At 44.0% G+C, this 72,089-nt stretch overlaps 1 protein-coding gene across 3 annotated transcripts; it reads left to right on the forward strand.

Moving 5' to 3' along the window:
- The first annotated feature begins 12,391 nt into the window (after positions 1-12,391).
- Positions 12,392-56,240, forward strand: LOC147459109 (SNARE-like superfamily protein). 3 transcript variants are annotated; one of them, XM_086510443.1, is made up of 4 exons: positions 12,392-12,476; positions 12,591-12,658; positions 12,779-12,947; positions 55,661-56,240. In XM_086510443.1, the coding sequence occupies exons 2-4, from the start codon at positions 12,596-12,598 to the stop codon at positions 55,855-55,857; spliced, it is 429 nt and encodes a 142-aa protein (XP_086366569.1). In that variant the 5' UTR covers positions 12,392-12,476; positions 12,591-12,595; the 3' UTR covers positions 55,858-56,240. The 3 variants fall into 3 exon arrangements, with proteins under 3 accessions (XP_086366569.1, XP_086366570.1, XP_086366568.1); XM_086510444.1 differs by lacking the exon at positions 12,392-12,476 and having other exon boundaries at positions 12,501-12,658; positions 55,661-55,690; positions 55,772-56,240; XM_086510442.1 differs by lacking the exon at positions 12,392-12,476 and having other exon boundaries at positions 12,501-12,658.
- The last annotated feature ends 15,849 nt before the right edge of the window (positions 56,241-72,089 follow it).

The raw sequence follows: 72,089 nt of genomic DNA on the forward strand, positions 1-72,089 counted from the left end.
TGTGCAAAGTGTGTGTGCGTTGGTTTGCATGTAAGCGGTGGTTTACTTGTGGAAGTGTGAAGTTTTGAAGATGATTTTGAAAGAATGGGGGTGTTGTGAGCACCTTGGGCTATAGAGAGGCATCTGTGTATGTTTTCAGGTGTGTTCCAATCCCTCTCTCCATCTTCTCGTACCTCCATTGAGGAGTACACTAAGTGCTCCTATTTGAAGGTGGAGATGTGGTTTCGAAGCAAGTGGAAGTGCAGTTTTTGAAGAGAAAGTGTTGTTAAAGATGGAATGGTTGAGTTTTTCTTTCATTGGGGTTGCAAATGTGAAACTTGGCTGCATGATTATGGGGTGTTTCTTCTAGAGAGCAGATTGTCAAAAGATGAAGGCATGGTTCAAGTTTTCCCACTTCTGGTTTGTGGTAAAACCAGGAGATGGTATGATGCGTATGAAGAAAAGTTGGATTGGATGAATTTGGAAGCGGCCTTTTGATGCAAGTATATACCAGATGTGCAATTGAATGAACCAAAGCAGAAGTTGGATGGTTTGAAGCAAAGCTTGGAGGGAGATTTTTGAACGTTCGAGTGGGAGTTTGAAGCTCCTTAGCGATAGCTTATCGAGGTGACTGCTGCAAATATGTTGATTTTTTGAAGTTGAGCAAATTTATGGATTTTCAGCATGAGGACGTTTGAGATAAAGTTGAGACAGATGGGCCTGTGATGTAATTAAAAATGGTAAATATGGCAAGAGGTCAGACTACAAAGATTTTGAAGAAGCGACAAGCTAGGCAGGGTTTGTCAAGTGCAATGGTGCCGAAGCTAGTTGAAGCGGTGGAAGTAAAGCGAAAGCTAATGCTAGAGAGTCTATCGGTGCTAGAGGAACCAAGGGTTCTATAGTTGCAAAGAGATAGAGCAGTTTCTATGCTCAGGATGCCATTTAGGGAAGTTCCTATTATGAAAGAAGTGCAAGTAGTTCTAGATTTGGTAGAAGATGCACAAGCAAGTTCACATATGATTGGTCAAGCTCCATTGATGTGTGCTAGAGATGAGAAAGTGAGGTTTGTAGATGAGGTTGAAGCTGTGAAGGTAGAGAAAATCCCTAATCTTAGACAGAAGAAGAGCTGGAAGTAGACTATAGTGCAGTTCTATGGATGCAAATACAACTTGGGAAACCAATTCGTCCCCCGAGGGAATCCACTATGTAAAAATTGCATATAGCACGCTCGAACAAGAGGTATCCTTACCTACATATTTTCAAGTATTATATGTACCCCTTATGTATGCATTTTTGTAAAAAAAACGAGCCCTTATGTATGAGAATTTTCACTTTCTCAATTAAAAAACCCTTTATGTAAGTACATTTTTATGTAAATGCACGTGCTATCTTACATATTTTCTAGTGGACGCCCGGGTTCTCGTCCCACTCAATGTATGAGGAATTTGATCTCTTGCATGGGTACAGATGTGAAAGATGTATTTGAGGAGCAGGAAGAAGTGCTAACCGATGTGCTAGATAAAAACCAATTGGAGGACATGCGCACGACATCATTGAGTGGGGTATTTTATATTGGAGTGGGACACTCCATAAGGCATCAAAGGGATCGGGGAGCTCCCTTGTGGTCATGACCTATGATGTCCTCTGTGCGGCGCTGTGTGCAGCCCTGTCGGGCGGTTTTGTGCGGAGTTGGGTAGCACGTGGTGTTGCTCTGGTGACGGTTGGTGTTGTCAGGGTGGTTGTTCTGGGCAAAATTTTGATGATGGCTTGGCATGGTCCGATTCCTGCATCCTAAGGGGAAAATCTTTTTAATGAGAGAGGGGTCAACCCCTCCCCTTGTCCCGTTGCCATGACATCCCACAAGGGGCAGCACATGCGAGACTTGGGATTCAAGCAAGGCTGAAAAAAGAAGTGGTTCACATGCAAGAAGCTAAAAATAGGGGGAAAATGTCGAACATAGAAGGGATGCCCTATAAGGGCACATTTTCTTTTCCTTTTGGAGGGGGGTTTTCAGCGAGGAGAGCTTCAAGAGGGTTCTGAGCAAGGAGGCTGCAGAGGAGCATGCATATGGTCGTTGAGGGTTTGTCAGCAAATCAGGAAAGCCAAAGGAAGAGTGTGCCCCTTGATGGGAAGCATATGGTGATTGTATATGGGTTTTGCGTTGAAGAAGAAGCTATCATTTCCGTTTTTTGCATCGTCTCTTCCCCCTTCCTCTTTTTCTTCTTTATGTGAGCGGTGTGTGATCCCTGGCCGTCTGTGTGTGTGTGAGAGAGAAAGAGAGAGAGTTATTGAGTTGTGGAAGTGCTAGAAGCATGCAAAATCAGGGTGAGTGCGGTCTGCTGGCTATTGTGCAAGGCGCGTGTGCATTTGTTTGCATATAAGAGATGGTTTTCTTGTGGAAGTGTAAAGTTTTGAAGATGATTTCTACTGGATGGGGGTGTTGTGAGTACCCTAGGCTATAGAGAGGCATCTGTGTGTGTATGAAGGTGTATTATCATTCCCCCTCTCCAACGTGTGGCATAAGAGAAAAAATACCTATCATAAAACTTTCTTCTTATTTCTCCTACGGCGTGTGTGGACACATACAGCAAAGCAAACACATTTTCATACGCCATTGGGAGAAAAACTAACAAAACAAAAACAAGATAACAACAAGATTTAGAAATAATACTTTTTTTCTCCGCTTGGCATGGCTTAATAATTTCTCTGTGAGATTTGGGTAACTATCTAGCTCTCTAAGAGATATGGGGGACTTCTGCCAATGACAAGAGCACGGCTCTATCTCTCTCTCTCTCTCTCTCTCTCTCTCTCTCTCTCTCTCTCTCTCTCTCTCTCTCTCTCTCTCTACATCAAGCAAGCTTTTTCCACTTGTTGTCAGCTACAATAAACATATGTTTATCAATTTCCACTATATATCTCTCCGTTTATAAAGAAATTATCCTCGATAGCTAAGATAAGAACCTGCAAATCATACTTATAAAATACAACCGTTAGCATGAAAGGAAAATTCATACACTTAAACAACATTGCTTTTGCATGTCGTCATCCACAAATTACATATTCTAGTGTCCCATACCACTAGAATAAGCAGTATATGTCATATCTCGATGTATCAGGATATCATTGGTCACACTCATCATTTAATAATCCATTCTCATAAAGTTTTAGTCCAATTCCATAAACATTGTTGCGATAAGAAATCATCATATACCAAATCCAAATATCTTTCATTTTATACCCAGGTAACAAAATCATAGTAAGGACATTGGTGATCAGTCAATACAATATGATTTTGTGATCGGTGTTGCCCAAATCGACAAATTGACAACAATGAAACGTACTACCTAAATCGGTGAATTTGCACTATTGATGCCAAAATCAACGAATCTGCACTAATGCTACCTAAATCAGCAAATTTGCATTTAGTTTCGTGCTGCCTAAATCGGTAAATATGCACTTGTGCTGCCTAAACCGATGGATCTACACTTAATGTTGTTTACAATAGTGAAACTGAAGTTTGTTGGTGTGCTATCTAAATTGGCAAATCTGCACTCGTGCTGCCTAAACTAATGGATCTACACAGATAATAGGTGTTTCCTAAATCAATGAATGTACACAAGGATGAGCATTTACATAGACTTACCTAAATCGGCGAATCTGTGTGCACATGACCAATAGACTAGACAAGGCATAAAAAATGAAACATTTACCTAGTATTAACTAAATTAAGAAATTCATTCCCTCCAAGACCCTTTTGTCTAGTGGTTAGGACATTGTCTTTTCATGTCAAAGAGATGGGTTCAATCCCTATAAGGGATTGGAGTAGATTGAAATGTTGAAGTATGTATCAAATGTTGAAGATCATGCCAAATCAACTCAGCTCATGTGAGTAAGTGTATCGTTTCAGGACAAATCATGTCAGGGGAAGCTCCAATCAATGTAAGTACAAGACATAATGTTAGAGATAATTGATTTTATAGTTTATAACACAATGTAGAAAAGTAAAAGAGCCCTATGTTCTAAAAGCACTCGGTGGTATTCTTGCTTGTTGCAAAATTGCTAGAATATAGCCTCTTAGAAATATCTGCTAAGAGAGTCACTTAAAAGAAATTAAACATAATGAGCATTAATTTATCAAACCGATATTAAAGTGAAGAATTCTCATATAGGAAGATGTTGTACAGGGTGGAGGGAAAATTTGGAGATCTTAAGGAGGTGAAATAAGCACTTGGGTTATATATATATGTTGTCTAGGTGTAAAGATACATAGGGAGAACTTACTCAATAGAGATAATTGAAATGATCTTGCTAGATGTATATTATCAACATGCATTGAGAAATTTCATACCTGGAGGGTCTCTGATATGGTAGCATTGTATCTTGCTTGATTTGCCAAAGTGTTTCTCAAAGACAGTTTTACAGACGATTTCTTGTTAATTTCAACAACAATTTAAGAACACACTAAATACATTAGCTATTAATGGTAAAATTGGTAAGAGGTTGGGATTATTGCCAATCAAAGAGAATGAAAGCAAGCAATTTTGAGTACAAACAAGCAGATAATAAAAGTGCTATATAAATTTGCAAACACTAAGAAAATTTGAAAACGTTTACCACGGCCTTTTATTGCTAATTGTAGAGAGAAAGTCCAAAATGGGCTAGCCAAAGAAGAGAGAGGGAGATGGGGGGACATTTTTTTGCAATTTAAATATTACCGTGGGCATTATCACATTTATTACCGCATATATTACCGTAGTTATTCTCACAACTAGTAGTATCGTGATTATTACCAACCATCACTTTGGCACTGATTCATTCAAATTTGGGTATTCCCTCTGTTTTGATTGCAAATTACTTTTAAAAAATATTACTTAAATTTGTAAATTTCAAAAAATGGACAGCCAAAATATGCAAATTTGAGTACTTCTTTCTATTTTCCTAAAAAATTAATTATAAAGCATGCATTTGTTATTTTTCATGAGAAATTGTACGAAAAAAGATAGACATTTTATCATTAAATTAATCACACCCACTTGATTAACATAAATTATCATGCTTGACAAAATTAGAGAGTGAGAGAGATAGAGTGAGAGAAAGCGATGAATGGGCCACACAACAAAAAAAATTCATAGAATAAAGCATACAAATGTTTATAAATCATCTTCCAAAATATCTATACAAGTAGCTTGATCTAAATCTGAACCCATGGCTCCTAAATTAATAAAGAGAGGAATTCAATTGTCATTTGTTGATGTGTTGGCTTCATCATCTTCGAACTCGTCATCTTCCATCTCATCATCATCATCATCATCATCATGGCAATCATCCTTGTTGAGATTGGTGGCGCTTTGACTTGAATCATTGATCCCTCTCTCCCATGTCTCTCCCTCATGCAAGGTAATAGGTGGGAGGGTCAAAGACCGCCATCTCCACTTTATTAGTGGAAAATATGGTTCTTTGGGAACTACGAACAAAAGGTTTGGTTGATAAATTGATGGGATATAGATGACCCATAGAAAAGTTCAAAGTGAGTGACATTGGGATTATGTTACAAGAAAATAAGGGTAAAGAAGATTTACACTCACTTGCTCACAATTGCGTGGCAAAACTAAGTTGTCATACCTCCTTGTGTGATACACAATAGAGGTCACCATGTAGAGCCCATTCTCATGTCGTCTAGACACACTTGCAAACCACTTGCACTCGAAGATGAAAGTATGAAAGGTTCTAAAATTGACCTTTAGTATCCTTTCAATAGTGCCATAGTAGCTGGCTTCACAACAATTTGTGATAGAGTTGCCCATGATGCCACAATCCATGGTGGTTTGCGCGCTCGTCAATGTGGAATGTACAAAAGTGTCGACCCTTTGACCACATAGAGTTAAAGGAAAGGCACTATAAAATTAAAAAAAGTGTACAATCAATTACAAAGATAAAATCAAGAAAAAACTATACAATATGGTTTAAGCGTATGAGTAATATACCTTTGGTAGGCAACCTCATGCATACTCCCATTCTTTGTAGGTGATGTCCTCTCCACGTGCCTTTGCTTTGGTCAGTCTCTCATGGATCCACTTGGCACTAATGAGATCTGGGAAACATGCAAGGTGTCAAGGAACTGGGTGTGACCTGCTACCTCCATGAGCTTGCTTCCATGCTTCCCTCTCTTGCAAATTCCTTGCCTGAGTGGGGAAATCGTGAGAGACCATTTAGAATAGGAAGAAGAGAGAACTAATGGAAAGGATTTGTGGTACACACACACACACACACACACACACACTAACCCTTATGCTAATCACACATTGCTCTTCTTTGCATTCCCTACTAACCCTTGTAGGCACATCCTTATCACAAGCTCACCCAAGCTCATGAGGTTACGATTAGAGCAATATATGCACAAATCCTAATCTACTTACTAATCTCATCATTCACACAACACCATAGTCCAGCATAGAACAGGAAATTGCGTGATTAGAGGACAATTAGTTCTTAGTAGCTCCCTCTCCCTCTCTCTCTCTCTCTCTCTCACACACACACACACACACACACACACACACACACACACACACACACACATACAATACAAGAAGTTTCTCTCTGGCAATAGATCCTCTTCAACAAATCAGTAGTATCGATCTTTCTCTCACACACATAGACAAATGGGCTTTTCAAATTTTTGCCTGTTTTTTGATGGTGACGCATTGAGACAAAGATGACAAAGTGGGATTTAAAAAATAAAATAAAAAAACAAAGTGCATTTTTGTGGGATGATTCTTTGTGTTGAATATCTAGAATTTCCTTACATAAATACATGTTTTTGTATTCTTCTTGTTCCATCAAGCTTCAAAATAGCCCTACTTGCCTAAGTTGGTGTCACACCAGGATGGGCATGCGGCGGCCATGCTAAGCTGGTAGGCATGTATTTGCCATAGTAAAAGCTCAAATAAAAGTGTAAGATGGCCTCAAGGTTTTTAAGAGCATGTCTTTTACGAGCCCTTCAAAAGTATTTCACTTTATGTTGATTGCGTAGGAGTCAGACTAGTGTTCAAGAAAAGTGTCCCAGCTTACCCTTGAGCTAGTTAGAAATTCAAAACATCCGGTTAATGTGCGAATGAAAAGGAAACATTTCGCTTAAATTTTGCCTGAAAATAGGATAAATATAGCCCAAAAATATAGTTTAATTTGCAATATTTCTTGCTTAAGTATTGGCTTAAAGGGTTTGTGTATGTTTGGGATAAAGGTTTTACACGAACACTATGATGATAGGACTGGAAATGTCAACTTGTGTGAAAAATACCATGAGTTTATTTGTGCCACTTGCCTTCATTAGGTGACATTGGGCTTTTCTTATGTGTATTTCTCTTTTATACACTGTACACTTGTACCTATATATATTTCCATATAAAGACATGATTATTGACATACATATATATGAGCATGTGGTGGTGGTGGTTTGGGGGGGGGGGGGGGGGGGGGGGGGGGGGGGGGCAAAACCAACACTTAAATCAAACAACTCATTTTAAAGTTCAAAAAGCTAAGATCCACCTCTGTCCTGTCCAAGTTCTCAAAACAAAGGTTCAAAGTGAAGAAGTGGCTCTAAAAGCTGATTATTGAAATGCTTTACAAGTAGCTTTGCTTGTCTCTACAAAGAAATACATGTAGCATAGGACCCTTGAGCTTTTTACAGAGATATATCTTGCCTTATCAACATTGGTTTTAGGGGCAGTGGAGTTGAAAAAACAAGTAGAGAAACTTTTTGCAAGTCTCTCTCTCTCTCTCTCTCTCTCTCTCTCTCTCCCCCCCCCCCCCCCCCCCCCCCCCCCCCCCCCAATCTCCTCCCACCACCAACCCCTAAACTTTTCTTCTTGCATCAATCCCATCAGCTATGTCCTGGCCAAGTTCGAGCATTACAAAGTTCCATTTTTTTGTGCCACTTGGAAGCAATGAATAAATGTTATTTATTAACACATTCCTTTTGTTCATAGCATACTTTTACTATACATAGATGATGCTCCCTAAACACTTACTTTGTAGAGCCGACCAACTTCAAAGTTAAACAAATGATTGGGATTTGCTTGATTACTATCATCACTGTGTCAAAAAAAATTCCATTTACACAGACCCTCCATGACCACACATTGGTAGGCATAGAAGCGTAGATGATACATATAATCAACAACAATATGAAAGAGGACATAGCAATTGCAAACACCCCTTTCATGCCCTGGATCGTAAACATGATAAATCTATGCCAGGGAAAAATTGTATGTCTCAAAATGCATCAGGCTTTAATATTCTCTCAATAACCATGACCACATGAGGGATCTGACCATATACACTTGTAACTACCTACACATGAATTGATTGTAGCTATCTCAACCATTAGAATGTAGATACAACTATGTAAGTAGTTGTATACTAAAAACAAGCAAATTGATCTCTCCTCACTATCTGCATGAGCCATTAGCACAGTAATGAATGGCTATACCCATTAATAGTGATGTAATGTAATTAAATTTTCACTTTGATTGCTCGGAAACTATCTTAAATGTTGCATCATATGGTAGTGAAATTGTTATTGCATATTACATCTCCATTTATTTGCTTATGTATCACATCCCTCCCAACATTTCTAATACTCCTTGGTAAAGGGCTATGATTACTAAAGGGTACTTACTTATTTGCCAAAATTTGATATCAACACCTTTCCATAGGATACCCAGCCTATCCAAATAGTTATTCATTGAGCTTGGTACCACTTTGTCACAAGACCGATATCCACCGGTTATGCCAGCTTGCAAACATCTTTTCATTTCCTAAAGCCACCCTTCTCATATTCCTTTTGATATTTTGAAAGGCTTTTTACTTTTCTGAGATTGGGGAGACCTAATGTGACAATCCCCTAATTTAATATCCTTGGTTTGATACATTAATGCTCATTTTATTTAATTTCTTTAAGTGACTATCATTGCAGATATTTCTAAGAGACTACACTCAAGCAATTTTGCAACAAGCGAGAATACCACCGGGCACTTTTAGAAGATGTGGCTCTTTTACTTATCTGCATTGTTTTATAAGCTTTAAATCAACTATCTCTAGCATCATGGCTTATACTTACATTGATTGAAACTTTTAATGAGATGATTTTTCATGAAACTATACAACCACACACATAAGCTCAGATGATTTGGGACGATCGTCAATATTTCTACATACTTCAGTACTCCAACCTACTCCAATTTAGTATCAAACACGTAGTAAATGTTTTGTCTTTTATGCCTTGTCTAGTCCATAGGTCACGCGCACACACATTCACCAATTTACGTAGTGTGTAAATGCTCCTGTTGTATATTCGTCAATCTAGGCAACATCAATTATCCATATTGATTTAGGTAGCACTAGTGCAGATTCGTCCATTTAAGTAGCACACCAACAAACAACATATTCACTACTTCAAACAATATCAGTGCAAATTTGTTGGTTTAGACATCAATAGAGTAGATTTGCCAATTTAAGCAGCACGTCTCATTGGTGTCGATTCGCCGATGTAAGCAACATCAATAAAAAAATCAAGCTACAGTGCAGAGTAATAAGGCCTTGACCTATTGATGACGAGGTTTGACTTGTGCTCAGCCTAGGGATGATGAGCATGACTTTGTGATTGCAGGGGCAAGTGGGGTAGCACCGCAACAGTGTGGGAAGCAACCGAGTAAAGACAAACACTAGGCCTAGCAATGACAAGCAGTAGGTAGGCCAGTAAATCAGGATGAAGACCATCAAAAGTTAGTGAGGGGTCCACCTAGGTAGTGCACGAGGGCAGCGTGGCGATGAACGGGTGGCCGAAGGAGGTTGGAGTGTGGGCTCCTAGTCGATGATAGCAGAATCAAGCCATGGGGCAGTCTTCTTGGGCGATGACAATGTGGCAACACAGTAAGTAGCGGGGTCGAGCAAGCCTTTTGTCTTTATGCCTTTAGAGAGTGGTTCCCACTCGACAGCTTTTCCAAAGGGTATTAAAAGAAAAAACCTTTGGCTTTTAGGCCACATATGAGCACCACACACAAATACATATACTCACACACAGTCAAGTCACACAATTACTCAAGGGTGATGAGCAAGAAATTGAAGAAAATATCAAGTATAAAATCTATGAGAATTAGTCATGATGTCTTTTGCTTAATACTTGGGACAAGTTCAACATAAATTGATGCGGTTGAAAGCTTCTGAGAATTTACACACACACACACATACACACACACACACACACACACACACGTACATTTCAATTCAATTAATGCTCTCAAGCAATGTACTTCGGCTCAAGGGGAAGCAAAACACAATGCGTTACAATCAAGATAATGCAAAAAAGGGTACAAAACCTAATACGTATTCTCAATTAGCTTTAATCAATTGGTTAGGGAAGTGGCCATGTAGGCATACCCAAATCCAAGGAGAGAGGTAAGTAGGATTGAGCTTAATTGTACTACTCCTAAAGAGTTATAAATCGATTTAGTGCTTAAAGAGAGAGCACTAAATCTAGCATAGAGATGTTAATTGGTGTAATTAGGACATGCTAATTACACATTAGCTTTGATACCACATGTAAAGCTTATGGTGGATAGACCAATGAGGCATTCATGGTTACATCCCAACGAATAGATAATTTATAGATTAGAGAGTGAGTTCAATACACAATATAGAATGAAAATAACTTGCTTGATTGATTGGAAATAAGAAAGTGTTACAAGGTTTGAATATTGGCCATTTGTAGGCTCAATGTGGAGAAGTGCAATTTATGGTAGAATGGATATGCATCACAAGTGGTAATGGCAAGGGTCATGTGAGCTACCACAAGTAGCATGTGGCTATTAAGTCTGTCGCATATGTATAAGGAATGAGTAGCTTGTGTGAGGCTTCGTGGGTTCTATAGGAAAAATGTGACTATGCACTTAAATGGTGCATGCTTGGCTTTCAGGGAGTGTTCTCACTGTGAATGTAAGATAAGGTTTACCCAAACACCCACCACTATCTTTAGTATGATTTTGTTACCTGGGTATGTAATGGAAGTGATTTTGGATTTGAATTTCCGATGGTATCTCCCCCCACACAAAGAGGAGTTGGACTTGGATTTGGATATCATTTATAATGATTGATTGTCAACACCATGTATGGAATTGGACTTGAAATTTATGAGAATTGATTATTGACTAATGAGTGTGACCAATGATATCCTGATCCATCAGGATATGACATATACTGCTTATTCTTGTGGTATGGAACTCTAGAGTATGCAGTATGTGGATGACGACACGCATAAGAAAATTCATTTGTTTAAATTTAAGAATTTTATTTTTGACACATGATTTTAATCATTTATTTTGACAAGTATGGTTTGCAGGTGACTTAGCAAATGAGGATATTTGATTTTCTAACGAAGAGGTATGTGATGAAAATGGAAATATACTTATTTATTGCAGTTGACAAGTGGCAAAAGCATAAGCGATCAATGGACTATGCAAAAGGATAGCATATTTATGAATATTTTATTATTAAAGTGCTCCTTATAAGCTATGGTCAATGTACGTCCGGGTGAAAGTTTGTAATCATCTTGAGTATTCAAGAATCTATAAATAAATACATGCAATAGAAAAATTCTCACATCCTCTCTCGCCGTGCTTGTGTAGCACCCCGCTCTAGGAGGTGCACTTGCTCGTGCTCTCTCTCTCTCTCTCTCTCTCTCTCTCTCTCTCTCTCTCAGATCGTGTATTGGGATGACTATGCAATTGTAGGATTGTTGCTTTATGGCATATAGCATGGTATTTTTAGTATTTTGCAAGGCCCTCTACGCTCTCGACTCTTGCAGAAACAATCTTAACCCTCACCACTTGATCTCTCTTCCCAACGTCTTTTGTATTAACAATCATACGTGAGGAAATTTGCGATACATGCATGATCCCTTCCTTTTTATCACAAAGCCCACAAGCTGCACAAAGTAGCCATAATCCTTGACACATTAAACCCTACCTCGGTAAACATTGAATAGCTCAAGTTCTTGTGGTTGGTGGCTTTTTGAAGAGCTATGGTTTTTATCATCTCTCTTTCTCCTGCTCCAATCTCCACACATCATCGTCATCACTGCCAACATATACACTGTATCTCTCCCTGCGATTATCATGCTCTCTATGAGTCCTTTGGTCACCATCCTTGTGGCTACAATCCCTCCTGATCGAAAGCAAGTAAAGCACACAACAATAGTAGCACTTGAAGTTGTTGGTTTACAAGCTGCATCAATGGCAACAAATTACACATCGGCCTGAATTCGTAGCCTCCCCCTCTACTTTAATTATGTGCATTGAACACCTTCGAAAGTCTCTCTCTCTCTCTCTCTCACACACACACACACACAGTCTGAGTACCTCTACCAGCTTGGTCTCTCACAACCATTGCTTTTCCTGCCAAGTGATATAGGGCATTCTCAATATTGCTATTAGACAATCAAGGTAAAAACTTGATATTATGTCTTATCATTTTGTCACGTCTTTCTTATAGGACTTTCTACCATCGCTCTCGTCCAGTTTTGCAAGCTCATGCAATTTTTGTCCATGTTCAAGCAGAAAGCATGGCAACAAGCATCTACAACCTCTTCATTATCAACAAGTCCGGCGGCCTGATCTTCTACAAGGTGTGCTTTTTCTATGGAAACGCACGATTTGAACATTTTTCTTGCTTTTTCTTGCAGAGATCCTGTTGCAAACGCTTGGATGTTTGGCATTCTTTTACATAGGTTATTGTGTACTTACAGGACTATGGATCTACAGGCCGTCTAGACACTAATGACAGCTTACGGTTGGCAAGTCTCTGGCATTCTATGCACGCCATCTCCCAGCAGCTCTCGCCTATTCCTGGCTGTGGTGGCATTGAGCTCTTGGAAGCTGATACATTTGACCTCCGCTGTTTCCAGTCCCTTACTGGTGCCAACTTTATTTTTTAGATTTTCTGTGTGTATCTTGGGGTCACGGCCATGCATTTCTATCTTTCTTTTGTATAAACAAGCAGCAACGTGGCATGTTTGATTGTTCATTCTTTCTTTGGAGATGAGTTCTGGATCGATTTAGATAATGCTTGAATTGGATGACTAGGATATCGTGTTTGGTTTATGGAACTGTTTGTGATAGCATGCGGACATAGGCTGACTTGAATCTCCCCTTGGATATATCATCTAATAGTGAAAGTTGATGGCTATGCAAGTAGAGACGCGCAGGAATGCCAGCTTTTTCCTTGCTCTCATACTCATTTCTTGTTCATACTTGCTGTGTTGTGACAGGAATTGGCTAATTCTCACTTTGGTTTTCCATTTCTTGTCACCATGACATGTGAATCTTTTTGAGTTCTTTTCTGTCCTGATCCTGAGATTTTCTATCTTTGGGCATAATAACCAAGGAGATGGAAGCCAATTTTTGGCCATTCTGACAAATTGCTTTGTTTGCATCACACAAGTAGGATATATGAGGATAAAAGTATAGCAGAGATTGTCCTTTGTATATTACCTACAAAGGTATACATGGTGCTACGAAATAGAATCAAGATGTTTTAGACTACTCGGAAATTGTGACTTTTGAAGCCGTAGTAATGGAAGTTAAATGTCACGTGACACATCCAACCCTATGTGTCCGTGGACAAGCTACAGCATGATCAGGGTTCAGTCAGTCCAGTCAGTCTAGATTAGAAGTGATATGGCACTTTTGTGAGTCTATTCGTAGACCGTGTTGCAGACCTTTATGAAGTCCAAGTACCGCACGACCCACACATCACCGTCGGCCGGCGAAGAGTCCCTTCTAGGATTCCAGATGCTATTGGCGATCTCCCTCGACGCCATACAGTTCGGTACCAGTATCTCACTTTGAAAAGGAGGGGATGTCACGTGACACATCCAACCCTATGTGGCCGTGGAGAAGCTACAGCATGATCAGGATTCAGTCAGTCCAGTCAGTGTAGATTAGAAGTGGTCTGACACTTTTGTGAGTCTATTCGTAGACCGTGCATGCCCAGTCACTTAGTGTAGATGCATATCCTCTGGTTGCACACAACATGATCATAAGCATTCCCATTAGAATCCATCAGGGGAATTTTCCAGTACATTTAGCCTATTTTACCTATTTTTGACATTTTTCACTTATTATTTTTAAGTGACTTTTGTTGAAAAGTAGGTAGGGCAAATTGAGTAAGTTTGTATATAAGCAAACCTCGACTAGCACTAAATGGCAGAAGAGGCAATAGGAGCTACACTGCTCAACAGGCAACTTCTCAAGCAAGAACCCCTTGGGGGCGTTTTCTCTCAAGCAGTCAATATCAGCACTAGCGTTTTTCCCATCAGCAAGCTGTCGGAGACCTAGCATTTTTGACCCCAAGCAGCATCGCCAGGCAGCCCCAACAGCTAGCGTTTTTGCAACAGTTGCATAGCCAAGCAGATATGCAGCCTTAGCGTTTTTAGCATGCCAAAATCGCCCTCAACCATGGCAATTTTTAGCAAGTAAAGATCATCAGTTTTCAGCCCTAGGAACCCTCAGATTTCATCCCAAAACAGTAGCAGATTTTCAGCCTTAAGGACAGCAGATACCAGCGTTTTTTCTAGCGTTTTCAAACGAGCAGAATTCAGCCATCAGCGTTTTTGGACAGCAGATCAAAGATTGCAGATTTCAGCCCTTAGGTCGCTGTCGTCATCCCCGTCGTCATCACCGACAGCCTAGACTTGCATCAGTCACATGCATTCCCATTGTACCAGATTGTGCAATCATAAGTAGACCACTCTCGCTGACGAGAGTGGGGCCTTCGAAGGAGGGTTTTACAACGTCTCTGGTGTCGTATTCTCTTCTCTCTCTATCTCTCAATCTCATACACTTGCACGCACAGTGTCCATTCACTTTGTTTGTGATCATTGCACTCTCTCATTAAGAACGGAAGGCTCTACCTTCCATAAGAACAAAAGGAACCTTGAGCACAGTTCGGAGGACTCATCTTGAGCAAAGTTCAAACATTCATTCCGCTGCACCTAACATTGGTATCAGAGCTTTGACAGTGTTCTGTATCACTCAAGGAAAGAACCACAAGAATCACAAGAATTTTTTTTGCTTGTTGCGGTCGCACGAACCCAAGTTCGCTTGGGCGTGTCGATTCCTAATCGTGTTTTTGAAGAGTGATAGGAATCCCAAGAAAGAAGGGCTTGTCCAACCTTCCCTTGTGTCTCTTTTCACTCATTGAGAGCGGACCGTGCACGTAGCGGCCGGCCAATCGACGTGAGGTGGGAAAAAGCAACCTTGGTGTGAGCGTAAGGCCGCCAAGGGGTGTGCCCGCAGAAAGGAGTAGAACTCGGGTGAAGAGAAGATCCTTCTCAAACGCTGTTTGCAAGCGAAAGAAAACCTCAAGAACCTAAGACCCTGAAGAACACAAGTTCCTCGTGAACTTAAGAACCCAAGACCCACAAGAACCCACGACTTCAGAATGGTCACCGCTCGAAGCGGAATGGATACTTCGCTTGGAGGTGGTGAGCATGAGAGGGGCGAAGAAGAATTTTCCCCACCAGGAGGTTTTTTTGACCCTTCCCCATCTACGACAAGGATTGCAGTAACTCCTATGGAGAAAGAAATGCAGAAATGGAATGCAGACACGCAGAAAGAAAAGCAGAAATGGATCGCAGGCACGCGGAAGACAAAGCAGAAAGAGAAGCAGAAAGAAAGGCAAGAGTAGCAGAAAGAGAAGCAGAAAGGAAGGCAAGACAAGAACAGAGAGACCGACACATGCAGGAGTTCTTGCGACTCTTTTCTCACGTGTCGGCACAGATGCAAGAGATTCAGGAGACGGAGACTCTCTCAGTCTCTTCTTCTCCCAAGCATGACACATATGATTTGCATGATTATGAGAAGCATGATGATGATTTGAATGATACTGATTTGCATGATGATAAGCATGATGAATTGAATGATAATGATGAGCATGATCAAGATGTGATTTCTCACAAGCATGATGATTTACATGATCAAGATGTGATTTTTCACAAGCATGATGAGTTGCATGAAAAGGATGTGATTGTTCATAAGACTGATGTGTTAGTTGATGCTTTTTCTAGCGAAGCTAACCTCGTAGATTCGATCAATCACGAAGAACAAATCTTGGCTTTCGAGTCTAGGTCCAAAGAACCCCCATAGGACGATTCGATCATTCAGGAAGAACCGATCTTGGCTCTCGAGCCTAGGTCCAAAGAACCCTCACTGGAAGTACTATGTGTTTGCATGATTAGTCAGTACGCATTGTACGAGTGTTTCATTCGTGATCGTTTCTTGTATTTTAGTCAGCGTCTTTATGTGATCTCTTTTCCTAGGTATGACATATTGTTCATTGAGCACATTTCACTCATGAATGAGCACGAATGTATGCGGATTGTTCATGAAGTGTGCATTCAAGGAAGTCACATTCCATGTCTCTTCCTTGGCATGACACATTTGTAGAAAGAGCACATAAAAGTATGAGCACCAAGCATGGGTATTTCCGTTGTGAATTGCCACAGTTGATTGATTTGGATCAGAATGACAAGATTCGATCTCATTGTTTGCGTGTGTGTGGTGAACGGTTTGGCACTCCGTCTATTGGTTCATCTACATTGCATGCACAATCTTTGAGGAAGACACGATTTTTTCCACTCACTTTACATGGAATAGGTATGTTCATGGTTTTGTGTTGTAAGTGGTTTCAGGAATTTTCAGCCATGGAGATCTTGAAGAAGACAGAAGCATGACTCTCGACGAAGTTAAAACTTTGAAGGAGCCACAGAAGACTTTGTGTCGCTTTCGACGCGGCCCAAAGAAGCAAGCGTTGCAGACCTTTATGAAGTCCAAGTACCGCACGACCCACACATCACCGTCGGCCGGCGAAGAGTCCCTTCTAGGATTCCGGATGCTATTGGCGATCTCCCTCGACGCCATACAATTCGGTACCAGTATCTCACTTTGAAAAGGAGGGGATGTCACGTGACACATCCAACCCTATGTGGCCGTGGAGAAGCTACAGCATGATCAGGATTCAGTCAGTCCAGTCAGTCTAGATTAGAAGTGATCTGACACTTTTGTGAGTCTATTCGTAAACCGTGCATGCCCAATCACTTAGTGTAGATGCATATTCTCTGGTTGCACACAACATGATCATAAGCATTCCCATCAGAATCCATCAGGGAAATTTTCTAGTACATTTAGCCTATTTTACCTATTTTTGACATTTTTCACATATTATTTTTAAGTGACTTTTGTTGGAAAGTAGGTAGGGCAAATTGAGCAAGTTTGTATATAAGCCAACCTCGACTAGCACTAAATGGCAGAAGAGGCAGCAGGAGCTACACCGCTCAACAGGCAACTTCTCAAGCAAGAACCCCTTGGGGGCGTTTTTCCTCAAGCAGTCAACATAAGCACTAGTGTTTTTCCCATCAGCAAGCTTCATCGTCGGAGACCATAGACCTAGCGTTTTTGAGCCCAAACAGCATCGCCAGGCAGCCCCAACAGCTAGCGTTTTTGCAACAGTTGCATCGCCAAGCAGATATGCAGCCTTAGCGTTTTCAGCATGCCAAAATCGCCCTCAACCATGGCAATTTTCAGCAGGTAAAGATCATCAGTTTTCAGCCCTAGGAACCCTCATATTTCAGCCCAAAACAGTAGCAGATTTTCAGCCTTAAGGACAGTAGATACCAATGTTTTTCCTAGCGTTTTCAAGCAGGGCAAAATTCAGCTATCAGTGTTGCTAATTGGACTATTTTCTTATTTTTAATGATTAATCTCTTTTTTAGGATATTTTATTGTGTGCACTAAGAACTGTTAAAAGATTGTAGCTACAGGAACTGCCATCAAGAACGGACAACTCTGATGTGTCATTTGATGGGTGACGGTAAACATCGCGAAGGAGTTTCCGTAAGTTCGGTGGAAAGGGCCGGGTTACGAGTGTCCCTGATGCGTCACATGATGGGTGACGGGTGTATCAGTAAGGGGGCATCCTGTAGGCTAAGGAAGAAATCCGAACTGGGTAAGAAAACACACGTAAGAACGCAAGCACAAGAATAAAGATGGGTTCAATGAAGCTTTTTTACGAAAAGCAGAAACATTCGCGGGAGGGCAGATGCTTTCCCGCGAGGAGTCTGTGTTTGCATTGCATCTGTGCCGTGTTCTGCACCCGGGGACGCCTGGAATGTGTTCGTGTAACATTATTTTCACTAATTGAGTGAGTTTTTAAAGTTTGAACAGGTTCACACTTTATTTTATTAAGTGGCCGGTCACTTTTAAGTGACCAGCCCTTTTATTAATAAAATAAAGCAAGGCTCTCAAAAAGATTACGTAAAAAACCTACGCATGGGCTAAACCAGCGATCTCTCTCTCTCTCTCTCTCTCTCTCTCTCTCTCTCTCCTCTGTCTAAAAAGCGCTAGCACGAGCGATCTCTCTCTCTTCTCTCTCTAGGGCGCTAGGGCTCTGCTTTTTCGGCTCTATTCCCGCCGGGTGCCAGGCCCTATAAAGTAGCAGCAAGCGTTCCAGTTTGAGGGCACGCCGGAAGCAGCAGAAGGTGCTAGCGCTGGGATTCTGGAGCACGTGTTGGCGACGAAAATTGCAAGTGTTTGTGTGACGACTGAGTACGGAGGTCGCTTTTCCGAGCAAGGAGCAACAGGTATAAGGTGTTGATACGCATTGAGAATTGTTGCTTTGTGTGGTTTGTTTTGTAGGAATCTCCCGTCTTACGGGAAAGCCCTTTACGGGAAAGTACGGCTTCACGCCTAAGTCCCTTATGGGAAAGTACGGCTTCGCGCCTAAGTCCCTTACGAGAAGGAACGCCCTTGTGCCCAAGCCCTTTTACGGGAAAGCATGACCTTCGGGCCTAAGATTACAGAATGGAGGGGTTTCCTCGGGTTCTCGTGCTTGTATAAGAATTCTCCCTGAATAAAGAATACTCTTAACGGGGGGGGGGGGGACCAGCCCATCTTCTGGTCCCCAATACTGTGTCGATCTTCTCCCTTCTCTCATGTTTGCAAAGTATTATATTTTTCAGATTTCTAAGTGCTCGTGTACGCTCCCGTATTGTGACAATCAGCGTTTTTGGATAGCAGATCAAAGATTGCAGATTTCAGCCCTTAGGTCGGTGTCGTCATCCCCGTCGTCATCACCGACATAGCCTAGACTTGCATCAGTCACATGCATTCCCATTGTACCAGATTGTGCAATCATAAGTAGACCACTCTCGCCGACGAGAGTGGGGCCTTTGGAGGAGGGTTTTACGTCTCTGGTGTCGTATTCTCTTCTCTCTCTATCTCTCAGTCTCATACACTTGCACGCACAGTGTCCATTCACTTTGTTTGTGATCATTGCACTCTCTCATTAAGAACGTAAGGCTCTACCTGCCATAAGAACAAAAGGAACCTTGAGCATAGTTCGGAGCACTCATCTTGAGCAAAGTGCAAACATTCATTCCGCTGCACCTAACATTAACAATTTGTCCTTTGATCCCAACAAAACATGGAAATTGATTATATCTAGGACACCATAAAACTTTGTACACAGTTCTACATCCACTATTGGGCATTGACTTTGAAATTTGTGGGATATGGTCTATGGTGCACATAGAGTAGTAAGCAAGGAGCTCCATTGTTTGGAGAAATTCTCTATAATGCGCTACACGGATGACTCACCGAACACACAAAATCACGATTGAAAGAACCGAGAAGATTTACACTTGCACTATGTAGATGACACAAATTTGTGCCGGTAACATTCATGGTTCCGTAGCATGCCCAACGAAGCATATTTTGCTAAACTGTACTTGATCACGCCGATACATCCCATAGATCAATTCATTGTTGGTGTCAACTTTCTCTTATACATAGCCCCATAGTATACCAACACATATCCCCTGCCAATCTATGTCTTCCCATTGTTTATTGGGTAATACATCAATCCACACCTCGTTTGTGTCGGCCTTAATTGGTTATTGAGGAGAAGCAATTGAAGAGAAAGCATCCTTCTTCAGTTTCATATCCAAGGAAATAGTCTGCTTTCTCTGCAACAGAGTGATGAGAAAGCAACAGAGTGATGACTTTCCTTTACAGCTAAGGCCGCTTTGGGCCTCTACAATAGTGTGATAACTTTCTAGACTTGACAACTAGATCAACTTAGAATCAATTGTTGCATGGTTTATCAATCCTTGGATAGAGGTAACCTGTTTTGAAAAGTCATTCTTGTGTAGTGGTGAAAGCAACCCAATAGTGTGTCTTCTCACATTGCTCCTCGAAGGTTAGATCTTGGCAGATACATATTCGAGAATTTTTTATTATAATCCTTTAATGCGTCTACTGAGAAAAATTCTTTACTCCAGTTGTTGAAAACCACGAAAACCATCAAGAATCTCCACATTTGAAAAGACTATATGTTGAAAGCAAGGTTGTTCTCGTTCGACGGACGGATCGATCCGTCTGGTCACGTTCGGTGGCGTCCCATTTCGACAGTGGCGCCCGACCCGTCTTGTAGATTTGGCGTTCGTTTGACTGGCCAACGGATTGTTGACCGTTTGACTACTCTTTTTTTGGAGACGTTTTGGGCTGCCTTTTTGGCATTGGATGCCTCCCACCTAGCTTAGGATTCCTTTCCTCAACCCCCCTCCCCCCCCACCTCCCACATGCCTTTAGCAAATTAGCCTCATCTCTCTCTCTCTCTCTCATTGCATTGGTTCCTTCAACCTTGGATACCAAATGTACATTGAACATTCCATGGACCATTAGGCTCCTCTCTCTCTCTCTCTCTCTCTGCATTGGTCCTGGATACCAAATTTCAATTCCATTAGGCTCCTCTCTCTCTCTCTCTCTCCCTCTCTCTCTCTCTCTCTCTCTCTCGTTCAAGGGCAAGTGTCTACACTCTAAATCTATATAAAGATGCCCTCTTTCTCTTCTTCTCCATTAAGTTTCAACTCAAGGCTCTAGCTCATGAGTCATTCTCAAGCGACTCCATTGCGGCGGCCTTCGCTATGGAGGATGTGCCTATTCGTAGATCCAACACTATGGAGCCTAGAGAGCCGGAGTATGACGAGGAGGGAAATCTCCTTAGTGAGGGAGATTATGACACACCACAATCCGATTCATGTGAGGTTGAAGATGACATTGACGAGCATAGCTCACAAGAGGAAGATGATGATGATGAGAGCGGAGGAAGCTCTTAGACAGTGTCTCCCATATCTTTTTTGCCCCTACTTCTACTTTTTGCACCATTGAGGCTTTGAGGGCCTACTTTTTGTATCATCTCGAATCTCGAATCTCAACTTAGCTTTTTGATTTCTGACATATATAATGAATCGCGGTTCATGTCCATTGTGTCTCATTGTCTTGACTCTTGACTCTTGAGTGTCAGCACTTGGCACTTGCAAGCTGCCTTCTTGTCCAATGTGATAATCAATTGTCTGATTGTCTCAAGTGTAAAATCTAGGCTTAAGAATTGTGTGTTCTTATTTTTTAACGTACGTAATGATGCTGTATGACATAAATTTTCTAGTTCGATGAGTACTGTACGTCTTCGTACGTGGACAAAACGTACGTGACCGTACGAGACCACCTTGGTCGAGAGTTTCCGTAGCAACTGCAATCCCTAATTTAAAGGTGGTGAAAATTGAGATTTGTTCGAGTCAATGCATAGGGCTTCGGTAGCATCTTCAAACTGTGAACTGTTTGGGAGGTTTTTAGAATATTTTGAAACACATGGAAGCTGTAAGTGTAGCGGAAGTGAATGTTGAACTTTGCTCAAGATGAGTGCTCCGAACTGTGCTCAAGGTTCCTTTTACTTACGGAAGGGAGAGCCTTCCGTTCCTTTAGTGAGAGTGCAATGGACACAAACAAAGTGAATAGACATTGTGAATGAAGGTGCTGAGATTGAGAGATAGAGAGGGAAGAATACGACACCAGAATGTTGTCAAACCCTCCTCCGAAGGCCCCACTCTCTATGGCTAGAGCGGTCTACTATTGATTGCACAAATCTCTATAATGCTTGGACTTGCCGACGATGTCGACGACGAGACGGCTGAAATCTGAAAACGCCAATGGCTGAAATCAGCAAATCTTGTATCTGCTGAATTCTGACTCTATGTCGGTGACGACGATGCAACGACGACGCGCTGAAAATGCAGATGCTGAAATCTGTGTTTTTCCGGCTGAATCTACAAACTACGTTGGCTCTGACTGTGCGGTGAGGATCTCCTGCGGGAAGGTGAGATCTGCGAGGTTTGGGTGTTCTACTGCGGAGTCTGACTGCTGAAAACTGAAAACGCTGGTGCTACTGCTGATTCTGTCGCGATGGAATTGCAAGACGCCGAGGCTGATCTGCAAGCCAAAAACGCTAGGGCTGAAAAACTGTCCTTGCTGAGGAAATCTGCTAACTCTAGGACAGATCTGTTGTCGTTGTGGAATCTGCTAACGCTACGGCTGATCTGCTGTGTCTTGTTGTCGTCGGGGCTGCTCTGCAATGCGAAAACGCCAAGGCTGATTTGGAAATGAAAATGCTAGGCTTTGCTGTTGGGCAAAAACGCTAGGTTGGTCTTGGGGGGGTCCTACTGAGAAGTGCCTGTTGAATCGGAGCTCCTGCTGCCTCTTCTGCTGTGGAATGCTGGCGCTAGGTTTCTTATATACAAGCTTATCAAATTTGCCCTACCTAGTTCCCCACAAAAGTCACTTAATAAATAAGTGAAAAATGTCAAAAATAGGGAAAATAAGCTATGTGCACTGGAAAATGCTACTGATGGTTCCTGATGGTAATGTTGATGATCATGTTGTGTGCAACTAGAGGATATGCATCTAATCTAAGTGTCTGGACATGCACGGATTGCGAACAGGCTCACAAAAGTGCTAGATCACTTCCTATTCTAGACTGACGTGGCTGAACTGAGGCCTGTCATGCTGTAGCTTGTCCACGGACACATAGGGTTGGATGTGTCACGTGACATCACCTCCTTTTCAAAGTGAGGTACTGATACTGAACTGTATGGCATGGAGGGAGATCGCCAACAGGGTCTGGAATCTTGGAAAGGACTCTTTGCCGGCCCACCTTGATGCGTGGGTCGTGCGATACTTGAACTTTATAAAGGTCTGCAACGCCTTCTTCTTTGGGCCGCGCCAAAAGCGACACAAAGTCATCTGAGTCTCCTTCAATGCTTCCACTTCTTCTATGGACGTAGGTTCACCTTTTTCAAGAATCTCCGAGGAGGAAAATTCGTGAAACCACTTCCAACACAAAAACATGAACATACCCATTCCATGTAAAGTGATTGGAAAAATTCTATTCCTTTGAAAAACCTGTGCATGCAATGTAGATGAACAAAGTGACAGAGTGCCAAACCGTTCATTAAACACACGCAAACAATGGGGTCGAAACTTGTCTTTCTGATCTAAATCAATCAACTGTGGCAAATCACAATGGAAATGCCGATGCTTGATGCTCAATCCTTCTTGTGCTCTTTCTACAACTGTGTCTTTCTGATCTAAATCAATCAACTATGGCAAATCACAATGGAAATGCCGATGCTTGATGCTCAATCCTTCTTGTGCTCTTTCTATGACTGTGTCATGCCAAGGAAGAGACATGGAATGTGACTTCCTTGAATGCATACTTTTAAGCTTTTCATGAGAAATCCGCTTATATCCGTGCTCACTCATGAGTGAATTGTGCTCAACGTATACAATATGGCATGCCTATGAAAAGGGATCACATAAAGATGCTGACTAAAATACAGAAAACGATTACGAACGAAACACTCGATCAATGCGTGCTGACTAATCATGCGAACACATAATACTTCCTGTGGGGTTTCTTTGGACCTAGGCTCGAGAGGCAAGATCGGTTCTTCGTGATCTATCGAATCTGCAATGAGGTTAGCTTCACTAGAAAAAGTATCAACTAAACCATCATCCTTGTGAACAATCACATCATTATCCTGCAAATCATCATGCTCGTGAATAATCACATCTTGATCATGCTTTCATTATCATGTAAATCATGTGTGTCGTGCTTTGGAGAAGACGAGACTGAGAGAGTCTCCTTGTCCTGAATCTCTTTAAGCTGCACCTGCACATTAGAAAAAAATAGGACCAATGCGGCTTTCCTTTCGTTGTGCTCACGCTCCATTTCGGCTCCTTTCTTTGTGTTCACGTGCTATGGTTGCCATTCTTGCTTTGTGTTCTGCCTTTTTTGCTACTTTTCTTGCTTCGCGTTCTAACTTCCTGTCCATCATCATCTTGTCGAAAGCCTCCATAGGAATTAGTGCAATCCTTGGCGTAGATGGGAAAGGGGGAGGGTCAGAAAAACCTCTTGCTGGGGAAAACTCTTCTTCACCACTCCCATGCTCACCACCTCCATGCGAAGTATCCATTCTGCTTCGGGTGATGACCATCCACTAAAGTCTTGGGTTCTTAAGTTCACTAGGAACTTGGGTTCTTGTGGTTCTGGGTTCTTGGGTTCTTGAGTTCTTGAGGGTCTTGAGGTTCTTCTTTAGCTTGCAATCTGTGTTAGAGAAGGATCTTCTCTTCTCCCGAGTTCTGCTCTTTTCTGCGGGTGCACCCCTTGGCGGCCTTGCGCTCACACCGAGGTTGCTTTTTCCCACCTCACGTCGATTGGCCGGCCGCTAAGTGGACGGTCCACTCTCAATGAGTGAAAAGAGGCACAAGGGGAGGCTAGACAAGCCCTTCTTTCTTGGGTTTCCTTTCACTCTTCAAAAAAATGATTAGGGATCGACACACTCAAGAGAACTTGGGTTACTTGTGATCGCAACAAGCAAAAAAAATTATGTGGTTCTTTTCTTAAGTGATACAGAACACTGCCAAAGCTCTGATACCAATGTAAGGTGCAGCGGAAGTGAATGTTGAACTTTGCTCAAGATGAGTGCTCCAAACTGTGCTCAAGGTTCCTTTTACTTACGGAAGGGAGAGCCTTCCATTCCTTTAGTGAGAGAGTGCAATGGACACAAACAAAGTGAATAAACACTGGGAATAAAGGTGCTGAGATTGAGAGAAGAGAGAGAAGAATACGACACCAGAATGTTGTCAAACCCTCCTCCGAAGGCCCCACTCTCTATGGCGAGAGCGGTTTACTCTTGATTGCACAAATCTCTACAATGCTTGGACTTGCCGACGATGTTGACGACGAGACGACTGAAATCTGGAAACGCTAATGGCTGAAATCTGCAAATCTTGTATTTGCTGAATTCTGACTCTATGTCGGTGTCGATGTTGATGCCGACAATGTGACGACGACGCGCTGAAAACGCAGATGTTGAAATCTGCGAGGTTTGGGGGTTCTACTGTGGAGTCTGACTGCTGAAAACTGAAAACGCTGGTGCTACTGTTGATTTGTCGCGATCGAATTGCAACACGCCGAGGCTGATCTGCAAACCAAAAACGCTAGGGCTGAAAACTGTCCTTGCTGAGGAAATCTGCTAACGCTAGGGCTGATTTGCTGTCGCTGTGGAATCGGCTAACGCTAGGGCTGATCTGCTGTGTCTTGTTGTCGTCGGGGCTGCTTTGCAATGCAAAAACGCCAAGGCTGATCTGGAAATGAAAACGCTAGGCTTTGCTATTGGGCAAAAACGCTAGGTTGGTCTTTGGGGGGTCCTGCTGAGAAGGTGCCTGTTGAACCGGAGCTCTTGCTGCCTCATCTGCTGTGGAATGCTAGCGCTAGGTTTCTTATATACAAGCTTATCAAATTTGCCCTACCTAGTTCCCCGCAAAAGTCACTTAATAAATAAGTGAAAAATGTCAAAAATAGGGAAAATAGGTTCTCTGCATTGGAAAATACCCCTGATGGTTTCTGATGGTAATGCTTATGATCATGCTGTGTGCAACCAGAGGATATGCATCTAATCTAAGTCTCTGGACATGCACGGTCTACGAACAAACTCACAAAAGTGCAGATCACTTCCTATTCTAAACTGACTTGACTGAACTGAACTTTGGTCATGCTCTAGCTTGTCCACAGACACATAGGGTAGAAGCTTAAAATTTTTTGCTTTTTTTTTCCGACACACCAGAGGGCCCACATGGGAGGGTTCTTATCCCTTCTAGATATTAGCCATGTTACATGGTCGGGCAAGGGCCGCGTACCATCGGGCAAGAGCCAGACGTAGCATCACCATGACCACCTAATTGATGCACCACGTGCTGGGAACGACGGAGAGAACTCGTAGCAACCAGCTAGGAAAACGACCATAAGAACAACTTATTGATGATTTGCCATGCTTTCACGCATGTAGTTGTATGTTGGTCAACATGAGGTCAACGTTTGTCAAACTTGCCCAAAAGTGGTCAAATGTACTCTCTTTTATCATACATGTGTGTGTGTGTATATATGTATAATATACTGTTTTTGATAGAAATTGACAATTCCTCTACTTTTTTCGATTGGGTGTTCTTCTCCTAGAACGATCTTTTTATATGCTCCTCCTTCAATGTTAGATTCATAATGTCAAAGTCGATGATGCGGCAGTGCAGCACAGAGAGAGAGAGAGAGAGAGAGAGAGAGAGAGAGAGAGAGAGAGAGAGAGAGAGAGAGAGAGAGAGAGAGAGAGAGAGATTCTGCTAATCCAACCAACAGGGCAATGACTTAGATTATGAAACAATGGGGGCTAGATGCTTCTTATATACTAGCGTGGGGGCCTTAGGTACCCCCTCAAAGAATTGCCCTACCTAGAATCTTGTCAAATAAGTAAAATAAATATCTAAAGGCGAAAAAAATATTGGGATCACATTGGGCTATTCGCTTGAGATGCTACAACTTCAACATTCTGCAACTCACAGTGGACATTTGTAGGAAGACCAAGTCGATAAAGAAGCTACCATGGATACCCGAGTAGCAATTGTCTATTGGGTATACCTCGGATTTGCTTCCACCACCTTGTCACCTGAGAAGAATGCCATCTTGAGCATCGGTTGCCTCACCTAAAATTGAAGTGTAGACCACACTATGTCCAAGAATCCCCATTCGTGGACTGTGAACACATCATGTTCAAACTTTCCTAGACAATGAACTTTTGGAACTCATCCGGTCCATAATCCGGCCAACAGCAATGGATTTTGCGCACAGCCATAGTGTTTGAACTTTTGTATACGTTGTGTTGGCTCCTTGCCAAATTCATGTGCCTTGAAGTTTGACTCACTAGTTCAAACATCGATAACTTGAACTCCGACACACAGGTCCAAATCATTTATAAGGAGCTCCTTTTACCCTTGTCCGCTGGTCAAAGGTCTATCTTTGTCTAAAGCAAGATGTGGCAACCGCCACCGAGCTAGAAATTAGGCATCTAGGCCACTGTGGCCACTGTCACGTATGCCATGCTGGTTTCCTTGGTGCTAACGCTGTCTTTGCCGCCCTTGTCAAGCTTGCCTTCGCCTCTTTCCCTTTCGGTGCACTTGCATTTGCCTTTGGCTTAACAATCCAGAGACCAATGAACCGGCACCTCCACTGAGGACTTTCTGTGGACCGAGGCAGCTACATGAGTGCTGGTCAAAACACTATTCATAGCCTTTGGTTGAGGTTGGGTCTTCATGGTCACTTTGGCCGGGTGGTCAAGCCTTTTGCCTATGAAGTACATGGGGTTTCCCCTCGAGAGTTCGAATCCATCAAGTGACATGGCCCCTTTCCTCTTGGGTAGCATTTCAAAATGTTGTCCTAGCGAGGAGCGCGCACAGATTGGAGCCGCCCTATTTATGTGGTAGTCTTCTTGACCTTGCTCAAAACTTTTCGAGGGTCATTCCGAGGGACAATCAGTTTTCTCATTCCAGATTTTTGGAGCTCTTGATATCGTGGGTCGTTGGCTTCTTAGAAAGTCTCATCCAATAAGGAGTCTCATTCCAGATTGGAGCTCTTGATATCTTGGGTCATTGGCTTCCTAGAAACATCCATCCAATAAGGAGTATTCAGTGGTTGGCACATCACAATGCAACCCAAATGCTCACATATGCTTGTTACAATACACAGATGGCTGAGCATCTTGAGCATGTTGAGGAAGGCGTACCCCTCTCTTTCAGTTGGGTCGACTTCCAAGACAAGCTGAAACCGGCCCGTAGGGCAGTAGACTTTGGCTTTCACCCAAAACTTTACTTTAAGCTTTAACACACAGAGAAACCTTGCAGAAGGAACCTGCAATGGGAATTAACACTTCAAAGCACACACGGCTCGAAAGCTAGAATGCTCCGAGTAGACACCGACAACCTGTAGGCCCCAAAAACTGGCGCCCCTTTCGGTATTTCTTTATTCCTTTAGAGGGTAAAGTTACAAAATTAGAGTTCACCTGTATCCAACTAGATCACACCTGTTCTGGCAAAATTTTGGCAACATAACGCCCCCAAAACTCGCCTTGAACAAATCCCCCTGCTGAAACTCGCTTCCAAAGACATAAACCCTCTGTTTTCATCCCAAAAACAGATATTACAGCTCGCTGTATTTACTTGTTTTTACCATGTTTCCTTTTTTTTCAAGAAAAAGATCCTTCTATTAGTTACTGAAAGTGCCCATAGGGTTACAACCACCTCTTCAAGAGAGGGCTACGATAGCCATGGTGGGAGACTCTCCCAATGAAAAAAACCACTATATGTACAATGGGGCTAAATCAAGAAATGGGGGGAGGGAAGAGCCACACAGGTGGTCGGTAATGCCATCGGAGTACACCCTGGACTATGGTGTAAAAAGGCCCAAGACGCCAGAGTCGAAGGAAAGCCTCGCGGCTCTTCCGCATGCGGTCGGAGCTGCCCTGTAGTCCCTCAAGCTCTCCTCTGAGAGTATGGATCTACTCTAGCCAAAAATCACGAAAAATCTCTGCTGGTGGCACAGGGCGAGCCTCAAAGATGCGGAAGCAGCGGGCCCGCCAGATGAACCAGAGTGTTAGGCCACTGATGAGCTCCCAACACTCCTCTCTCTCACTGCACCACTCCTTTGGAGTAAGCTCTGTAGCAGGCTGGAGTGTAGGTCGCCCCTCCTGCATCACTATCATCCTGCTGGTGGAAGATAGCTCAAACTGAAGTGATGGGCCCGTGAGGGTGGACCAAGCCGCTGCCCCCCAAGTGTACTGTCAAGCCGTGGAGAGAGCAGGCATCAGCCGAAGAACTCGTAGCCACACTTGCTGGGCCGAGGGACAGGCCCATAGACAGTGACGCTGACTCTCCACCAAATGGTCACAAGCTGCACATGCGGCCGAGAGACCACTATGCACTAGCCAGCTCCCTACTGCTGTAGCTCTGTGTGCGACCAGCCACTGAAACAAGCTGACTCGCCTCGGCTGTCTGGAGTCCCACAGTCTCTCCCAAAAGGCTGCCAAGAACTCAACTGTGAGACCCTCCTCCTGCCAATGAGGTGTTGCAGCGGGGCGGGCCTCTGTGCTGCTAGTATATGACGTCCCAGTCGAACAGTGTACTGAAAGAACGGGACTCCTGGGTGGTCTGCAGAAGAGAAGGGGTTCCTCCATAGCCACTCACCAGGATCCCACTGTACTCGTGCCAGTGGACAACACTCCCAAGCCCACAGCCTCCAGTGTCCAGTCTCAAGAGCTGCTAGGTCAGGGTCTATGACACAAGTCCTCCCACAGATGCCCACTACTCGGATCCTCTGAAAACAGCACTCTGCTACCTGCGGGGTCTCTACTGCAACTCGTTGTAGGCGTCCCCCACCCTGAAGCTCGAAGAACAGGGCTGGGACAGTCTCTGAGCAGGCCCTGACTGAGATGAGAACCTCCAGTCGTGTGAAGGCTCCCATCCACCGGGCGCTACTGGCTCGAGAGGCGTGAGCCACTCAGCTGGAACTGACTCTGAGATGTCTTGACACATGCTCTGCACCCCTCTCATGCCCTGTAGCTGGAGCCCCTGCACCTCCTCTAACAAACCTATGAACTCTAGCGAGTCACCTAAAGAACGCGCCGGACCTGCTGCCATGGGACCCAAGGAAATAAGGCCGACTACCAACCAAGTGGCCTCTCTGAGTGCTAACCATGGGGTTCCAGACGAGGAGCTGCCGTAGGCGCTCCTCCGTGCACGTAGGCTGTCTCTGCTCTAGGCCACACCGTAAGAGCTCCCAAGATCGAAGCAAACTCATAGCGAAGCGATCCTCCAGTCTCCTGCTTAAACCAACTCTGCGCATCTCTGTAAAGATCCATTTGGTTGAAGGTTGCAAAGGGCCTCCTGAGGCACCCTAGCACGAAGCCGCTGTAGCAAGAACTTCTTCCGGGGCTCCTCACTTGGAAGAAGTCCTCTGATGATGAACTTCCCAAGAAGGGCTCTGCTTTGCTCTGTTGTGCTGGATCAATGATCCCAAGCCCTCCCTATGAACAAGGAAGAGTGATGACCTGCCAAGCCACCTTGGCCCGGGCTATCTGAGTGTCACGTCCTGACCAAAGGAAGTTCCTGATCAGCCTCTCTACCTGGCTACCTGGCTGATACAAGAACTCGAGAAGGTCCAGCAGGAAGTGATGTACCACATAGTTGCCAACAACACTTGGTTGGCAACTACTACTCTGCCAGCCAAAGAAAGTCGTGCTGAGCTCCAATGTAACAACTTTCTCCTGATAGACAGGAGAAGGGGAGCAATCTGTTGCTCGGGAGACAAGTCCAAACCAACCTGACAGCCCAAGTAACGAACTGCAATCCCTTGGGGAATCCAGCTAAAACCCTCTCTTGGCATCCAATCTGGCACAGGAGCACTACCAACCGAGAAAGCCACTATCTTTCTCCAGTTGATCGGTTGCGCCCGATGCACAACAGAAGGTCTTCAGAGCCTGCTCACATCTGTGAAGGTTGGCCTCCTGGCCATCTAAGTACAAGGCTGAGTCGTCGGCAAACTCAGCGTCCAGTAGCTCATCTCCCCGAATAGGGAGTGCCAAGCCCCGTAGACCAACCTGTTGCGACACCAAAAACCTGCTCATCGCCTCCGCATAGAACAGAAAGAGGAAGGGGGCAAGAGGACAATCCTGTCTGACCGAGCAAGTAAGCATGAAGTGATCACCTCTACCTCCTGCCAAAAGTACCTGACTATGAGCCTGTCTGTACAAGGCTGACACCCCTCTGATCCAAGCATCTGAGAAGCCCATCCTGCGTAGAGTGCCCTCTAGAAAGTCCCAGTTAACTCTGTCGTATGCCTTCTCAAAATCGAGAAGAAGAATCATGAGGTCCTCCCCACGGAGACGTGCCAGGGCAGAAGCCTCCCAAAAAGTAAAGATGTTGTCAAGGATACTGCGTTCCTTGACAAAACCTGTCTGGGTCCCATGTATAAGGCTCTCTAGAAGTGGCTGAATCCTCAAACTCAGAGCCTTGGCAAGAATTTTGTAGGCTGAGTTGAGGATGGTGATGGGGCGCCATTGTCGAATCTCATCCAAGAAGCCACCCTCCTTGGGAATGAGGTAGATCAAGCCCTCACTCATGTTGTCAGGCATCACTCCTGTGTGCAAAATGTATTGAAAAGCACTACAGAGATCTGGGCCAAGTAGGTGCTAGTACTCCAAGAAAAAACTGGGAGTCAACCCATCCTCACCTGGACAGCTACCATGGGGAGGGCCCTGAGAGCCGTGTGCAACTCCTAAGTTGAAGTGGCAGCTCTAACCTCTGACGCATCTCCTTAGTCATCACAAGACAAGGCATCTGTGCCCAAACCTGCTCCCTGCATGTATCTTGACGCTCTTATTGGGGCTCTACAGACAGTAACTCATGGTAAAAGTCAGTAGCAACTGCACGCATATCCTCGGGCTCAGAAGCAACTGATCCGTCGAGCCTTCTCAATTGACTGACCTTGGCATGCGAGTGCCGAGGTCCCACTTCGCATGTCGAGGTCCCACTGCCTCAAAGAAAGCACCAGTCACTTTGTCGCCCACCTGGGTCCACTGAGATGCATGTCGGTGGAAAACAAACTCATGTCGCCTCTCCTCTGTGCTAGCAAGCTCCTGTCGAGCCTACTGTAACTGCTCCTCCAACCAAGGACTGTTAGGATGCTGCTCCTGTATCCTCTGTAACGAAGCAATGCCCCGTCTCAGACGCTGCTCCGCCTCTCTCGCTGTAGCCCGGCGAGCCAGAGACTCCTGGAGAAAAAAATGGCTAATCTGAGCTAGGCCTGAGGCCACTCTGTCAGCAGGAGAATCCTGCCTGTCCATGCCCTCTGTCTAGAGAGACTCTACCCTCTCTCTGAGTGTTGAGTCCAACAAGACCCTCTCTGGGATGCGAAGCATTGTGCTCCCACTCCTCTGCCTGTGTGCCACTGTGAGGATCACTGGTGCATGGTCCGAGAAGGAGGTCCCTGCCAGGATGCCCACTGACCCTCCCAAGTCACTGAAGTGGTCACTAGTGTAGAAGCGATCTATCCGCGATAGATTCACTCCTCCCATTTTGCGGTCCGATCGAGAGAAGGCAAGACTGTTTGGGGGCCTCAAAAAACCAGAGTGCTGCCACGCATCCGAGACTCTCAGAGTCATACAAAACCTCTCCCAAGCTGCCAATTCAACTCCATGCACAGTAGCATGGCTGCCACCAATCTTGTCAGAGGGGTCCTCCAACATGTTGAAGTCCCCTCCTATGCACCAATGTTCTGCCTGCGGTAGAGACTCAACAATCTGTGACTAAAACTCTGCACAAGCACTCGCCACATTGGGTGCATAGATGTTCAGGAAACCCACTAGGCTACCCTAAACCTGCATAGTAATCCACTGAGCCCTGCCCGGCACAATAATCCCTCTGCCCACAATGGCCTGCTGCAATGAGTCCGCAATAGTCATACATACCCCACCCTGGATGCCTCCAGGTCCAAAAGCAGCTGACCAAAAAGTATCATATCGTCCACGCAAGAGCTGACCACAACGTCTAATGCGGCTCTCACACAGATGGTGCTCTTGAAGCATAAGGAGATCAATCTCTCCTCCCACAAGGCAACGCTGAAGCTCCTGACGTAGTCGGCCCCGCTGACGCTGAAACTGGGGCCCACCTAGTCCCTGCACGTTCTATGAGACGATCCTCATGGGGAGCGAGAGAGAACAGATGCTGTCGCAGCAGCTAGACGGGCTATCTTCGAGGCTGGCTTGGATGGGGAGTAATCCGCATCCGAGCGTCCTCTAGATAGGCGTGACTGCAACGTGTGCCTAGCCCAAGCCCAAGCAGAGCGAGCCGTACGTAAAGCAACCTCCTCTGTCGTGGAGTCCTCATGAATGTATACATAGCATGGCAAGCACTGTGTATCAGCAAAGAAGTAAACCACAATGTGCCTACATCCTGCTGAGTCTGGAGGTGTCACCGCAAACTTGGCCAATGGCCACAACATTTGAAGCATGTCTGTAACTCCTAGTTCTCCCATGTGGTGAGAGAACTCTAGGACCTCTGTGTGCAACCATCCCAACACTGAGTCGAGAGTCCACTCTGTCTGGGCCTTGCCGCAAAGGGGGAAGGAGAAACAAACTTCTGAGTCCAAGGCCTCTGTCTCCCTAGCGGCAAGGAACAGAACATGGACCTTGAAGCAGGCTGCCTCATGGTCTGCTGAGGGGTCGCCGAGAAAACGAGTGAAGCCGTAGTCGAAGAAGTCCCATCGGCGCCGGATGTCAATGCTCGTCAGACCTCGAGGGATAGCTGCAAGGGAAGATGTCTGTACCTGCAGAGGGGGCCGTAAGAAAGGCTCACCCTCTCTCGCTAGTCGACTCGTGGGAAAGGCGTTGCCAAGAGATCTCCTAGCCGCCAGAGAAGGCCCTGCCCCCTGGGTCGACTGTGGAACTGGAGCAGGAGGGGGGGGAGAAGGAGCTGGGGGAAGCGGTGGAGAGGAGGGGCGAGAGGGGGGGACAGAGGTAGAGGGGCGGGGGGAAGAGGCACCGGGAGCCGGAGGCGGGGGGGGAGGATGGGGACTCGGGGGGGGACTCGGGGCTGGAGCAGGGACCTCCTCCTGCTCAAGAGGACCAAAACGTTCCCCGTGGGAACCCACTGCTGCTGAGTAGGCGCCTGAGGACCACTCTGAGTGCTAGGCTGACGCTGTGGCCCCTGTTGTCGTCTACCACGGGCCTGCTGCCATTCCTCCTCCGGTGGAGCCCCAAGCTCAGAGGGTGGCTCTGCATGTGTGCGCTGTGTCTCTGTTTGTGGCTGCTCGCCAGCCCTTGTAGGCTGGGGCTGAGGCTGGGGTGTAGGTCGAGGCCTCCTCCGTGGACATGCCTTTGCTAGATGGCCCATCTGTCGACAAATGAAGCACTGGTTCGGGAGGCCCGAATACTCCACACTCTGTCTAAACCAACCCCCACTCACCCGAGGCAAAAGAATAACCTTCGGGAGCGTGTGAGTGTCTCTGACCAAAACGCGAACTGAGGGAATGCCAGCTGCCTTGGCTGCTACTGAGGCTGCCGTGCGAGGTGTCTCCAGGACCGTCCCAATGGCTGAGCCGATCCTGGACAAAAGTGGTAGGTACTCCCTCCGCAAACCCGGGAAGCAGACGGAAATGGGGATGTTTGCCTCCTCTACCAGAACATCCGAAGCAGGGTCAAAACCATGTCTCCAATGTCGAAAGTGGGCTCGAGCTGCTCGGATGGTCAAAGGATTCATGGCGATGACCTTGGACGCCATCTCGGAGGCCTCAAACTCGATCTGATAGTAGCCTCGTCCGAGTATCTGAACGTCCAAGATCTTGCCCACCTCTGCGAGAAGGCGGGCCTGGAGAAGGTCACACAGCTCTCCTCTGCTGGGTCGGGTGCCGAGAATCTTGCAGATGACCGAGGTCGCCTGCAAACGCTCTACCTCTGTGGCTAGGCTCGCTTGCTCTGTCGGTGAAAGAGCAAGTCGAATGGTGGGCTGAGCGGAGTCAGGCGAGGGGGCTTCGGAGGAGTCCACTGGGGCGGAGCATGAGCCTCCATTAGTGTCTGCTGCTCTGAAGGAGAAGGGTGGACGAGAAGGCTAACGCTTGAGAGCTCGGCAAGAAGAATCCAATTGAGAATCCACTGCCAGGCAGTTCAAGGGAGGCCTTCGGAACGGCGGGGGGGGGGGGGATAAAGGGGCTGGAGAGGCGAGGACAGCTAACAGGATGGGGGTAGTGGGCGGGGCTGTACTCAGGTTGGGCTGCGCGCTGGCTGGGTGCAAGCGCAGCAGCGCTCGCGGGCAGAAAGCGCGCAGCAAGGGCAGCGCGAGGGCGAAGGCGAAGGGGAGCAGGAGCAGGCCGGGGGGAGGGCGAGCGCGAGGGAGTAGCAGCGAGCCAGCAAGAGTGTTTTTACCATGTTTTCAGCTCTAAACAGTCTTGGAATTGTCCTCTAAGAGTGGGGCACTGTTCCCAATGCTTATGGCATCCATACGGCTGCAAAACAGTCCAAAAACAGCGCATAAACAACACTGAAAATGCACCTGTAAGGTGAGGTTATCACCCTCACCGGTGCCTGCTTTTGGAGTAGCAGTTAGCTACTCCTGTTCCTGCTCAAAGAGGCTCTTGCCTCGGCACAGAAGCATAAGACCACACAACTGTACATAGGTCAAATGAAGAGCCCTCTTGTGGAGCATCACGTTACTGCACATAGAGGAGAGAGAGAGCAGTGTAGAGTGTGCAGGACATCACTTCTTGCACTACACTGTACATGAGAGGGAAAGCTTGCACACAATATCTCTTGACCTGTGAGGACAGGAAATGAAAAAATGTGCCCCCTTGCTGATTTCTACTCCCCCCCCCCCCCCCCCCCTTCACATTTTTGGTAAATTGACCAAAAAGTGCCACTTGGCACTCATACATGCAATTTCCCCGCATTGGGCTTCCCACTTAAAAATCTGTCAATTGGTGTATCAGATGACTTTGCAGCAGCGTAATAAAATGTTCCCCTCGTCATTCTAAAGCTAATGAAGCAAACAAATTTCGTGGCCCAAAATAGCAGTTCCCTAAATTTTAGGAAATGCTTCCATTGGACTCTCATTGGTCATATGACCATCTTTCACCACTGGGACCACAGCTTAAAATGCAATGTAGCCTAGTTCTCAGGTGATTTTCTCTGGGTGACCCCACCTTGGCAATGTGCCTCATTTGCGTTAGTTTCCTAGTATCCACCAACTTATTAAGTATGGTGAGGGGACCTAAATGACTTTGAAGTGAGCCTGGTGCCGACAAACTTCCCGTTTGTGGGTGAAACTACCGTTTCACACTGGCCATACAATGTTCGGCCATTTGCAACTTCAAAAGGAGGGTCTCAAACAATTAAATAAAAATCATCGGAAAGAAACCAACAACTAAGGCTAGCAGTTGCCACGTCCTCGTGACATACCTCCCTCTTGAAATCGCAAACGTCCTCGATTGCATGCCATATATACATGCCATTGATGATCTTGTGTTGCTAGCCAGCGTCACCATGAAACGCGTTTCGGCAGGTAAGGACAGGTGAAACGTTTCGGGCCTTAAAACGTTTCGCTGACCAAGTGAAACACAAGCCGTTTCACTAACAACAAGTTACCATAGTTTTAGTTTCAAAGTCGCTAAACGCACGTTTCGGTCTCACGTTTCACTGTGCTCTCATTTTGGACTGAAACGTTTCGTGATGAAACGCCGCGTTTCAAGGTGAAACGTTTCGGCCTTGAAACGTTTCGCGGTTACGCTGTTGCTAGCACGCTTTTATCATCGCATGTACCCACAAGAAAGATCATAATACATAGATCTCCGGCCAAGCTGAATTCTGGGTTCCGTTTGGAGTAGACTATGCTAAACCAAAGCATCGAGGTAAAGTTTCACAATCCGAGGAGTATCTGCTAGGTCCTCCTCCTCCATCCACTTCGCATCAAATACAGGAAAGTTCTTGAATTTAACCAAGAACCGCCTTCGGACTTTACCTTTCTTCGTATCCGTATGTGCCAAAATCTGTTCAAGAACAAGGGTCTCCTCGTTTTCTTCCACTGCGGGTTGCTCATCAGGCTCCCCATCATCAGGCACATCACCCTTAACAGGGTTCAAGAGACTCACATGCAATGCATTGTGAATCCTCCAAGTATCTGGCAGTTTCAATCGGAAGGAGACATCATTTATCTTTTCAGTAATCGGGAAAGGTCCGTAGTATCACATACTAAGCTTTGGAAAAAGCCTCTCCTTTCCCTTTTTCTTTCTTAGGCGTGCCTTCTCAAAAGTAAGAGCACCCAATCATCCTCCTTCAGTTTCAAGTCGCGACGATGGCGATCCGCTGCCTTTTTCTGTCGTTCTTGAGACTTCTGCAAAGTCTCGCGAACCTTGGCAAAAGCCGTATCCAAATCTCGCGAATATTCATCCGCTTCCAATATCTAATCTTTCGTGCTCAGGAAGGATGGAACCTTCGCAACACTTTCAACAATCTCACATGGCGTCTTCCCCGTCGAAGAGTGTATCGTGTTATTGTAGGCAAATTCCACCAAAGGTAAGTTCTTTTCCCATTGAGTCTTTTGATCCGAGATACAAGACTTCAATAAATCTAAAACCACTGAATTGGCAATCTCAGATTGCCCGTCAATCTGCAAGTGGAACGATGACGAGAACTGCAACCGTGTGCCAATGTTCTCCCAAATCGCCTTCCAAAACAAACTCGTAAATCTGGGGTCTCTGTCGGAGACAATCGTCTCAGGCATGCCGTGTAATCTGAAAATCTGGGCCACAAACAGTCTCTCGCTAAGTGATCCGGCTTGACTGTTTTCTTCCCTGGAATGAAATGAGCCTGTTTGCTAAACCTGTCAATAACAGTCCAGATACCATCGTGACCACTCTGTGTTCTCGGGAGATCAAAAATGAAATCCATCGCTATACTTTCCCAGGGGCAGGTGGGTATGGGTAAAGGCTGTAACAATCCCTGTGCCTTATGCCTTTCCAAGCAACTGCGCACAAACTCCTCCACATCCTTCTTGAGTCTCGGCCAAAAGAAGTATCTCTCTACCCCTTTCATGGTGGTAGCAATGCCACGGTGACCCGTAAAAGGTGGACAGTGGCATTCAGTCATAACCTTTTCCCTCAACGGTTGTGTAACGCAGAACATAGTCTTTTTCATCAAGTAGCCTTCCCGAAGGGAATATCCAGCTACTGTCTCCCCATCCCGTATCCGTGTGAAAATATCTGCAAAATCTGTATCTGTGGCATACTGATCGACCATATCCTCGAAGCTCCTATGATGTATCACGGAAATAGCCAGAACCAACGATTTCCGAGACAAAGCATCTGCCACCACATTCTTCTGTCCCTGCACATGGACAATCTGGAAGTAGAACTGTGACAAGATGTTCGCCCACTGCATCTGCTTTTCCGAAAGCTGCTTCTGTGACAAGAAGTAGCGCAAACTCTGATGGTCTGTAAAGACAATAAAATCCGCTCTGAGTAGGTAATGCCGCCACTAAGTAAGAGCATGGATAATCGCCAAAAGCTCTTTCTCATAAATCTGTGCTGTCATCTCCGGCCTAGAGAACAAACGGCTCTCGTAAGCTATGACATGGCCTTCTTGCATCAAGACCGTACCCAGACTACGACCACAAGCATCACAATATACTTCAAATGACTTCTGCAAGTCCGGCAAAGTCAAAACTGGTCCCGTAGTCAATTTCTCTTTCAATGTCCGAAAGGCAGTCACCTCTGTGGGTCCCCACGAAAAAGGTACTCCTTTCTGTGTCAAGGTATGCAAAGGGGAAGCAACCTCTGCAAACTTTCATATGAACCACCTGTAGTACGAACACAGTCCCAAGAAGCTTCTAACTTTATGGACATTCCTCAAATCGGGCCAATCACGGATAGTCTCTATCTTGGCCGGGTCCATTTGCACTCCTGCTGACACAATGTGTCCCAAAAAGTGTATCTTTGGTAGGAAAAATTCACTTTTCTTTGCATTAATCACTAACGTGTGATCTCGTAATGCCTGAAAGACTTGAAGCAGATGATCTCTGTGTTCTGCCTCATTCTTGGAGAAAACAATGATGTCGTCAAAGAAAGTGCCAACAAATAGCCTGTACTCTCGAAAAATCCTGTCCATTATCTGGTTAAATGTCGCAGGAGCAATGGTTAAGCCAAAAGGCATCACCTAAAACTCAAATAACCCAAAAGTCGTTCGAGAAGCTGTCTTGTAGACATCTCCTGGTGCTAGCCTGATCTGGTGATATCCACTCTTCAAGTCAATCCTGCTAAAGCACGAGGATCCCTGTAACCTGTCGAGTATATCATCGATCCTAGGAATCGGAAATCTGTTCTTGATGGTGATTTCGTTGAGAGTGCTATAATCGATGCACATTCTCCAAGATCCGTCTTTCTTCAAAACCAACAACACTGGAGAGCAATACGGTGAAGTACTAGGCTGGACAAGACCCTTTTCCAAGAGGTCTTTCACTTGGTTCATAATCTTTTCATTTTGTACTCGGCTCACACGGTAAGGTGGCCGATTCGGTTGCGTGCTTCCAGGTATCAGATCAATGGTTTGATCTTCAGGCTCTCTGAAAAGCAATCGGCATGAGCGTGGAGAAAAATCTTGGCGTTCTTTTGATCAGGTCAAAACATATTCAACCTTTATCCATCGTTCAGTTCTCTCCCAAAAGAATGAGTAAGAAACTGAAGTTCATCAAGTACAATCTCTAAGCCCTTCATTTATCAAAGTCGCTTTCTCGGCCCGATAGTCAACCACGGCGTAGTTCTTGTGGTACCAAGGGATCTTGAGTAGAACGTCACTCGCGTGCCCTGAACACCCCTGTCATTGCAAACGAAGTTTGCCAATGCTCGGTGTAATGGCAACATCCCATCCGGGTGCCAGTCGAACTACCTCCGCCTGTGGCGTCAGTCTGTCGGGCGGAATTCCAAATCGAGCCGCCAATTCCAAATGAAAAGAAGTTGGCCTTGGCTCCTTCAAAAGAGCTTCCTGATCCTTCACTTTGTCCCAAAAGCGGCAAAGTTTGTACTTTCATTCATTAGATTCGGTGGAGGTCCCACGCCATGTGGTACTAGTTCTGCTTTTCTATCTGCCTTTTCTGCCACATTCCTCAGCTGCTCTCGAACTCTCAGGCCTGTCATCGTCTTTATCATTCTGTTCTTTCTGTGCCTTTTTAGGGCACTTCGCGGAGATATGTCCATGTTCCCTGCATCCAAAGCACTTCCCCTCTCTGATGAAGCGAGCTCTCTCCTCAGGAGTAAGCTTGGGTCGTGCATCCTTTTTCTCTGGGTTGCTCTTTTTCTTTCTACTTTCATTCCCAGAAGTCTGTTCCGCTCGTTGTGTCATGGCCTTATCTGTGGGGTAGGTCAAACTGCCAGAGTGAATGGCAAAGCCCCGCTTTGCATGACTCATCAACTCCTAAATAGAAGTTGACTTCTATTCCAAGCAGTGATCTCGGATCTCTGTAGGTAGACCCAAGGTAAACCGCTCAATCTGTTCTCTGAACGAGATCTTCTTGAATGAAGAGGCGGGTAGAAAAGAGTTCGAGAATCTTTCAGAATAAGAATTCACTGTATCGCTCTTGGTCATCCGGAGATGGTTCATCCGGAGATGGTTCCAAGCAGCTCGTATATCTCGCTCAAACTCTTGAGTCAACCAAGAAGAAATAAAAAGCCTCTTGAATTTCAGCCATGTAACTGGCACAGTCTTGCTTAATAGAAGCGTGGACCACCAAGTGCGACCATTCCCCTTAAAATAAGGGGCAGCTCTCCGAATCTTGGAGTGCTCTGAATAGCGTCCTCCCGCGAAAGCGATGTCAAACTGCTGTATAAAAGACAAAGCCTTCGAAGCATCGGAGTATCCTGAAAAAGTATCAAACTTGATCGAGTGGCCACCTTCCTTAAACTCTCGGACTTTCTTGCTTTTATCTTCGAGAAAGTCATACTGGTTGGCTTTGTAAAAATTCTTCTTGTTCGCATAAAAGTTTCCGTTGTCAGAGTCTGAACTGTTCGTAGACGAGTCCTCTGTAGAAGTGTCACTCACTGGGCGAGACTTAGACTTCCTTGCCTTTTTCTTGCCCTTTCCGAAGCGTTGTTTCTTGCTTCGCTTTTTTTTGCTTTTCCTGTCTTCTTCGCTCGAGTCCGAAGAGCTAGAAGAGCTGTCAGAAGAAGAAGAAGAACTGGGTAGGCCTTCAAACTTGACGCGCTTCTTCAGTTTCTTTGCCTTGTCGAATGTCGACCGACGACCCAAATATCCCGGGAAGTCAGTGCCTTTCTTCTGCTTTTTGCCTTTCTTTTGCACGTCGAAAAGCTGAGCAATCCTTGCATCAACCACCTTCTCCAGTTCCTTCTCCGTATATTTCTTGGAGGCAAAAGGTTTCTTGAGAGCGGGTTTCGGGAGTGGTGTTGTGGTTCTTTGCCACTCCACTGTACCTCTTCCAAACAGGTCTGGTTCATATATTTTGCCATCTTCGGGTCCTTGGCAAAATTGAGCATCATCTTTGTTGCATCGCCAATCAATTGACGACGCTCCATCTCTTGCTGCGCCGCCTAAGTAGGCCTAGGCGGGCCATACTCCGTGCCGGAATCTTCGTTGTGATCCCTGCCCGCATCTCCAGATGCAGAGGGAGTCGACTGATCATTGCCTGAAGCCATAGGTGCCGCGGAAAAAAATTTCGGGGATCGGATTTCCCGTAGAAGAGAAATCAGCCGTGCTCTGATACCACTGTAACAGACATGGACACTCGATTTGCACTGGCCCGACGGAGTTCCGTGCCTAGAGATATTGGCCCCAAAGACTGGCGCCCCTTTCGGTATTTCTTTTTATATTAATCAGATCAAAGTACAAGAGAGTGGCTAGGGTTTCACTGTCAAACTCTGCGTCCAGATGCTCTGAGAAGTGAAGCTCTCACCACTTATTTGAAGATACAAGGGATGCCCAAAAGCAGAGCCCCAAAAGCTTTTAAAATAAAAAGCATAAGAGCTCAAAAGCTCTTCTCTCTCAAGTTCTCCTTTTTTTTGTTAAAAAAAGAATTCTCTTCAAAATCGAAATTCGCGTCGCTCATCCTCCACGATTTTCGAAAATTAGGGTTTTTGGCAAAAATTAGGGTTTGCAAGAATTTTAGGGTTTCTGGCAAAAATTAGGGTTTCTGCTGTCCACCACGTCATCACTTTGTGACAGCATGACATATTAAATAGTACGTTGAGCACGTTTCACTCATTAATGAGCACGAATGCATACGGATTTTTCATGAAAAGCTGAAAAGTATGTATGTAAGGAAGTCACATTCCATGTCTCTTCCTTGGCATGACACATTCATAGAAAGAGCACATGAAAGTATGAGCATCATGCATGGGCATTTCCGTTGTGAATTGCCACAGTTGATTGCTTTAGATCAGAAGAGAAAGATTCGATCTCATTGTTTGCGTGCATGTGGTGAACAGTTTGGCACTCCGTCTATTGGTTCATCTACATTGCATGCACAATCTTTGAGGAAGACAAGATTTTTTCCACTCACTTTACATGGAATGGGTATGTTCATGATTTTGTGTTGGAAATGGTTTCAGGAATTTTCAGCCATGGAGATTATTGAAGAAGAAAGAAGCATGACTCATGACGAAGTTCAAGCATTGAAGGAGCCACAGAAGACTTTGTGTCGCTTTCGGCGCGGCCCAAAGAAGCAAGCGTTGCAGACCTTTATGAAGTTCAAGTACCGCACGACCCACACATCAGAGTGGGCCGGCGAAGAGTCCCTTCCAGGATTTTGGATGCTATTGGTGATCTCCCTCGACGCCATACAGTTCGGTACCAGTACCTCACTTTGAAAAGGAGGGGATGTCACGTGACACATCCAACCCTATGTGGCCGTGGATAAGCTACATCACGACAAGGGTTCAATCAGTCCAGTCAGTCTAGATTTAGAACTGATCTGCCACTTTTGTGAGTCTATTCGTAGACCGTGCATGCCCAGTCACTTAGTGTAGATGCATATCCTTTGGTTGCACACAGCATGATCATAAGCATTCCCATCAGAATCCATCAGAATCCTTCAAGGGAATTTTCCAGTGTATTTAGCCTATTTTTTCTATTTTTGACATTTTTCACTTATTATTTTTAAGTGACTTTTGTTGGAAAGTAGGTAGGGCAAATTGAACAAGTTTGTATATAAGCAAACCTAAACTAGCACTAATTGGCAAAAGAGGCAGCAGGAGCTTCACCGCTCAACAGGCAACTTCTCAAGCAAGAACCCCTTGGGGGCAATTTCCCTCAAACAGACATCCACAGCTTTTTCTCATCCAAGCCTCATCGCCATAGAACATCAGGCCCCTTGGCGTTTTTCATCAATGTGATCATCGCCACACACCCCAGCCTTGGCGTTTCTAGATCTCCATCAGCGCCCATTTTTGGCATAGCGTTTTCAGCAGATGAGACCCGCCGTATTCAGCAGACAAAGACCTGCATTTGCAGCCCTAAAGGCCATCAGATTTCAGCCCCAAGTACCCGCAGGTTTTCAGCCATAAAGAGCAACAAGGGCAGCGTTTTCTTTTGCTTTTTCAGCCGCAGCAGATTTCAGCCCATAGCGTTTTTGGACAGCAGATAAAGAGTAGCAGATTTCAGCCCTTAGATCGTTCTCGCCATCCCCGTCGTCGTCGTCGATCTAGCCTAGACTTGCATCAGTCCCATGCATTCAGTTTGTACCAGTTTGTGCAATCAATAGTAGACCACTCTCGTCGACGAGAGTGGAGCCTTGGGAGGAGGGTTTTACAACGTCTTTGGTGTCGTATCTCTCGTCTCTCTCTATCTCTTAGTCTCATACACTTGCATGCACAGTGTCCATTCACTTTGTTTGTAATCATTGCACTCTCTCATTAAGAACGGAAGGCTCTCCCTTCCATAAGAACAAAAGGAACCTTGAGCACAGTTCGGAGCACTTATCTTGAGCAAAGCGCAAACATTCAATCCGCTGCACCTAACAGGGTTTGCTTGTTGAACCTGCAAATAATGGTCCATATACCATCATTCCCTGTTGGCGTTCTTCGACGATCAAAGATAGAAATCATAGCAATGCTTTGCCATGGCTTATCCGGAATCGGCAGTGGCTGTAACAACCCTGGTGCCTTTTGCCTGTCAAACTTGACCTTTTGGCAAATCACGCATGCTCATACAAAGGCATCCACACCTCTCTCAAGGTAGGCCAATAAAAGAATGTCTCTACCGCTTTAAATGTCACATCAATACCACGATGCGCTGCATATGGTGGGACATGACTTTCTACCATGACCTTATGTCGCAATGGCCTAGTGACACAAATTCTGCCATGCATCATCATGAAACCGTCTCTGAGGAGGTAGTGCTCATGACGTTGTCCTTCTTGCAATTGTTCAAAAATCCTTGCAAAATCTTCATTAGTAGCATACTGTTTCTTCATGTCATCAAGCTCATGATGATAAAGAATTGACACAGGTGAAATTTGTGGCTTCCTTGATAACTCATCAGCCACCATGTTCCTCTTGCCTTCCACATGCATAATTTGGAAGTGGAACATAGAAAGAATGTTTGCCCATCGCTTATGCTTTCCAAATAGCTTTGACTGCGTCAAGCATGTTAGAGTGTGCAGCGAAAGGTGAGAGAGAGAAAGAGACAATGGCACGAGAGAGAGAGAGAGAGAGAGAGAGAGAGAGAGAGAGAGAGAGAGAGAGAGAGAGAGAGAGAGAGAGATGGTGGAAAGGCTGGCAGCCCAATAACTCCAGATGGCTACATGGTGTGAGACAATACAAGACAATGAGAAAGAGGGTGCCCCCCTTCCTATATATAGGAGAATAGGGGCTGGTCGGACAATAATCCTCAATATAGCCCAATGACCTAAAAATATGACCCTCCAATATAAATGGAGGAATATGTGACCAAAACAGGTCAAAGTGGGAAATGTGTTGAACAACCCTGCGTGTGCCTGAGATCCTGAAACCGGCCAGTGGGGCGGTAGGCTTTGGCTTTCACCCGAAATTCTTTACTTTAGACACACATAGAGAGAACGTGCAAAGGAAACCTGCGACGGGAATTAACACTTAAGCAGACACACGGCTCGGAAGCTAGAATGCTCCGAGCAGACGCCGACAACCTGTAGGCCCCAAAATTGGCGCCCCTTTCGGAATTTCTTTATACTTTGAGAGGGTAAATTACAAAGTAGAGTCCTGGGAATCCTTTACCTGTATCTCGCTAGATACTACCAGTTTTGGCCAAATTTCGGCAGCATAACAACCCCGAAACTTGCGCGAAACCAATTTCCCTGCTAGAACTCACTTCCATTGACGTATACCCTCTGATTCCTGCCCAAAAACAGTAAATTCAGCATGCTGTATTTACTGGTTTTTGCTCTGTTTTCAGCCCCAAACAGTGCCCTAGCTGTTCTCTGTCAGTGGGGCATGATTCCCAAGGGTTCTAGCGTCCGTATGGCTGAAAAACAGTCAATTTACAGCGCATACACAACGCTGAATTTGCACCTATACGGTGAGGTTATGACCCTCACCGGTGCCTGCTTTGGAGTAGCAACTAGCTACCCCTGTTCTTGCTCAAGGAGGCTCTTGCCTCAGCACAAAAGCATGAAACCACACAACTGTACATTAGTCAAATGAAGAGCCCTCTTGTGGGGCATCACATAACTGCACATAGGGTAGAGAGAGAGCAGTGTGTAGCGTGCAAGGCATCACTCGTAGCACCACACTGTACATGATAGGGAAAGAAAGCACTCCATAGCTCTTAACCTGTGAAGGTTCTCAATGAAGCATCCCCCCAGCATAAATCGAGCGCCCCCTCTTCTGTCCTTGACCTGTAATGCTTCTGTGAACAAATAGATGCAAAAGGGGAAGATTTCCATGGCTCCCAAAACCTGCGTATCGCTGAAAACGCAGCAAAACAACCCTGTAAACACGCATCTGATGTCTACCAATGCTGAAAACGAGCTCCTTGGTCCTAGGTAAAGTCATAGGAAGCTCAAAAATGGAGAGAAATGGCTGAAAATCAAAGTTATCAGTCTCCAAAACTGCTCCAAAAAGTTAGTTACGAGTTCTGTTCTCCCAAACTTGGTAAATTGGTCAAAAAGTGCCACTTGGCACTCATGCAATTTCCCCGCATTGGGCTTCCTGCTTAAAAATCTCTCAACTAGTGTATCAGTTGACTTTGCAGAGCAGAGTAACAAAATGTTCCCCTTGTCATTCTGAAGCTAATGACGCGAATAGATTTCGTGGCCCAAAATAGCAGCTCCCTAAATTTTAGGAAATGCTTCCATTGGACTCTCACCGGTCATCTGACCATCTATCCCCATTGGGACCGCATCCAAAAATGCAATGTGGCCCAACTGTCGGGTACTTTCCTTTGTGCCTTTATTGAGTTCACTTCCTAGTATCCACCAACTTGCTAAGTGCGACGGAGGGACCTACATGATCTTGCTCTGAGCCTAGACATCCTCTTACTATACGAATTCGAGTGCCGACCACTTCCCGTTTGCGGGTGAAACTACCGTTCACATTAGCCATACAATGTCCGACCGTTTGCTACTTCAAAAAGAGGGTCTTAAAAATAAAACAAAAATCATTGGAAAGAAACCAACAACTAAAATCAATTGACGACGCTCCATCTCTCGCCGCTCCGCCTGAGTAGGCCGAGGTGGGCCATACTCTGCCGAAATCTTCGTTGTGATTCCTGCCTGCATCTCCAAATGCAGAGGGAGTCGACTGATCCTTGCCTGAAGCCAAAGGTGCCGCGGAAAAAAAAATTGGGGATCGGATTTCCCGTAGAAGAGAAATCGGCCGAGCTCTGATACCGCTGTAACAAACTTGGACACTCCAAGTCAAGAATCAATCGCGACAGCACCAAATAACCACTTCAAAACAATTCACAAATCACAATAGATTTGCATTGGCCCGGTGGAGTTCCGTGCCTAGAGATATTGGCCCCAAAGACTGGTCCCCTTTTAGTATTTCTTTTTGTATTAATCAGTTCAAAGTACAAGAGAGTGGCTCGGGATTCACTCTCAGACTCTGTATCCAAATGCTCTAAGAAGTGAATGCCCAAACCACTTATTTAAAGTTACAAGGGATACCCAAAAGCAGAGCCCCAAAAGCTTGAAAGCAAAAGCCTGAAAGCAAAAGCTCTTTTCCCTCTCTCACAGAGAGCTTCTGAAAGCAAAAGCAAATTCTCTCTCTCTCTCTCTCTCTCTCAATGAGAGCAACAAAAAGCAATTAGGGTTTGCAGGTTTTTTAGGGTTTTTGCTATCTGCCACGTCATCACTTTGAGACACTTACAGGCTGAAATTGCCCGATGCATGGAAGATTTATAATGCATTTCACATGAGTCTTCTAAGACCCTTCGTGGGTGATGTGCCAGAAGATATGCCAGATGAGGATCAGCCAGAAGTTGAGGAACTTGATGAGATCTTGGTACCTGAGCAAGTTTTGGCACAAAAGGACAGAAAAGTTACAAGGACAAGTTGCAAGACGTTATTTGGTGAAGTTCAAGAACTATCCGCCTATGGATGCAAAGTGGATGGAAGAGCATGAACTGTCAGAGTCACCAAATGTATTGCAGCTTTACCTTGAAGCCTTTGGGTTACAACTTACTTATGCCCCAACCCAACGTGTGCAAAGGAGGGATAATGATAGAGCTAGCGCATCAAATGTACATATGAATTCAGTGTAATAGATGAAAATGACAAAAGTATGAAGGTCTCATTAAGTCATTTGTGTCTATGTGTACGACCTTTCTTGCGGATACATGCGATGATAAAAGAGTGTTAACAACACAAAATCATTAGTGGCGTGTATTTATGGTATGCAATCGAGGACGTTTGCGATTTCAAGAGGGGGTATGTCACGAGGACGTGGCAGCTCTTAACTATGTCACGAGGACGTGGCAATTGCTAAAACCGGCGATGCAACAAAGATGATGCTCAATTTTGCTTAGGACCCAAAGATGGCAAAATATTTGAGCCAGACCTCTTTGGAGGAGGTACAGACGGAGTGGCAGAGAACCACAACACCACTCCCGAAACCCGCTCTCAAGAAACCTTCTGCTCACAAGAAATATACAGAGAAGGAATTGGAGAACGTGGTTGATGCACGGATTGCTCAGCTTTTTGACGTGCAAAACAAAGACAAAAAGCACGGCAAAAAGCAGAAGAAAGGCACTGACTTCCCAGGATATTTGGGTCGTCGGTTGACATTTGACAAAGCAAAGAAACAGAAGAAGCGTGTCAAATTTGAAGGAGTACCCAGTTCTTCTTCTTCTTCTTCTTTTGACAGTTCTTCTAGCTCTTCAGACTCGAGCGAAGAAGACAGAAAAAGCAAAAAGCGAAGCAAGAAGCAACGCTTCGGAAAGAGCAAGAAAAAAGGCAAAGAAGTCTAAATCTCACCCAGTGAGAGACAGTTCTACAAAGGACTCGTCTACAGAAAGTTTAGACTCCGATAACCGCAACTTTTATTCGAACAAGAAGAATTTTTACAAAGCCAACCAGTATGACTTTCTCGAAGATAAAAGCAAGAAAGTCCGAGAGTTTAAGGAAGGTGGCCAAGCTCTCAAGTTTGATACTTTTTTGGGATACTCCGATGCTTCGAAGGCTTTGTCTTTTATACAACAGTTTGACATCGCTTTCGCGGGAGGACGCTATTCAGAGTACTCCAAGATTCGGAGAGCTACCTCTTACTCTAAGAAAAATGCTCGCACTTGGTGGTCCACGCTTCTATTAAGCAAGACTGTGCAAGTTACATGGCTGAAATTCAAGAGGCTTTTTATTTCTTCTTGGTTGACGCAAGAGTTTGAACGAGATATACGAGCTGCTTGGAACCATCTTTGGATGACCAAGAGCGATACGGTAAATTCTTATTGTGAAAGATTCTGGAGCTCTTTTCTACCCGCCTCTTCATTCAAGAAGATCTCATTCAGACAACAGATTGAGCGGTTTACCTTGGGTCTACCTACAGAGATCCGAGATCACTGCTTGGAACAGAAGTCAGCTTCTATTCGAGTCATGCGAAGCGGGGCTTTGCCTCATTCTGGCAGTCTGACCTACCCCACAGATGAGGTCATGACACAACGACCCGAACAAACTTCTGGGAATGACAGCAGAAAGAGAAAGAGCAACCCAGAGAGAAAGGATGCACGACCCAAGCTTACTCCTTAGGAGAGAGCTCGCTTCATCAGGGAGGGGAAGTGCTTTGAATGCGGGGAACTTGGACGTATCTCCACGAAGTGCCCTACAAATGCACAGAAAGAACGAAACGGCAAGGATGACGAAAGGCCTGAGAGTTCGAGAGCAGCTGAGGAACGTGGCAGAAAAGGCAGATAGAAAAGCAGAACTGATACCACATGGCGTGGGATCTGCACCGAATCTAATGAATGAAAGTACAAACTTTGCCGCTTTTGGGGCAAAGTGAAGGAATAGGAAGCTCTTTTGAAGGAGCCAAGGCCAACTTCTTTTCACTTGGAATGGCGGCTCGATTTGGAATTACGCTCGACAGACTAACGCCACAGGCGGAGGTAGTTCGACTGGCACCCGGACGGGATGTTGCCATTACACCGAGCATTGGCAAACTTCGTTTGCAATGACAGGGGTGTTCAGGGCACGCGATTGACGTTCTACTCGGAAACCCTTGGTACCACAAGAACTACGCCATGGTTGACTACCGGGCCGACAAAGCGACTTTGATAAATGAAGGGCTTAGAGATTGTACTTGATGAACTTCGGTTTCTTTACTCATTCTTTTGGGAGAGAATTGAACGATGGATAAAGGTTGAATATGTTTTGACCTGAACAAAAGAACGCCAAGATTTTTCTCCACACTCATGCCGATTGCTTCTAGAGGGCCTGAAGATCAAACCATTGATCTGATACCTGGAAGCACGCCACCGACCGACCACCTTACCATGCGAGCCGAGCACAAAATGAAGAGATTATGAACCCAGTGAAAGACCTCTTCGAAAAGGGTCTTGTCCAGCGTAGTACTTCACCATATTGATCTCCACTGTTATTGGATTTGAAGAAAGACGGATCTTGGAGAATGTGCATCGATTATAGAGCTCTCAACAAAATCACCATCAAGAACAGATTTCCGATTCCTAGGATCGATGATATACTCGACAAGTTACAGGGGATCCTCGTGCTTTAGTAGGATTGACTTGAAGAGTGGATATCATCATATCAGGATAGCGCCGAGAGACGTCCACAAGACAGCTTTTCGGAACACTTTTGGTTATTTGAGTTTTTGGTGATGCCTTTTGGCTTAACCAATGCTCTTGCTACGTTTAACCGGATGATGGACATGATTTTTCGAGAGTACAGGCTATTTGTTGGCACTTTCTTTGACTACATCATTGTTTTCTCCAAGGATGAGGCAGAACACAGAGATCATCTGTTTCAGGTCTTTCAAGCCTTACGAGATCGCAAGTTAGTGATTAATGCAAAGAAAAGTGAATTTTTCCTACCAGAGATACACTTTTTGGGACACATTGTCTCAGCAGCAGGAGTGCAAATGGATCCGGCCAAGATAGAGACTATCCGAGATTGGCCCGATTTGAAGAATGTCCATGAAGTTGGAAGCTTCTTGGGACTGTGTTCATACTACAGGCGGTTCATACCAAAGTTTGCAGAGGTTGCTTCCCCTTTGCATATCTTGACACAGAAAGGAGTCCTTTGTCGTGGGGATCCACAGAGGTGATTGCCTTCAATGCTACACGGACACATTCCAGGCGTCCCCGGGTGCAGGACACGACACAGATGCAATGCAGACACAGACTCCTCGCGGGAAAACATCTGTCCTCCCGCGACTGGTCCTGCTTTTCGTAAAAAGCTTCATTGAACCCATCTTTATTCTTGTGCTTGCGTTCTTACGCGTATTTTCTTACTCAGTTCGGATTTCCTCCTTAGCCTACGGGATGCCCCCTTACTAATGCACCCGTCACCCATCATGTGACGCATCAGAGGCACTCGTAACCCGGCCCTTTCCAGCGAACTTACGGAAACTCCTTCGCGATGTTTACCGTCACCCATCAAATGACACATCAGAGTTGTCCGTTCCTGATGGCAGTTCTTGTAGCTACAATCTTTTTAACAGTTCTTAGTGCACATAATAAAATATCCTAAAAAAGAGATTTAATCATTAAAAATAAGAAAATAGTCCAATTAGCAACATCTGGTCCAAAAGCAAAGCCAAAAAGCTGCCAGCGTAAATCACGGAAATCAGTACAGCTTGCCACGTCAGCAGCCAGCACAAAACGCGAAAATCCGTACAGCATGCCACGTCATCAATCAACGTAATTTTTGGAAAAAACATGCCACGTCATCAGTTCCACGCAATTTCCTTCAGTGTGTGTGTGGGTCCTGCTTTATTTTAATCCTTTATGTCACTGGGGCCCCATCGGACGGGGTCTCCATAAGTTGGTATGACTTCTTCTTTTGTTGCTTGTTCTCTTAGGTTTAGGCCCCTTGGCCGGCATCTGCAAGTTGAATCCATTCTTCAGGGCTTTGACACATCAACAGTTTGTTACAATATCTTCATGAGGGAAACGGATTCTGTGTATATGGATGAGATATACAGGCAGCTATGCACTCAAGAGCCGGGACGGCCACTAGATGAACTCACTGGCCGAAGATACCTCGAATAAATTTCCAATAGCTCTGTCTGCTCTTTTGTAGGACTGATATGCTTTCAGAAAAGCACACGCCTGATGCTGTGATACTGGTGTCACAAGACGGGCAAATAGAAAAGAACAGACTGAACAGACTTTTAGCACTTAATTAACAATTGAACTGAGAGAGAGAGAGACCACACACGACACGGAGTGGCGGAATTCCACCCCAGAGAGTATTGGCCCCAAACCTTGGCGCCCCTTTCGGTATTTCTTTATATTGCATCAACACAGTACAAGCCGGTACTCCAAACTCTGCACCTTCTCCAGGAAGCATGCTAGCGAATGAGCCCTAGCCTCATATTTAAAGGCCCTAGGCCCCAAAAGCAGTTTACAGTAAAAAGCCTTCAAACTCAAAAGCATATGGTCCAAAAGCAAAGCCAAAAAGTTGTCAGCGTAAATCACGAAAATCCGTACAGCCTGCCACGTCATCAACCAATGCAAAACGCGAAAATCCGCACAACCTGCCACGTCATCAATCAACGTAATTTTTGGAAAAAACTTGCCACGTCATCAATTTCACGCAATTTCCTTTAGTGTGTGTGTGGGTCCTGCTTTATTTTAATCCTTTATGTCATTGGGGCCCCATCGGACGGGGTCTCCATAAGTTGGTAGGACTTCTTCTTCTGTTGCTTGTTCTCTTAGGGTTTAGGCCCCTCGATCGGCATCTGCAAGTTGACTCCATTCTTCAAGGCTTTGACACATCAACAGTTTTTTACAATATCTTCATGAGGGAGACGGATTCTGTGTATATGGATGAGATATACAGGCAGCTATGCACTCAAGAGTCGTGACGGCCACTAGATGAACTCACTGGCCGAAATAAATTTCCAATAGCTCTGTTTGCTCTTTTGTAGGACTGATATGCTATCAGAAAAGCATACGCCTGATGCTCTGATACCGGTGTCAGAAGACGGGCACCACGTGCCAATAGAAAAGAACAGACTAAACAGACTTTTAGCACTTCATTAACAATTGAACTGAGAGAGAGAGGGAGACCACACGCAACACGGAGTGGTGGAATTCCACCCCAGAGAGTATTGGCCCCAAACCTTGGCGCCCCTTTCGGTATTTCTTTATATTGCATCAACACAGTACAAGCCGGTACTCCAAACTCTGCACCTTCTCCAGGAAGCATGCTAGCGAATGAGCCCTAGCCTCATATTTAAAGGCCCTAGGCCCCAAAAGCAGTTTACAGTAAAAAGCCTTCAAACTCAAAAGCATCTGGTCCAAAAGCAAAGCCAAAAAGTTGCCAGCGTAAATCACGGAAATCCGTATAGCCTGCCACATCATCAATCAACGTAATTTTTGGAAAAAACCTGCCACGTTATCAGTTCCACGCAATTTCCTTTAGTGTGTGTATGGGTCCTGCTTTATTTTAATCCTTTGTCACTGGGGCCCCATCGGACGGGGTCCCCATAAGTTGGTAGGACTTCTTCTTCTGGTGCTTGTTCTCTTAGGGTTTAGGCCCCTCGATCGGCATCTGCAAGTTGACTCCATTCTTCAGGGCTTTGACACGTCAGCATGTTGTTAAAATACCTTCATGAGGGAGACGGATTCTGTGTATATGGATGAGATATACAGGCAGCTATGCACTCAGGAGCCGGGACGGCCACTAGATGAACTCACTCAGATATTGACAGAGATGCTCCATGATGCAGCATCAGAGGCATGCCCCCACAGTGAGCCTACACGGAGACGATCTGGGAGCATGCCCCAGAATAGTTAGTATGATAAGGAGTGTAAAGAGACAAGGATCAAATTACAAAGGGAAGTGCTCATGGGTATTACCACACATAGACAGTCACGGAATATCTTTCGTTGCCTAGTGCGACGAAAGAAAAGGGCTTATCTATCTCAGTTAGAGCGGGATCTGTATCAGCTATTTATGAGTCAAGACTCAAACGAAGCATGGAGGCTATTCCACGAGCATTCACCACCACCAGCGGTCACCTCCACAGAGACATGGGGGGATTATGCAACATCTCTCTATACAGCATCAAGGTAACCACCTTTACCGGACCCATGAGGGTCTAGTAGCAGAGCACTTCATCCATGCCAGAGATATGCTTGCAGAGCTTCTCGCTATGATGTTTAATCGAGCCATGTATGAAGGCTTTCCTGAGACTTGGAGTATGTCTACGATTGTGCCTATTTTCAAGTCAGGAGATCCCATGATTCACGGGAATTATCGCACCATCGTGGTTGGTCACACATTGGCTAGGCTGTATGCATCCGTTCTTGAGCAGGAGTTGAGTAGATGGGCAGAGCGAGAGGGCATACGAGCAACAGGGCAAGAAGGATTCAGATGAGGTTTCTCCACTCTTGACCAGATTCTGACACTGGTAAAAGGATCTACTGTAGCTTTGTGGATTTCCGCAAAGCTTTTGACACAGTGCCAAGAACCAAACTTATATGCAGACTACAGGACATGGGTGTGCCTATAGAGCTGATATGGGGTATTTTGGCTTTATACAGGAAAGTGACGAGGCGGGTACGCACTACTGAGGGAATGTCTGACATGGTCCACTCCACTATTGGAGTGAAGCAGGATGCCCCCGGGCTCTCCCCTGGCTGGTGTAAAGAAATCTGTGATTCGTCTCTGAGACTCTCTCTCTCCGCTGATGTCCTCAGCAAGCTCTCCCTCGGTCTGCATAGCTCTAGCAGGAACAATCCAAGACATCTCTGATCCTCGTATCTCATGACTCTAGAAAAATGGTCCGAAACCCTCCCTGAACAAACAGTGGAAGCCGCCGCATATCTCATAGTACGTCGGGCAATGACGTGTGTAGTGCAGCTGTCTCTAGCTCTAAGTGACATAGGTTACATATCATGGCCCTTGCTTGTACCCCTCGAAATTGGTCAGTCTCGATCTGGAGCTGATGTGAGGATGTGCGTGTCTGCCCGATAGCGCATTGTATCCCATGAGATAAGTGTGTATCCATGTATGCAGGCCTAGTCACAAAACCGGCCTCGTGAGTTGGAGAAGATGCTCTCTGTAGAAGGCCATCTTCGTGCCCAACTCCTGTGTTGGCTGTATCCATGTGCTCTTGGTATCTAGCTGAATGAGATTCTGGCGTATGAGTCTGGTGATCTCTGTCCGTGTGAGAGACAGGGAGGGTGCATCCAAGGAGTATTGAAACGGAGGCAATCTATCCATGCTGAAACCATGTGACTGAAACCATGCTGTCATCTGTCCATACCAACATGCTGTATCGCCTTGTAGTGCTAGTTGTCGAGATGACTCCAGGGTAAGCCGAGCATATCTGTCCTTGGGGAGATCCCATAAACTGTGTATAAAGGATATTGACCCTGACGCTGTACATAGTCTGAAAACTCACCCACATACATCCCAAAAATATTACAGCAGATCTCAGAGTCCACCCACACTAGAGTTACGTTGATTGACCGAGCCATTGAGCTAGGCAGATCCAGACGCCCATGACCTCGAGGGGTCTCCCACCATCGACGAAGGCTGCAGCAGAAGATACAGATCACTCTAGCTCGACATGCAAGACGCCCAACCTGAGTACTGACCATGGAGGATGTTGATGAGATTCGATAGCGTCCGATGAGAGATTTCATTTGAACCCACCAACCCAAACACCCCCCCCCCCCAAATCTCGTTTCAATTCCGAACCAGCTTCAGATTCATGTCCTTAGTGTTTTGTTAGTGTTAGTTCTTTGTACTTTCCGTACTCAGACATGATATCAGATTCACCAATTGTAACTTTTTGGTCTCATAGGTCATTTCGGCCTTTCGAAGACGTTAATATAACATTCATATCATTTCATTTCTCTCGTGTTCCCTTGTCACCACACCTTTCGCTGCACTTTGACATTTGGTGGTCTTTAGTTGGACCTTAACATTAGCTTTCCAGGACAGGTCTTGAATTTCTGCTCATGGCTTGCATCATAAGGCAGTGTTTGCTTTTCTGCTTCACAGAATAAATGCAAGAAAATTATAAATTATTATGGTTTGTTGTTTGTGCGATTGAAATTATAGTACTACCTTGTACGATTGGATTCTTATAAACCTTTGGGTTGGTATTTAGGAGATTTGTAGTGCTTGCTTTTCTCTCAGCTGAGCTTCTTGTAGGGAATACTCTGTCTGCTGCGTTTTTTAACCCAAGTTTTTTGTCCCAGGTACAAAATTCTTTGTGGTGGCAGAGCCAGGTACTCAGGGACTAGATACCTTACTTAAAAACATATATGATCTTTACGTCGATAATGTACTAAAAAATCCATTTTATGAAGTTGAAATGCCAATTAGATGTGAGCTATTTGATCTCAGCTTGACCCAATATGTCCGAAAAGACAAGGGAATGTTGAGCGGCAGGTAAAGACGAGCATTCATGAGAGACTTGGTTTCCTTGGGGTCTTGCAGTATTATGCCAATGTGGGATTATGCTTCATTGTGGGAGAAGCTTGAATAGCTGCCACGGCCTCTGAACCCAAAACAGTGGTGAGGATCCGCTTCTAGCTGAGCCAATATGGACAAAAATGGAAAAGACTAGATATTTGGCTGCTAAATGTGATCCATGGGCCATACATTGTGATGATTGATCTTATAACAAAGGTCCAAAATCTGATACTGGATCTATTGCAAAAAGAAAAGCTGAAATGAAAGAGGTGGTGGAGAAACATACATCTCCTGTGTAAGACCGTAGAGTTTTCCCATGAATGTAATGTTTGAAGGTTTTTATGAAGGCTTTTATTCTTATCATCTATGTTGCATGATGTTTGAGACTGTCGTATGGTTCTGACAACCCCAAAATACCTTTCATCTGGCTGTGTCTCTTTTTTAGCCGACAAAAGGTTGGTCCTTACCCAGGAGAGAGTTGGAGATATCATTGGCACTTATTATTGTTAAAGGCTTCTTTGAAATGTTTGCTGATTCTACAGGCTCTCCTTGCATGTAAAACCTGCCAAAGAGGCTACAAAATGTGGTGACCTTTAGACCTACTTGCACTTTTTCATGTTGAGTTTTGTAATGCATTACACTGCTTGACCATCACGTTCATGACAAAACATCGAACTGTCTCTGATTGGCAGTTATCCATTATGTTCATAATAAACAGGCAAGGTTCAGGTGAGAAGATGCTCACACTCTTTTCAAAGATAGAGAGCTGTATTTCCAATTCCAGCCTCCAAGCCTCCCTATCTACCTTTTGAGTACTTGAGAACATCTGTCAGTAGCATTAATTATGATGAGGTACAATGCAGATAAGCATCATGCATGTACACAAGCTCTGTGCGTGCGTGCTCAGGCACTCACGCTCTAGCAGAAGGCTTATTTCTTGTCCAAGCAAGGGGCTTGCTTGTAAGCTAGTGCCCTGCCATTGATGTGAGGGCAAGGTTGACACCTTGGGCAAGCATGCATTGAAGGTTTGTATGCAAGGCAAGTGCCAACCGTCAGAGCCCATTTAACATTGGTGTGCAGGTAATCTGAAAACTGAGGGGCTGCTTTTGAACACGAGCATGGCCCTGCTTGCTATGTGCAGGCTTTACTCCCAAGAAGACGCAACCAATGTTTTAAGAGCAGCAATGAATAGGTTAGTAAATCTTGATGGTGAGACCGTTATATCTATCACCGCCAAAAATCAAAGCGCATTTTGGGGGAAGGTGCGAGAAAGCATGCTGTCCCCGGGCTCATTAAGAGAAGGAAGCTCTCCTAGACTAACGATGAATTGAGGTCTAAGAAAGCCCCGGGCGTGTATATAACAGGAAGAGGGGGAATGCAAGCCATTTTGATCGTGTATATAACAGGAAGAGGGGGAATGCAAGCCATTTTGACGTTGAAATCGATCAAAAACCTCATCAAGCTTAGGCATACGATGTGTAATTTTATAATGTCATCTCATTTAGACCAATTGACTTTGAGAAATAGAATCAAAATTGACTTTACAATCAACATGAGAATGCACGGATGCAAGCAATAACACATGAACATGTTTTATTTCATTTGTTGCTTGTATCAATTGTAGTTATGCTATACATAAAAGTAAAGGAGAAGGGACGTCCTTTTCTCTCAGAAGCACAACATGAGTGCTATCATCAGACTATAGAGATATATGCTGACAACTCCTTTGAGACATGGACCTAGACTATAAAGGGATTCATGCTTCAGCACTACATATGCTCTAAACATATTCACAACTTGGAAGCCCAATTTCATTGTAAATGTCGACAGGAACATTGTAAATGTCCATACCATCACCTTGCATATAAGACATTGTAGAACTATGATGCTCGTGATCTCAGGTATGTAACGTTTTCAATGTGTAGCTAAGGAAATCACGAGTGGCTCCGTTCTCAACAAGGATTTTGTCTTTATGCCCTTTCATGAAGCTGTGCATTTTGACAAGATCATGTGAACAAATTGTGCATCGCCACATTCACTTTAAGAATCACTCACGAGTCTCATTATGGGAGAGCTTTGCAACATCCTATAACAACTAGACATATGCAAAGCTTCCTCCTTGCCTTTATCTTGTTCTTTGTTCTTGCCCTTGGCTTTGTGCTGATCGTTGTGCTTGAGGACAGCACAATCACATTTTGTATGCTTGTTTGATAAACAACAAAAGAAAAAGCTATCTTTCTTTGCCTGCTCAGAGTCTAAAGGGGAGACAGACCCTCTAGGCCCCGTGGCCGCCTTCAAAGACTCCAGATTTGGAACAAAATCCTCGCATTTATTATGAGAATGGAAATGAAAGGACAATTTTGCTTTGAAGGTTCTTTTATGTGCAAATGTTTCTCATCTTTATCATAAACAAAGCTGTTGAGATTGCATCCTCTAGCATCTTCATATGAAAATGAACAAGTGTAGCCTTGAGATTTTGAATGTAAACCTCAATATTTTCAAGTTTACCTAACTCCAAGCTTCTTTAAGCTTATCTAGCTCATCAAGTTTGAGAATAAACTTCGTGTACTTGGAGACGTAACTAGTAAGAGAAGAATTGTGCATGTGAGAATTGTCCCAAGCCTTCTAATTTTTCTAATCCTCATTGGTTGATAAAGTTTTCTTTTCGAACACAATTTTGAATTGTACCTAGATCTTTGGCTTTTGGTGTACTTTGAGAAACATCCACCACTTGTAGCCCTTGCCTTCAAGTGCCAAACTAGCTTCTATACAAGTATCTTGTGCTAGTTGTAATTGATGGACATCACTAGTGGAAAAAGGCGTCGACATCCTTGTTGCGTACACTATTGTCTCCCTAGAAAATAGGAGGTTTGAGATCCTCATCAAAGACAATTATTCTAGAAATCTTAAGTACCAAAACCCGATGCACAACTTGAATTTTGAAGGATGTCTTTTGAGATTCTACCATCTTTCATAGAATCCATACCCTAATTGGTTGCTAATTGCTCTATAAATTTATTAACCATCTCAATTTATCTTAACACAGGTGTAAACCTACTCTGGATTAGCGTACCACTCACTAACATAAGTAGTGATGCCATGGTCATTCTACCTAGAGCTATATAAGCTCCATCCCTCTCTACTACAGTCTCACTCTCAATCATGTACTAATGGTATTAGCATTGATTATGTAGTGATTCATTTTCTCTCTCTCTTTGTGTTAGAATAACTTTAACATGGCATCAGAACCCATGGTGAGTTATTAACCTTTCTAGAGTCATTATCACTAATCTAAATTTACTTATTAAACATAAAGGCATTAAAGCTTCTATATGAATTCAAACAGTACTCTAATTTTTACCAATGAAAATATCTAGAAAGAATGCGCTCTTAAGTCTTCTATGTATTGTGTTATATAGATCATGTTGATTTTGTGCATTCTCCCCCCTGTACAAGCGGCTTTGGCATCAAGGGTAGTCATTGGCCATGGCTGACAACAATGATATTTTCTACTTGATGTTGAAGAAAAAACTCTATAAAAATACTACCCATTCTTTGGGAAGGGCCATCCGTTTCGAACAATGCTTTCTTATATTGGGCTTGCAACTATGATGTGAGCATGGACTCTTTTTCGGCCATAATCTTCTTTAGGGCTAGAGCGTACTTGTCCTACATTAATGTACATGTATCATTTAAACTCTGCATATGTTTGGGTTTTATATATTCGTAAGAGGAAGCCACTTACTCGATGTAGTAGTTGAGACATTATAGCCACCGGAACATTGTACCACGCCTTTTTTCCAACTCTCCTATCTATGTATGTATGCATCCAACTGTATACAACACATGGGAGCTTTGCCATGATAGTATCTTTAGAGGCTAGTCCCATTGCATGCACCATCCACAACATGTATGTGTATGATACAACCACAACCTATGTCGTTCAATCTGCGATTACATGGATGTCATAGACAAAGTCAAAATTACAACGATGCATAAAAAGAGTGCATCAATAAAAGAAGTGTGACCTACTTCATATCTGCCTCATTTGTTGAATCTAATGTCACTAGTTTCACTCGAACTCTGGGGTGAAGATTAATGTCTCTCTCATAAGCTGCACTTGAAAACAAAATAGAAGCACTCTAAGTGGGTTGGATTGATTGACGTTCTATTGGTAAGGTATTGCAAATGAATAAATCTACTGTCTTTTAAGACCCCCCCATCAAGTGGCCAATCGATGATTTCCATCCCACATGTATAGTATTTTTCGGATAAACCTGTCCATTAAGTTTCCTTAATGTTTGCTTCGAACTCATCATTTAACTCTTGCGATAAAGGGTCCCAATGTTGCGGGATTTTACTATTAACGTCGATCGATGGATACCCAAGTGCATCCAACAAACAAATAAAGGATCCCTTGGGCTCATAATACCCTTCAAGTAAGAATGTGTTTGCCAAAAGTTTCAATCGCTTCAGGTCCAGCTCCCCTACCTTGCTTTTCCAGCCGCGTGACTCGACATAGTGAAACCCATGGCAATGGAGATTCTTGCTCCTCTTATGTGTTGTGCATAATTTCATAAGTCAATCTACACTATAGATATCCAACTTATCAACAAATTCAAAATTAAATACCTTATAGATTTTTGAGATGTTTTGATAACATGTCCTATTGTAGAGTAACGTCTTTGCTGATTGGAAAATCACTACCTGCAATAGCTCTTGCCAAGATGTATGCTTCTATCTCTCTATTGCCGTTTTCAATTGCAAAATCCTCCACTTATGTGGAAACCTTAGTGGAGGTACCCTCAAAACACTTTTGCCTTGCCTTTAGTAGCCTTGGTGAGCGCATATTTAGTTGTAGTGGGTGGCGTGGGCACACTGTTGGCATGCGTGTTCTGGAAAATTGATACACTAGATGTTGGGGACACCTTTGATTGTTATCTCCTTCTCTTTCTACCTTTGAGGTTTGTTATAAATCAATCAATGGATGTTTGAATCTCAAAAGTTTTAGTACCAATTTAAAATTGAACTAAGAGTCAAAATTTCAATACTCTTACCCTTTTGGCCAGGCAATGATGTCATTCTCTATCTTTTTCAAGGTGTTAGTCTCCATGCCCATTGGAGGCACATGCGGAAGGGTAGCATCTTTGCCATCGTACACTTTAATGATGGAAACAAACTAGCAATTCGATGGTAACTTTCTTCCATGCAAAGGGACTAAGTTTGACGTTTTCTCAAATTTTCCTTGTCCGATTGCTTCTCCGTCATAGATGAACTTGAAAAAAACTCCAATACTAGGTGTCCTTGTAAGAGCCATTTCAAACCTCTTTCAAAAACGCTGTACAAACATTGAAAAAAATTAAACTATACCATGTGAATGCATCTCCGTCTCTCTCTCTCTCTCTCTCTCTCTCTCTCTCTCTCTCTCTTTAATGTCTTGGGTTTTTAGGCCTTGCTCCGCTTAAACCCGTGGCAACATACTTCTGTACATGCAATTACACACCACCTTTTTACTGAAGTTTGCATGGCAAAGTGTATGACTAGTTTTTCTTATATATATGTAACGCTTTTAATAAATCAAATACATCAAGTTCTAATTGTGTTGACTATCTCTCTCTCGGTCTGCATCTCGTTCTCTTCTGCACTTTCTCTCTCTCAACTCCATGGCCTACACTTGGGAAGTGGTATCAGATTTATCCAAGTTCGAGCAGAGCTGCCATAGCCTCAAAGGCTGTGTGGGAAAGGTTGCCTGTGAAGAGGAAGGAAAAGGACTTGACCTGCACAGAATAGTAGAAAATCAACATCAAACAATTTTCCATGGCTTGATATAAACTTTTTGACACTGAAAAATCTTCCAATTCGTTGGCCTCTATTGGTTTCTCTAAAACAAAACAACATCGACACTATTTCATGTCGTCTGCGTTACAGAATTTTCCATTTCTTGTTATCCTTTGACACTATTTTTTATACTGACCACCTTTAATTGGTGTCCTTGGCCTTAACCTAGAGGGTCTTTCCACCGAAAGATTGGATACCCACCACGACCTTGTGGTTTTATTGTCAAAAAATTGAAATTTGTTGAATTACGGTCAAAATTTCAACTTTGGCAAGGGAGCCAAATTTCAGAATTGTCATCAATCTTTACCAACTCTTCGAAGAAAGAAAAATCAAGCTTGAAGCTTATCAACAATGACAATGGTTGTAGCAGGAAACATTTTGAATTTGATATATTTCTTTGACTTGATTTTTAAAATTTTTGACTTCAACAACAGTCATAACAGAAATTATATCAAACATGGCATCAAAGTCGACAAATTCAACGGATCTGGCTTTCACACTTGGCAATTAAAGGTAAAAGGTTATCTGATGAGCAAACATATTTGGAATGTTATAAAGCCTCTATCAATAGAAGAAGCACGTACATCGAATGCAATCACCAGAGCCTTATTTGCCGAGAAACAAAGGAAGGACGAGAAAGCATTCGATATTATTCAACTTCTCTGGAAGACGATTTTGTTCATTATTTGGATGATGTCACTTCCTCTATTGCTGCTTGGATAGAGCTAGAGACTCTTTTTGGTGCTAAATCCAAATATTCCATGACAATTCTTAAAATGGAGTTATGTTCTCCTGCTATGTGTGCTGAGATAAACATAGCTGTATTAGCTAATAGATTACAGTCTAAGAATGCAGCTAGTGTATGTTGAAGCCACGGTACCAGATCAAGATCTCATGGATGTTTTGCTAAATAGCTTACCTACTGAATTTCATCAAATTGTCACTGTTTTAAAAGAAAAAGATCCGTTGCCTTCTTTGGATGTTATCATTAATTCCTTGCAAAAAGAAAAGAAGAGAGTATCCCGTGCCAATTCTTCAACAAGTGCATATGCATTCCATAGTTGTGCTTCTATCTCAACACAACCAGACAATCCAACATACTAGCTTTTGTGCCATTTGTGGGAGAAAAAATCATCAAACAAAGGATTGTTTATAAAAAAATCCTTGTACTCACTGTGGTAAGACGAATCATCCCTCCAATAAGTGCTTCAAGAAGAATAAAAAAAAGATCCATATGGTTGATGGTGATACAAGATATCAAATAATTTTATTTGCAAACAACATTCATTAGGTTAAGTCTTTTTTTTATAAATGTTATTCATAGTCAAATAAATTGTACGGGTTATAGACACTGCCAAAAGATAAGAGTGGTAAGACATCCCAAAAACATCTGTTTGGTTCACGTCCTTGTTGTAAACTACTTCTCCTGAGGTTATTGGACAGACCTAAACCCAAGGTTCGGAAGTAAACCAAAAACTCCATATGTGGTAGCTACTTTGACCTACACCCTATGTGTTTGAGAGGGGGGGGGGGGGGGGGGGGGGTTCATTGTGGTAGCACCAAGTTATGGGTATACCAAAACCCTTGGTTGCAAGCACACCTAAAACTCACGGTTTATGAGTATACCATAAACTCATGGTTAAGAGTTACAAACCTAAAACTTTTGTCATGAGAGCTTGAGGGGGGGATTGTTGGGTTTTCAAGCCCTGTTCCGGTTAAACCCGTTGGAACATACTCCTGTAGCATGCAGTTACACACCACTCTTATAGTGAAGTTTGCATGGCAAAGTGCATGACTAGTTTTTCTTATATATATGTAAGGTTTTTAATAGATTAAATATAGTGAGTTCTAATTGTGTCGATTATCTCTCTCTCTCTCTCACTCACTTTGCATCTCATTCTCTTCTACACTTGCTCTCTCGCAACTCCATGGCCTGCACTCGATAGCACCCATCCTAGCCGCTGTACCCAACATAATCTCTCTCTCTCTCTCTCTCTCTCTCTCTCTCTCTCTCTCACGCGCGTACACGTGCGTGCGTGCGTGCGTGTGTGTGTGTGTGTGTGTGTGTGTGTGAGAGTGAGAGAGAGAGAGAGAGAGAGAGAGAGAGAGAGAGAGTAGGAGAAAGGGAGAGAGAAATCCCTTTGTGAGAGGGGCTTGTTTTTTCTCACTGCAAAATAGCAGAGGAGCATTTTGGGGATCTCTCTCTCTCTCTCTCTCTCTCTCTCTCTCTCTCTCTAGCACGGGTAGACGCTTAGCAACAAAATGTGCATCACAAGAAATATGAACATAGGAATAAGAAAAACCAAGAGATTTCTCATGAAGAAAACATGCCCAAAGAGGAGGCAAGTCCCTCAAGCAAATAGGAATCGGTGATCAATGAGGCTGAGTTACAACTGAAAGTATACTTTTGGAATTGCAATGGATACCCATGGAATGTGGGGGCTGGCATATATAAACTAACAAGAAATGACAATGTTGTACTTGTTGAAACTTGGGAGCATGATAAAGGATTCACAAGTTGGAGGATTACAATATATATTCATTGATGTGGTCAAAGAATCTCAAGCAATGAAGAGGGCAAGGAGGGATATCATGTATGATTAAGAAAGGAATGGAAGATTTTTTATCAATTGTGAAAGATGACAAGCACAAATGTTATGTAAAGTATGCTTTTGGAATTGCAATGGATACCCATGGAATGCAGGGGTTGCATTAGGAAAAATATGAACCCTCTAGGGGCCCTTTGGGATTAAGGTTAATTAGAGGCCAGCCAATGAGAAGAGGGTGGTGGACACACTCTATGCCCTCAAAAATATAGGGGGACAAAGTTTTTTTACACTTCTTAATGGGATCTTACCTAGTGAGAAGGGGATGGAACCTCCAACTTCCTTCCTTTTTGATTCGGTTTTGAAAAAATCCCAAAATCTTAAAATTTTTCAAAATTTTCAAAACTCAAATCTTATCTTCTTAAGACCTCCCTAAATCTATTTTATGGTCAAAGAAGCATTTTTTGACCTCAAAAAATCAAAACATGCACACAAAAACCCTAAAATTCAAAAAAAAAAAACTTTTGAAAAATTATTTTTACTATCCAGAACCCCCCAAAAGTAGTCCTTAGGCAAAAAGTGATTTTCTCTCTCTAAAACCCCTTTTCCAACCCCTCCTTGGTTGCAACCATCACACTCATCCTCTATCCAACACTCTCTCTCTACACCATCTCCATTGCTGCACCAAGGAAGCTCCTCTCTTCTCTCCTACCACCTTCCATTGCCACACCAAGCAAGGGCTATCCACCTTCTCCTCCCATTGCCACACCAAGCAAAGGTTATCCACCTTCTTTTGCCATTGCTACACCAAGCAAGGGTTAACCACCTTCTCCTATCAATTTATCCCACCTACATTGTAGCAACAAGCAAGGTCCTGCTCCTCCTCCTAATTTTCTTTGCTCAACCATGGCCAACTCTACTTCGCAAAGGCGGCCAAAGGATGAGGTCACATCACTTGCATGCGACAACACTAGAGGCATAGATGATGAGTGGGTGCCACAAGAGTTCACCAAAGGTGCTTGGGTATACATGCAACCATCTGCTATTGGCCCTCATCGTGTGCGGAATCGTGCAAACTTGGATCATCATTGGAAAGGAAAACTCCTTGGCTTCAAGAACGGCAAAGACAAGGGGACCGTAGCCATTGTGCAACATGTTTTCTCAATGTCAAACATGCAATTGCAACAATTACCTCGATTTCCAACACATTGTAAGTACATGTTTTCAGAATACAAAGCTAGGTGTGAAATCACAGTGTAACGTTATTATGGATTCATACTTAAGATTTGCCATGCATTTATAGTCATATTTGCATCCACGTTGGTGGAGGAGCAGCCATACATAGTCTCTCCGGCACATTCAATGCTATACATGCGGATATTGGAGCAACAATAATCGCACATCTTTGCCCAACCAAACTGGTTGAAAGAAGGATTTTCTTCTATTCTCACTCCTATATTGTGCCTACTTCTACACAAGAGTTTGAAACGCTTGAACCCATCAAAGTAACTTCCTTATTAAGTATGGAGTGGCCGGTGCCAGATTTTTGGTCGGTAGCATCTTTCAAGCAAAAGATCAAAATAGATGTCCAAAACTCTTTGATTTACTCTAAAGCTTCTAGGTCTGTGGGCTTGAGTTGGTGTTTGTCTATTCATTGTTTCGTGCACATTTTTAAAGAGTTTGGATTTGTAGAGACTACCACAATGCTTGTATGTAAAGATGTGCATTATGAGGAATTAGGAAGGCTTTTAGAAGAGGACTGGGGTTTTGTGGAGGGCATGCACAATGGGGACCGGTACCGTTGTAAGGTTGGAGCTTCAGGTATTGGAATGCGCTATTTGAAATCCCGCACCTCCTTGTACATACGATTCACTATGATCGTTGGATGTGCAAGCTTGGAGTGTGGACTCCCTTACAAAGTGTAGACGGCGCTATTGTAAGCTTTGACATTGCAGTGAAGATGCCCAACGATGCTTTGGAGGTAGTCCAACTAAACAAGCATTGGACTCTCAGTAATGTGCAAGAAAATTTGGTTATTATGGGTTTTGAGGCCCTTCAACAAGCACAATTTCGTTTACAAGGTCACAAGGTGAGAATCCTTCCACCACATTTTCAATACATCATAGTTTGTCGATCATTGGATGCTTATTGTAATGAATGTCCGCAAATTGGGAAGAGAATGGAAGACAAATTGAAGGTCGAGGAGGAATGGGGGATGGATGGAACTATGCTATCGCTCTTCTGACTTTGTAACTCTTGCAATTTTGAAAACGATCCCCGATGTAATCAACATGATTTTCTTCGACAAATCATGTCTTTGAATATAATTTTTTGCATTGAGATGAGAGATCATTTTTTTTTGTGAAAGTGCCTCTTTTTTTTTTAATGTCTTTAAAAAAGGGACCATTATAAAAGGGGGGCCGCATAATTCATTCACTATTTTCACTTTTGCAACTCTTGAGCTCCTCCACTCTCTATCTACACCCTAGGCTAAACATGGACGTTTCCACATCCTCTGCATCTGCACCCACATCCACCCCTTTGTCACGCTGCATCCTCTTCCTTGAGGACACCAAATACAAAGGGAAGTTGGGCGTCCATACCTTTTTTACTCGTCTCCCTGACCTTGACGCCACAATTGCCCTTCACATGGATGCATTTACTGAGATTTTTGCGTTCATGGAGGAGCACATCATAAAATATTATGTATCTATCTCCCCACATGCAGGGATCTGGGTGCCTTGCGATCTTTTGTGCTACATACACAAAGGTGATCACCCATTATCCAAGCGGTTGCGAAGATTCCAAGAAATTGCCACCGACACAAGCCATTTCTTGGACGAGCAAGCCCCAGGGGTGTCAATGCTCAAGAAGCGCAAGTTGGGGGTGGAGTACCTTTCTCGGCTAGCAACATTTATCTTCTTGGTGAGCAAGGAACCTGATGTGGAGGAGCTCCGCTTACCACACCATCAGGTTGGGTCCTTTATCAAGGACATCAAGGAGCAGGAGGTTATCCCATGAACCTTGCAGTGGAAGGAAAGACACTTCGGCTCGAGTACCCCAGGGGGATCGAGGAAGTGGTTGAGAAATCCATCGTTGTGACTGGCCCTAGTGACACTCCAATGCCACTACCATTGATGGATGTGGCTATCCCAGAGGTAGAATCAGCCACTTCTCCTCAGTGGTAGTGGATGGGGAGGAGTATGTGTTTATGCATGATTTGGAGAAAGCATTTGTCTTGCGCATGGATGAATGCTTGAGCGTGCCATGCAACAGCACCAAATGTCTCTTAAACAATACGCCAAATGCCCTAGAAAGAAAGCTCTTGCCACTTGGGGACTCTGTTGCTGACACTATTGCAGTTGTATGTGCGGAGGTCCTGGCAGCAGAGCAGTTGCACGTGGCTGAGGAAGGATTCCAAGCCACGCAAGCCAAGGTTGAGGCCGCTAGGATGCCTATGCCATTATGCAATCTCCCATCTGATGATCCAAAGCTCGTAGCTGCGGTGCATGGAAGCATTGACTTGGATACACAGGGCAACAGGGAGGAGGACGACAAGGAGCAGGAGGTAAACTCTATCCTAATTTTCATGTTATTATTTTATCCTTCATTGTCTTTTTTCTCAACCTTCATTGGTTTATGACAGGACGTCATGGAGGTTGATGATTTTGCTGCAAGGACTGGTGGCAAGCGGACGGGCTTTGGACCTCAGTCTTCCCTTGCGCATTACCTAGGACAACTCCCCCCTGGCAATGTGGCCATATCCATAAAGAATTTACTCCCCAAGCCCATTTTATGACTTGGTCGTTGAAAGCTTTGAGCAAGTTTTGTGTTTGAGAACCATTGTTCAAATTGCGCATCTTGTGTTTCTAGTGCATAGATCCCTTGTATGCACAGCGTTTGGCACTGGCTTCCGTGGTAAAGTGCTTGCCTAGATAGGGATACATGCTTCCATTGGCTCAACTGACCCAAAGGCCATAGCGCAGTCCCGCTTGATTGGGGAGTTGCCTTATGCACAAGATAGGTGCCAGGAAATGGTCAAGAAAATTATGAACTCCTCATATACATGATGTAAACTCACCTTTTTGAAAGTAATAAAAAATATTTGGAATTGTCTCTCTATCTTGTACATTCTTCTAAATGTGATTTGTGAATCTTGAAAATTGTTGTAATTGGTGATATGTTTCAATAAGCTGTGTCTTTTTTGCTTGAAGTAACAACACAACAGAAGTTGGATGCAGTGGGGAAAGTATAAAACACATTTGAGTGAGAAGAAGTGGTTTCTCTAAAGTAATGATGGAAAACCGATTGCTTTCAGTTAATTTATGTTTTTTAAGTATCCTGGGGGGTAGAGAAGCCTACAAGGTGCCAAAAAAAGGGTGGCCACAATGGCACGCAAATGACCCATCCATCAGTTTTGGATGGCCCATTTGCGCGCCCTTGTGGCCACCCTTTTTTTGGCACCTGGTAGGCTTCTCTACCCCCTAGGATACTGAAAAAACATAAATTAACTGAAAGGAATTGGTTTTGCATCATTACTTTAGATGGAGCCTTGTGGCCACCCTTTTTTTGGCATATGGAGCTTATGTTTGCACTCAAGGACACTAGAAAAGATGAAATCAACTCTAAATTTAAGTTTTCAAGCACACTATCACCTGCTTTAGCTCTACTAATACACCCCTACACCAAAAGGCCCAATTACATTGGACATTTGAAAAATCTAAATTAATGGTGCATAGACACTTGGTTTCACAATATGTTAACTTTTTTGATATCCTATGGGGTAGTCAAAGCTTGAAATTGCCAAAAAAAAGGGTGGCCACAAGGCTCCATCTAAAGTAATGATGCAAAACCAATTGGTTTCAGTAAATTTATGTTTTTTAAGTATCCTAGGGGGTAGAGAGCCTACCAGGTGCCAAAAAAGGGTGGCCACAAGGGCGCGCAAATGGGCTATCCAAAACTGATGGATGGGCCATTTGCGCGTCCTTGTGGCCACCATTTTTTTGGCACCTGGTAGGCTTCTTTAACCCCCAAATACTTAAAAAACATAAATTAACTGAAAGCAATTCATTACTTTAGAGAAACCACTTCTTTTCACTACCTAATACATCCATGCACCGAAAGGCCCAATTACATTGGACATTTGAAAAACTTAATTTAATGTTGCATAGACACTTGGTTTCACAATATGTTAACTTTTTAACAAAACTTGAAATTGCAAAAAAAAGGGTGGCCACAAGGGCCACACATGGATAATAGACATAGTAGACACAATTGTTAATCATATTGTCATTGCAAAGTCATCTCATTACAAAGATAAGGGTGTGCAATGCCTTTAAGCCATGCCGGCTTCTCACATCATTGGAGAGTGTTTTTGTTGGCAAGCAGATGCTCTTTCGTGGTTTGTTTGGTACGCGCCATTTCGTATAGTAAGAGCTCACTTGTTCTTAAGAAATGAGTGGTTTATGAGAGCATGCAATATTTATAAGGGCCCATTTAAAAAAGGACCTGTTCACACTAATTTTGAAAAAAAAAACTATTATTTTTTAAATGAACATGTCATTAAGAGTTGGACCCTGCGTTCATGTGTAGTGACTCGCGCAGAATCCACTTTGATCCTTGTCACACTCTGCATTGTCGCCATGCAGCATGCTTGGCGGGATCTTGCGACATTTGCCACTTGTTGCTATGCTCTTGACGACTCCATTACCACACTTCAATATCAATCTTGGATTGTCGCACACGCTCCATAGTGAGCTTACGAGCAAATGTTGTGCGAAAAAACCAGTTGAACATCTCCTCCAAAGAATTGGATTGCACCATTCCACCACCATGTCGAGTATTTTTTAAGTACACTCCCCTTGCTCAACATGGTGGCATAAAGGGAAGTTGGCATTGTGTCCTCAATGTGTAGGTATGTCCCAATGCGGGAGAACACATCTTTGTTTGTGGCCTTCTTTGCGAGGTTGACCTTGCACTTTGAGAGCATCCTTTAGGACTTGGAAAATAGCCTGATAGGCTTTGGTGCTGATTCCAGCCTCATCACAAGCTTGTTGCACGTCATCATTACTAACCACATTTTTCAATTTACGCTAAGGTCCTTGGTGACTGCATCCTTAATGTGCTTACCTCCAGGTGATTGTAAGATAGAAATCACATCCTGGGTATTGAGACAACTAGTGAGAAGGTTGACTCGATCATCTTGGCTTGTTCCACCGCATGCCTCCTGGATGAAGTTTCTAGCAATCAATAAAAATAAATGTTAGAAAATAGTGTGAAGTAAGAATGCATCATGCAAGTAAAGACCAAATCACCTTGTGGCTGTCACTTGTCGTTTGCGTGCTCCTCCCGAATGTGCAAGAGTTTCAATGGATGAATACATGCGTTTGCATTCCCTTGCACCAAGGGGTGTTTCTTTCAAGTATGTGATGGTGTTGGCAAGCTTCTTAATGTGGGAATCCTTTTCTTGCATTTGTTGTTGAAGAGTTTCAACCACCCTCTCCGAAGAGGCAACACTCTCTTGTAATGCCGTTGTCTTGACGTGAAGAGCTTGACATTCGTAAATCCACATTTGCAAAGAAGCACCTGCACTCATACACAACCGCTTGCAATAGCCTAACAAGCCTGCTTCTCCCCTCCCAAGAAATTGAAGAAACGTCGAAAGGCTATTAAAGGATGGAATGGAAGGGGCTTATAGGATCGTAAGGGTACAAATGATCGTCCACCCAAATTTCAACATTGGTCTCATGAGCGGCACGACGTTCCTGTGATGACCTTTGATCCCCCTCACTAGCGGTCTTCGGTGCAAACGTCGTGGGTAAGCGAATATGTATGCTTTTGGTGTGCAGAGTTCGTAGTGGTGGAAGCAAACCATTTGTGATGTCCGTGAGCACCATGGAAGCTATTGCATGAGGAAGCAAATGATGAAAAGATAGAGGGGGAGGGGTAAGGAGATTGAGGAAGATGGGAGGAGAGAAGGAGGGAGGGGGGGAGGGAGAGATTGGGGAGGAGGAGGAAGGTAGGGACAAGGAGGGAGAGGAGAGGGAGAGAGGAGGGAGGAGGAGGAGAGAACAAAGTGTTTTTTACTTTTGGGGGGAAAAGATTTTTGAAAAAATGGACTTTTTAAGCTTGTGGGTTAAAAAATGGGTCAAAAAATGATTTTTGGATATGTATATATGTTGGGAGAGAGTTTTAAGTAAAAATGATTTTTTTTTGAAAAGTCAAATTTTGACTCTTAGTGACCCACGTTTTTTATGATGTGGTCACACCCCTATGCTTCCTTCACTTTAAAAAAGCTAGAGAGAGAAAGTAACCCCTTAGGTTCACATCCTACATTTGTTAAAAAAAAGGCTAGAAAAGCCTACTCAAAACTACCTTCTTCAATGCCCTTGCCCCCTTAACCCCACACAACATTAGCCTTAATCTCTAAAAATTAGGATTTCTTACAAGGCCCATGCAACGTTCATATTTCTCCTAATGGGCATAGATAAACTAACAAGAAATGCCGATGTTGTACTTGTTGAAACTTGGGAGCATGATAAAGGATTCACAAGTTGAATGATTAACGGGTTGGAAGATTACAATGTAAATTCATTGATGTGGTCAAAGAATCTCAAGCAATGAAGAGGGCAAGGAGGGATAGCATGTATGATTAAGAAAATAATGGAAGATTTTTTATCAATTGTGAAAGATGACAAGCACAAATGTTATGTATGGTTGGAAATTATGACACCAAACAGAGCACCAATTTTTGTAGTTGGTTCCTACATTCCTCATCATGATCCCCCCTTTTATGCTTCCATGAGTAGAGATCAACCATTTGTTGATT

The sequence above is a fragment of the Adiantum capillus-veneris genome, chromosome 4 (genome assembly GCF_014529385.1).
Source record: "Adiantum capillus-veneris isolate H3 chromosome 4, ASM1452938v2, whole genome shotgun sequence".
Taxonomy (NCBI): domain Eukaryota; kingdom Viridiplantae; phylum Streptophyta; class Polypodiopsida; order Polypodiales; family Pteridaceae; genus Adiantum; species Adiantum capillus-veneris.

What these genes read in the sequence shown, in the direction of transcription:
- LOC147459109 (XM_086510443.1), top strand. Translation starts at nt 12,596, where the DNA reads ATGGCAACAAGCATCTACAACCTCTTCATTATCAACAAGTCCGGCGGC. An exon ending in GCGGCCTGATCTTCTACAAG is followed by an intron (nt 12,659 to 12,778) that starts GTGTGCTTTTTC and finishes GTGTACTTACAG; the next exon opens with GACTATGGATCTACAGGCCG. An exon ending in CTGTTTCCAGTCCCTTACTG is followed by an intron (nt 12,948 to 55,660) that starts GTGCCAACTTTA and finishes TTTTTGTCCCAG; the next exon opens with GTACAAAATTCTTTGTGGTG.